This window comes from Hemiscyllium ocellatum, chromosome 22, assembly GCF_020745735.1.
Source record: "Hemiscyllium ocellatum isolate sHemOce1 chromosome 22, sHemOce1.pat.X.cur, whole genome shotgun sequence".
Lineage (NCBI taxonomy): Eukaryota > Metazoa > Chordata > Chondrichthyes > Orectolobiformes > Hemiscylliidae > Hemiscyllium > Hemiscyllium ocellatum.
The window spans coordinates 3,592,128-3,648,106 of record NC_083422.1 but is presented as its reverse complement, the minus strand read 5'-3'; the positions used below and the strand labels follow the sequence as shown (position 1 = coordinate 3,648,106).

The 55,979-nt window shown below is 42.5% G+C and overlaps 1 protein-coding gene across 1 annotated transcript; it reads right to left on the bottom strand.

Annotated features, from left to right (window-relative positions):
- Positions 1-14,355: 14,355 nt before the first annotated feature.
- LOC132826193 (protein phosphatase 1K, mitochondrial-like) lies at positions 14,356-39,587 on the bottom strand. Its single transcript, XM_060841841.1, has 7 exons — positions 39,543-39,587; positions 31,843-32,289; positions 31,655-31,755; positions 26,885-27,047; positions 23,165-23,309; positions 22,941-23,075; positions 14,356-22,086 (listed from the first exon to the last, which is right to left on the bottom strand). Exons 2-7 carry the CDS (start codon positions 32,253-32,255, stop codon positions 21,955-21,957), a joined length of 1,089 nt encoding a protein of 362 aa, XP_060697824.1. The 5' UTR covers positions 32,256-32,289; positions 39,543-39,587; the 3' UTR covers positions 14,356-21,954.
- Positions 39,588-55,979: the final 16,392 nt, after the last annotated feature.

Below are 55,979 nucleotides of genomic sequence, written 5' to 3'. Positions count from 1 at the left end.
CTATAAACAAGGCACCAAAGCCTGTTCAGTGCCGCCGTGTTTCAGACAATACATGAATATGTACAAAGCAGCTCACAAGTTAGAGGGAATGTCACATTTTCAAGCTACAATTTCTCCAGATTACACGCAACTACATTTCTTACATTTCTCATCAACCCTTTCAAACTGACAGTCATAATTCTAATGTTCACTTCAGGTTGTTTCCCGTTCAACCTGCTGACCTGCTGAATCTGCTTCTTTGAGTCTCCCAGGTTATCTTGGAGATCTCAGACTGACACCATGTATCAGGTAACTCTGCTTTAGGCTGGCGCTAGACTATCCTGGTACTTCCTGAAGAAGGGCTCATGCCCGAAACGTCGATTCTCCTGCTCTTTGGATGCTGCCTGACCTGCTGCACTTTTCCAGCAACACGTTTTCAGCTCTATCCTGGTATTTCACCCTAACCTGGCCTGGGGGGGCTAACCCTATTGTACATCTCGGTTCAGTGCAAAAGTGTTAATTTGGGAAAATACTGCTGGTGGACAGGATATAAAATTTATCACAAACTGGAACAACTTTTTATTTCCAAAATGTGCAGAGTGCTGAGTGAAACTCTGCAGCTACAATTCAGAATTTCTTATCGGGGCAGATGCACTTAGCAAAATCATTGACTCTTCTCCATTTTGAGGTGAGGGATTTATACTCCAGAGGGAGTGAGAACTCAAGCACATAGTCAACAAAGCTCAGGTACGCCCTGGAACAAGGATCTGGGGAACAATCATTGCCCACCCAGCTCCCTGAGCACTCAGATTTCTGACCTGCTGGATTCTGCTCTCCATATCCAGTTGGTTCCCTTCCCAAGAAATTAGCTCAGAAGGGAGAGGAGGACATTGCTGAAATATCACGACAGTTTTCACTGCTTGCTCATTTCAAGAATGTGATTTATAATTTTAAAGACAAAATGAGCCAACATATCTGAACACGGATTAATGATCCGTCAGTATATTGCGCAGATTAGAAACAATGCCAATGGTCTGGTGACAATATGATACAGCACAGGAGCAGATCCTTCAGCCCAGCAAGCCTGCACCAGTTCCTAATCCTTGGGAGGTCATGTTGCGGCTGTACAGGACATTGGTCAGGCCACTGTTGGAATATTGCATGCAATTCTGGGCTCCTTCCTATCGGAAAGATGTTGTGAAACTTGAAAGATTTACAAGGATGTTGCCAGGTTTGCAGGATTTGAGCTATAGGGAGAGGGCTGAACAGGCTGGGGCTGTTTTCCCTGGAGTGTCGGAGGCTGAGGAGTGACCTTATAGAGGTTTACAAAATTATGAGGGGCATGGATAGGATAAATAGGCAAAGTCTTTTCCCTGGGGTCGGAGAGTCCAAAACTAGAGGGGATAGGTTTAGGGTGAGAGGGAAAAGATATAAAAGAAACCCAAGGGGCAACCTTTTCATGCAGAGGGTGGTACATGTATGGAATGAGCTGCCAGGGGATGTGGTGGAGGCTGGTACAATTGCAACATTTAAGAGGCATTTGGATGGGTATATGAATAGGAAGGGTTTGGAGGGATATGGGCCTGGTGCTGGCAGGTGGGACAAGATTGGGTTGGGATATCTGGTTGGCATGGATGGGTTGGACCGAAGGGTCTGTTTCCATGCTGTACATCTCTATGACTCTAGCGATAATACAGTATAGCACAGGAACAGACCCTTCAGCCCACTAAGATTTGCACCAGTTTCTAACCCTTATTTAGACCCACTACTTATTGCCTGTGCTTGATTTCTATCACTCTGTTTGCCTCCCGTTCATGTGTCAGTTACGATATGCCTTACATATAGTTAATGTGTCTGCTTCCACACCTCCACTGGCAGTGCATTCCAGGCACCCACCACTCTCTGTGTGAAATATTTCCCTGCAGTTCTCACCATGAACTTGCACCCTCTTGTAAAGCTTCTGACTATCCACTCTATCAATGCCTCACATTATTTTGTTGACCTCTCTTGATTGTCCCTCAGCCTTTGTCTTTCCAGTGAAAACAATCGGAGTTTATCCAAACTCTCCTTTATAACTAAACCCTCCTTACAACCTAGCTTCCCCACCACTGGCGTCAGGATCACCAACTGGATTATCTTTGTTTCCCTTCTTAAAAAAAACAACATTGGCCATTATCCAGTCCTCTGCAACCTCGTCTAAGGTCAAAGAGGATGCGGAGGTATTAGTTAAGGCCGCAGCTATTTTCTCCTTTGCCTTCCACAGCCCTGGGGACTTGACAACCTTAATGTATTTCAAAACGCCCAACGCTCTCTCCTTCATTGTGCTCACCTGCCCAAGGCTATTCACACACCTTTCCCTAACTCAACATAATGCCTCTCTTGGTGAATACCAATGTAAAGTATAGTGGCTCAGTAGTCACACTGCTACCTCACAGCGCCAGGGACCCGGGTTTGATTCCAGCCTCAGACAACTGTCTGTGTGGAGTTTGCACATTTTCTCTGTCTCTACGCGAGTTTCATCCGGGTGCTCCAGTTTCCTCCCACAGTCCAAAGATGTGTGGGTGAGGCGGATTAGCCATGCTATATTTCCCATAGTGTCCAGAGAAGTGTACATTAGGTGGACTGGGCTTGGGAAATGCGGGGGTGGGATGCTGTTCGGAGGGTCGGTGTGGATTTGTTTGACCGAATGGCATGTTTCCACACTACAGGTATTCTATGGTTAAGGATCTCGCCCATTTCCTCTGGCTCTACACATGACCTCCTTCCTTTATCCTTGAGTGAGCCTATTCTTTCCCTAGCTACCTTCTTGCCCCTAATATGTGTACAAAATGCCATGGGACTCTCCTTAATCCTGCTAGCCAAGGATATTTCATAGTCTGTATTTAACCCTCCTTACTCCCTGTTGGAGCCCTTTTCTACTTGCTCTATATTCTTCAAGAACTTTTCTGTTTTCAGTTGCCTAGGCCTTGGTATGCTTCCTTTTTTGGATTAAGCTAATTTTCCCTGTCATCCAAGATTCCTGAATCCTGCCTTACCGGTCATTCATTTTCACCAGAACATATCTGTCTTGCAATCTAATCAACTGGTCCTTAAAAGGCTGTCATATGTCAGATGTGGATTCACCCTCAAACAGCAACTCCCAATCCACATTCTCCAATTTAGTTATAGTTGGCCTTTCCCCAATTTAACACCTTCAACCGAGATCTGTTCCATCCAGAAGTATCCAAAAACTTACCCAGTTACGGTCACTATTCCAAAATGCTCTCCCTCTGAAACTTCAATCACTCGGTTGGGCTTATTTCCCAATACTAATCCAGTATGTTTCAAAACATCCTTCTGGACATATCTAACAAACTACTCCCCATTCAAACCCCTGGCACTAAGAGAGTCCCAGTCAATATGGGGGAAGTTAAAGTCACCCACCACAACAACTGTGTTATTTTCACATCTTTCCAGAAACTGACTACATATCTCTTCCTCTATCTCCCGCTGCCAACTGGGAGGCCTGTAGTACAATTGTGGTTGCACCCTTCCTATTTCTGAGCTCTATCCACAATGCCTCAGTGCAAGATCCCTCCAAGGTGTCCTCCCTCAACACAGCTCCCTAACCAGTAATGCCCCCACTCGTTTGCTTCATCTAAAACATTGATATCCCAGACTGTTAAGCTGCTAATCCTGTCCCTCTCTCAACCAAGTTTTTTTGATAGCAACAACATCACAATTGCATGTATTAATGCAGGCTCTAAGTTTGTCCATCCTACCTGTTATATTTCTTGCATTGAAGCAAATACTGTCCAAGCCACCAGTTCTTCTGAGCTCAGCAATCTCTCCGTGACTGTCATTCTTCTTAGCTATATTTGCCTGAGTGTTGAGTTCCATTCATAAAACAATAAAACCTTCATTGGTCAGAGTATTGAGTACAGGATTTGGGAGGTCAGGTTGCAGCTGTATAGGACATTGGTTAGGTCACTTTTGGGATATAATGTGCAATTCTGATCTTCCTCTATCAGAAGAATGTTGTGAAACTTGAAAGGGTTCAGAAAAGATTTACAAGGATGTTGTCAAGGTTGGAGGATTTGAGCTATAGGGAGAGGCTGAACAGGCTGGGGCTGTTTTCCCTGGAGCATCGGAGGCTGAGTTGTGACCTTATAGAGGTTTATAAAATCATGAGGGGCATAGATAGGATAAATGGATGGGGCGGCACGGTGGCTCAGTGGTTAGCACTACTGCCTCACAGCACCAGGTCACAGGCTCGATTTCAGCCTCAGGTGACTGTCTGTGTGGAGTTTGCACATTCTCCCTGTGTCTGTGTGGGTTTCCTCCGGGTTCTCCGGTTTCCTCCCACAGTCCAAAGATGTGCAGGTTAGATGAATTGGCCATGCTAAATTGCCCATAGTGCTAGGTGCATTAGTCAAAGGGAAACGAGTCTGGGGGGTTACTCTTCAGAGGGTCAGTGTGGACTGGTTTGGCCGAAGGGCCTGTTTCCACACTGTAGGGAATCTTAAAAAAAAAAGACAAAGTCTTTTCCCTGGGGTGGAGGAGTCCAGAACTAGAGGGAATAGGTTTAGAGTGAGAGGTAAAAGATATAAAAGAGACCTAAGGGGCAACTTTTTCACACAGAGGATGGTGCGTGTATGGAATGAGCTGCCAGAGGAAGTGGTGGAGGCTGGTACAATTGCAACATTTAAAAGGCATCTGGATGGGTATATGAATAGGAAGGTTTGGAGGGATATGGGCCAAGTGCTGAGGAATGGGACTAGATTAGGTTAGGATATCTGCTCGGCCTGGACGAGTTGGGGTCTGTTTCCGTGCTGTACATCTCCAAGACTCTATGTGGAAAAACACACTTGAGTTACCAACAATTCCCAAATCATTTGATTCTGTATTTGTTGATAAACACATCCTCTCGTTAAATTTGCAATACAATTTTAAAAATTGTGAATGGGAAATAGCGTGAAGTCTAGCTATTAAAATCATGATTCATCTATGCCAACGTCCAGCAGTGACAGAGCTGGATATCTCAGTGATCAGACTTGCCTTGAGTTCCATTGGCAGAGCTCAGTCAGGAGTCTGGATATTTTTAGACCACATGCATACTGGCCTCGGTATCTTCTCTACTCAACCTCCTGCTTCTGTGCACATACACAAACAACTTCACTTTCCACCGTTGTGGGTGATGAACATTAATGGATTAGCTCTCTGATTTACACTCACACTCTTACTTGCCTTGAAGCTGGGTGTAGTCTCGGCTGTTGAATGAGCAGTGACTATGCTTCTACCCAGACGTAATATTAGTAATTCACCTGGGATTTTAACAATCAGATATATCAGGAGTTTGTTTCCAGCTCCTGAACATATTGAGTATGTTTTAGGAGTCAGATTTTTGTATAACAGTGTGAACTGTAGTTGGAAATCCTGCAGGTGCTATAATTGCTCCATCCAAATTCCTCATACTTTTATCATGCAAAACTTTACACTGGGAGCGGTTTGTAAAGTCAGTCGCACCCTTGTCAAAAGTCAGACTATAAAAGCGGATTTCCAGCATGTTCTTGTGAGTGGCTCCTTATCACCGCATTATATTGTTCTTTATTTTCCTGAGAAACATAGGAAATAAATGGAACAGGAGGAGGCCGTTCAGCCCTTCACACTTGCTCTGCCATTTAATATGACAATGGCTGATCACCCAACTCAGTACTCTGTTTCTGCTTTCCCCCCCCTAATGTTTGATCCCTTTAACCTTGAGAACTGGCCTGACATTAGGGACATTTAAAGTGACTGTTGGATAAATACATGGATGGCAGTAAATTGAGGGGTATGTAGGTTAGGTTGATCTTTGATTAAGATAAATGCTTGCCACTACATCGTGGGCCAAAGAGCCTGTACTGTACTGTTCTAACTATATCTAACTCTTTTTGAAGAATTTCAGTGTTTTCTGTGCCATTCCTGTATATCTGTCTGCCTCCGCTCTAATTGTTCATTCCAGTTGTGGGTTCAATCCCCATTCCAAAACTTGAACATTTAAACCCAGGCTTGATAATTTTAGATTACTTAAGTGCGGAAACATGCCCTTCGGCCCAACAAGTCCACACTGACCTGTCAAAATGCAACCCACCCAGACCCATTCCCCTACATTTACCCCTTCACCTAATACTACGGGCAATTTAACATGACCAATTCAACTAACCTGCATATTTTTGGACTGTGGGAGGAAACCGGAGCACCCGGAGGAAATTCATGCAGACACAGGGAGAATGTGCAAACTCCACACAGACAGTTGCCTGAGGCAATTTGACTGAGATGCACCATTTTTTACAGAGTAAGACATTGTTTCCTGTTCAGAATAGTGAAATGATCACAGGACTCTACATTATTCAAAGATCAGGGAGTTCTTCCAGTGTCCTGGCTGACATCTGTGCACCAGCTCACACAATCACAAATGATTGGTGCTGCCTAATGTGACCTTTCATTAGTTCTACGTAACAATAATAACTACATGATAAATTCATTGGTTATGCAGCACTTTGGGACATTCTGGGGATGTGAACGATGTTATTTAAAGACTAGTAATATAAGCTTATTGTTTCTAACTCAAAAAATCTACCTGAATACCACCTATGAAATCACGTATCAATTGTCAAATCTTAAAAGTCCCCTTTGTAACGTTTTGTAGATTATGATATTCACAGACAGTAAAAGATTCAGTTTTCAAACTGAGAATTAAAAGTTTCAAAAAGCTGCAGATAATTATATAAAACGGGTGTACAGTTGTATCCTAGTACTGTGCTTGCTGAAGTTTTGAGACAACTGTCACAGGCTTACATGAAGAGTAGAGTTTTTGTGCATTCATCACTTGTGGGAGTGGTTCTGTGCTGTGGTTCATTCTTGTAATCCACTAATCCTATTGTAGATCGGTCTGTCACTACTCTCAAATTCCTTTGACTGAGGAATATGGGCATTTTTACAGCTTATGTCCTTTAGCGTTTCATTTTCTATTGTGATATATAAGAGAATAATCATGTAGAGAAGCTCTTTTAATCAAATGGATTCCTCCTCATTCCCGAAGCACAGGAAAAGACATACTCAAATTCAGGTGACCCATGGATTCTGGTGGTCAATGTTTCCTTTAATTTCTGTTTGCTGTATGGGGACCCTTGAAAACTACCACTGCTTGTTCACAACTGAAAGAGCTCAGTTTGTGTGAAGCCTGTTTGTGGCCCACAAGGTATATTCATGATTACTGCATGTCCACACATCCAGCACCTGCTGGCCTTAGGATCCTGATGCCTTACCATCTCCAATGGCCTAGGATTGTTCTGACTGCGTATCCCTATTCACTTTCCCATCTCCATGAATCATGTAACCCTGTGGACCTGGTTTCTTTGTGTTCATAGTACCAAAGAGCATGGATTCCTACAGCCGAACACAGTTCGTATTGCACATACTAAAGAGGTAAAGTTACCATCTCCACACCAGATCAAAGATGGCTGCAGGTGGTTTAACCTGAGGGTCCCCATGCTTCAGGCAAAGGGAGAGTTGAGAAGACAATCCTTCACGGCAACCTCAGCTGGTGTGGGAATTGAACCCACACTCCATTACTCCAGATCCCAAACCAGCTGTCCAGTCAACTGAACTAACCTCCAGGTAGTAGATAGTCAGAACAAGATGTGCAAAAACACTGCAATCAACTTCAAAGGCTCATAACCAGATCAATGTTTCCTTACAGTTACTGAGCCTCCTGAAGAGTATTGCTAGGGTATTTTGTTTCTGTGGAATGGGAAGGAATGACAACCAGCACCAGGCAGTCTGAGCGGTAAGAAACATAATTATCTCAGAAGTCTAAAGTACTTCTGCCCAATGCTGTAATCCTTTATCAGTGGTCCACATGCTTAAATGTGTATGGTCTTCATTAACAGCCTTTGAAACTCTGCAAATTAATCGTGAAATGAGTAAACTATAAAGCACTCTGCAGATGGCAAAAATTCTAACATCCTTTATTATGCTTGTAACAAATTTGATGTATATTCTATTGTGTGTAATGAGTAGCACTGATACTTAACATTTTAATAAATGATTACCCATGCACCAGATCAATCTTTCTCAAGATATTCATAGCTCAGCAATGAATTAATGTATTTGGAAAGTGGCTGAAATTCCATCCAGTAGAATTTCTGTGCATTAAAACTCAGTTTGACATGAACTGTTAATTGGGTTATTAGGTGACAAACTTCATTTTCTTAGTAAATAATCACAAGAAGTTGAAGCTGCTGTTTGGGCTATGAAATTGCACAGGTTTGGGAGATTACAGCACAAGACATGAAGAGAATTCTGGATAGATAATGTGAAATAAACGCAGGAGTAGAACATAACATCCTTGTGACAAGCTCTGCCAACTATTATGACCACGACTCTTATACCTCAAATCTTGACTCTGATCTCCAGCATCTACAGTCCTCACTTTCGCACAAACTTGTATGCCTTGTGCAAGAGTTGGCAAAAGAGATTAGAATAGTTTGGGATATCTGGTTGGCATTGATGAGTTGGTCTATTTCCATACTGTACAATGCTATGACTATGACTCTAAGTGCATAGCACTTAAATTTCAAAAGCCTCTTCGAGAAGCTGCAGAGGAAAGGTAAATGGGTGAGGGGATAGAATACCCATGGATATCTGGCATCTAGTGTCTGATTATCCAAGCATTTAGAAATTTGCTTTAATGTTGCATCGGGAATCTGCCTCTAATTTTGAATTGAAGTTGTTTTTAGACCAATCTGGTTGCAGGTCCATTGTCATCAGAGGTTAAAATATCCTGGGCTATTCCCTCATGGTCATCACATTGCAACATTTGAGAGGTCCTAATATCTTGTGGGGTCTGTCCACTTCCCAACAATATGGAACCTATAGATGCTGGGACATCATGATAAACAGTTAAAAAAAACACATCAAACTGTTCAACAAACAGCTTTCAAAACAGAGAGGAGACAATGAGCATTAGGTAGGCAGAAATATGAAAGTGGACTGTAAGAGTTTCTTAAGAAGTGTAAATAAGGGCTCAAGTCCTGCCATCTCCAGAGGTGTGTAATTACTCACTCAACAGGTTGATGAGAATACTGAGGATAATCACTAAGCATTAGTCCCTGAAAGTGCAAGAGTTTGCAATCTGTTGATGAGCAGTGGGGCTGTCAGCTCACGCTGTTCTGAGGCAGCAACAGCATCCTGTGGAACGTTCACTATGGTGCATCATCGCTGGCACCATCTCCAAACACATCCAAGTTTTCTTGCTGTGGTTGGGTGGACAGTGCCTTTGCAGCCTGATCACTGCATTCAACAGAGCATGCTAAGCAAGAAACCTTAGACTCTGTCTGCTCTTGAGTTACCTTATTCTCTCCATCTCACAAGTATTGCTGCTTTACTGCCTGTCAATCCCACTCCCTTCAGCTCAGTTACTACTCTCCTCATACATTCTTGGTGAATGAGCAAATGGAAGAAGCATCAAATATTTTGTCTCTGCTGTGTGAAGACAGACAAATTACATACCAAAAGAACGATCCGCAAGTTGGCATCCCCACCAGTACCCTTCCGCTGTCACCCTCATTCCCCTGGCTGAACTGGTCCTCACCCTTAACATCTTCTTCCAATCCTCCCACTTCTCCAAACCAAAGGGGTAGCAAGGGGCACCCACGTGGGCCCCAGCTAGGTCTACCTCTCCATCAGGTACATGGAACAATCCACAGCTACACCGGCACCATCCCCCACCTTTCCTACATCAAAGACTGTATTGGCGCTACCTTGTGCTCCAATGAGAAGGTTGAACAGTTTGTCAACTTCACCAAAGCAATTCATCCTGACTTCAAATTCACCTGGACCATCTTGGTCACCTTTCTCCCCTTCCTGGACCTCTCCATCACCTTCTCCGGCAACCAATAAACCACAGACATCTACTACAAACCCAACTCCCACAGCTATCTGGACTATACCTCTTTCCACACTGCCTCCTGTAAAAACACCATCCCTTATTCCCAATTCCTCCGCCTCTGACGTATTTGTTCCCAGGATGACCAATTCCACCATCAAAAAGCCTAGATGGCCTCGTTTTTTAAAGAACACAATTTCCTCTCCCATGTGGTTGACGATGCATTCCAACACATCTCATCCATTTTCTACACGTCTGCCCTTGAACCCCAACCGTCCTAACGCAACAAGGACAGAAACCCCCTGGTCCTCACCTCCCACCCCACCAACCTCTGTATATATATCGCATCGTCCTCTGACATTTCCGCCACCTACAAACGGACCCCATCACTAGAGATATATTTCCCTCCCTACCCCTATCTGCATTTCAGAGAGATCATTCCCTCTGTGACTCCCTTGTCAGATTCACACCCAACACCAGCCCTCGCCCCACTGCTGGCACCTTCCCTTGCCAATGCAGGAAGTGTAAAGTCTATGCCCACATCTCCTCCCCTCATCTCCATCCAAAGCCCCAAAGAACACTTCCACATCCAACAGAAATTTACCTGTACCTCCACAAATGTCATCTACTGTATCTGTTGCACCTCATGTCGTCTCCTCTACATCGGAGAAGCAGGATGCCAACTTGCGGATTGTCTCAGAGACCATCTCTGGGATACCCGTACCAACCAACCCCACTGCCCCACGGCTGAACATTTCAACTCTTCCCTCCCACACCCCCCCTCCCCTCCCCCAAGGACATGCAGGTCCTAGGCCTCCTCCATTGCCAAACCGAACCATCTGACACCTAGAGGAAGAATGCCTCATCTTTGCCTTGGGACCCTACAACCACACAGGATTAATGTGATTTCACCAGTTTTCCCATTTCCCCTTCCCCCACATTATCCCAGTCCCAAGCCTCCAACTCGGTACCACTCCGTTGAGCTGCCCATCGTCTTTCCCATCTATCCGTTCCACCCTCCTCTCCGACCTCTCGCCTTCATCTACCTATTGCATTCCCAGCTACTTTCCCCCCAGCCCCACCATCCTGCCATTTATCTCTCAGCCCCCAGGCCCACAAGTCTCATTCCTGCTGAAGGGCTTATGCCTGAAACATCGATTTTCTTGCTCCTCAGATGCTACCTGACCTCCTGTGCTTTTCCAGCACCACACTCATTCAAAGCTACGGCCAAATCCTGGAAAATGGGATTTAAAATAGGTGGTTGTTTTTGACCGGCCTAGGCACAATGGGCTGAAGGGCCTATTTCTGTACTGTGGATCTGTATGTCTACAGTACTTAAGAGTACCATGCTAGTACTGAAAATAAGGGTGTGGGTATAATGGTGGTTCTTTGCTCTCCAACTGTTGGTCAGATCTGGGCTAGAAATGGGAATCCTGACCCAAATCAAAAAAAAAATTGGTTCCACATAGGTTTCCCTCTACATAACCATTGGCTGTGTTTATATGCTGCAACACAAGAAAAAGCATTTCCAACATGTGAACTGTCAGTCTCAGTTTAAAAATAAGCTGGCTTGACATAGACTAACAACACTAAAATTTACTAATCAACCTGTTCAGACAGGTTATTACACCTCTAGAGCAAGTGAGACTTAAAACTGGGACTTCTGGCTCACACATATAGAGATACCACTGCACTACCAGAGTCCCTTCCCCTATAAATTTTGTTTGCTTTCCAAAATTTAATCTATTTTTTCGAAACAAACCTGTTTAGAGATTAGATTAGATTAGATTACTTAGTGTGGAAACAGGCCCTTCGACCCAACAAGTCGACACAGACCCGCCGAAGCGCAACCCACCCATACCCCTACATTTACCCCTTACCTAACACTATGGGCAATTTAGCATGGCCAATTCACCTGACCTGCACATCTTTGGACTGTGGGAGGAAACCGGAGCACCCGGAGGAAACCCACGCAGACACGGGGAGAACGTGCAAACTCCACACAGTCAGTCGCCTGAGTTGGGAATTGAACCCGGGTCTCAGGCGCTGTGAGACAGCAGTGCTAACCACTGTGCCACCGTGCCGCCCTCTGGAGTAGGGTGGACGTCAAGCTAGGCTTCTCAACAAAGGAGTACAGACACTACCACAGTGCCATAAGAGGACCCGAAAGGCCTGCTTTATCCTACTTTTCTAATCAATTTGTTCAGACCTGGAGCAGGTAAGACTTGAACCCAGGCCTCCTGGCTCAGAATAATGGAGACTACCACTGCCCCACTTCCTTTATATTTATTTAAAAGTTCACATACACATTTCACCTGTCATTTCTCAACTACACCCCATGTAAAACCTGCTTCTGACACTCTCAGGATGACGACATAATCTGGAGAATTTAGCACATGAGATTGGAAGTTTGCAATGAACTGATACCATGGAGATTTCAGGATAAAAAAAAATTGAGAATAAAAGCTTGAGCATATTCTCTCATAACATCTAACAGAGCCACTGTGAAGGTTTCCTACACAAAGCTTTAACAGGCTGAAAGGATAATATTTAAATGAACCATGAAAATAAACAAGAGTTTATTTGTGGACTGCAACAAGTTAACTTTCATTTGTGTGGAGAAATGGATCCCTCTGTAGGTAGAGTTGTGCCATTGCAGAACTATATTGTAAATCCAGCCTCAAATCCTAGCATGAAAACTCTAACAGACTTAAACAGATGGCTTGCTGGTAACTTTGTTGTACTCTATTATTAAACCAACTTTAGCCATTCTTTCCCGTATCCATGTAATCGATTTTGCTGAAATTCAAGATCACTTGGAACTAGAAAGCTAATGCTTCCAAATAAACCTGTCGGGCTACAATCAGGGGTTGTGTGATTTTTAAACTGAAACTAGAGTATGTCTTTCTTAAAACTAGTGAGGAATTAAACTGTGTTATGATCTTGGAGGAATCAGAGCTGGATACACATCATTGGTGGTTGGGGAGGTTGGGGCCTGGGTTACTGCAATTTCACAGGTAAGTAACTCACTTGGTTACATGGAGGTGGACAGTTATGGCTGCTCTTCCATACTGTGGCTGGCAGTCTCCACATAACTGGAATAAAATAACAAACTTGGAATGCCTTTATCTGCACAAGTGCAACATAAAATCTAAGCATTCATGGTTGCCATAAAGCAGATTCACTTGCAACCAGCAGTTTGAGTATTTTTTTGCCAATTTTATTTCAAATGGGCAAACCAATTTCTTGTCCTCTGTACTTGGTTTTGAGATTATTATTTGAGTATCACATCCTAAAAAAAATGATTATTCAAATTAAGGAGTGCGATCAGCCTTATAGATATTCTTCTATATCTTTTTTTAAAAAATCACTCACAAGATGAAGCTCGGTCAGCATTTATTGCCAACTCCCAATTGGTCAGAGGGCAGTTGAGAATCCACCACATTGCTCTGCATCACAAGTCACATGTAGGCCAGACCAGGTAAGGACACATTTTCCTCCATAAGATTACATTAAAAGGTCATTAGTAGCAAGATGGGGGTTCTAACAATAGTTTCATTACATATCTGGAATTCAAAGTCTGGCAATCAAATTTAAGTATTTATGATGGCAGGATTTGAACGCAGGCCCTCAACACATTAATCCAGAGACCCTTGTAATAGTCTAGCCCATAACCGCCCTTGTTTAGTTAGCTCCTTTAACTTATTAGAATATATAGAAATAATGGGCTGAAGAGGTTTTAAAACACAGAAGGCTCATGACTGATGCCAACATTTGTGGCAAGGACAGTGTAGTCAGAGGAAGTAAATTTATTGGTTGAATAATGACAGGTGAGTTTTGATAAAGAACTTTCTTTATCAAACAAAACCCTACAATTTGAAATGGTCAAAGTAAAAAGCTCAAAATCACACATCTAAATTGATGTTAATTGTGGTGATGTATGAAGTCAGATGTTGGATTTCCTATATAAAAAACTTGGACAATGATAATTTAACAGATGGGTAAAATTGGGTAAGACACAGGATATTAAATTACTTCCGCTGTTTTGACAAAAATCCTGATTCACATTCCAAAAGGAATGAATTTAGTTTGGTATAGACAGCATGATCAGTATCATTGGTGATTGTGCGTCCCTCGTACATGCTTTAGTGGAATTGAGTTTCAGAAGGTGAAATTGGGCACACATTACATGTACTCTTCACAGATGTTAAATGACAAAATTTCCACCCTTTCCCGCTCGTTTCAGATTTAAAATGTACGGCAGCTTAAGCTTTTCTTCCAACTTTCTGCAGGACTTTCTAACCATTCTAAATTTGTCATCCCCATTGACAATAACAGAGATATCATGGAAAAAAAGTAACATTTTGACATTTTTATAATAAAGAGAGTGATAAAAGCTAAAAATTTGAGTGGCTTTGTATTCAAAAAGTTAGCTTACCACGATCATTCATGCACAAATGCACATCTTTGCTAAAATAATTTAATTTATTCATTTACTTGGTGAAACTGAATACAGTTAAACATTTGAAAAATATTTAATTGAACAAATGGGTTTTAGACAGTGGGAGTGATCCGTTTGCATTCGCAGCTTGTATGTTACACGTGTAATTACATTGCACAAAATTTGAAGTAGACTTTTAGAAGACAATTTCATACACTAAAGTTCAGTCAAACATCAGTTAGGCTAACTGAGGAGGATAAGAGGTTGTACAAAGACAAACATTTTTAAACAATTTGGATTGAAAAATGCAATATGTTGAAGGACACAACTCAAAATACAGTTAAACTGAAACAAACAAGATCAATACTGCATTAATGTGTTAATACACAGACTAATCAATTTTGCCATGGAGGAGGGCAGGGATTTCCTCTGATTTCTCATGCTCCTCAGCTACACAGCCAAAATTTTGGAAATGAGCATTAATGGAACTTTATCATTCAAAAAAGTAATTGTTATTTTGCACACAGAATGCATTCTGCGGTTCAATATAGTGGCTATACTTTGGAGGCTCTCTCAATTTGATACAATGGGATTGAAGGAGAAGTCTTGCGTTTGAAGGTGAGAAAAATTCAGCTACTGATTAGCCTTTACTAGAGCATTAATTCAAATCAAACAAACAAACAAACAATTAGAGCAGTACTACAAGCAGCCCAATATGGAGTTTTCTTAAAGTCACAAATAAGATAGGTCAGTCAACAAAACAATAATCTGAAAGGTAGAAAACAAACTTGGTACAGTATTGGAGTTTACCAAAAAATCCTGTTTTAGCACTGGAGCAGGAGAAACCATGAAAAATGTACTCTTTAAAACATCTGACAGACAAATGTTAATTCCTTATCTGATTCATCCACAGAGCCACTTTACAAGAACACAAGTGGCAAGGGGATATTACACGGTTGGATAGATTCTGAACAGCTTTACAATTAAATATTCTGAATACACACAATACCAATTTAGTGAAGTCTCAACAATAACCTTCTGAAACAAAGTACATACCTATAATTTACCTTGGGTCAAAATAACTGCAGGGCATCTAATAGGCTAAACGTAACCACTCCAATCACACATGAAAACAGGTTACCAGTTCGGATCAAGGTACAAGGCAGACAGACAACCAATAGAGGCACAAAGATTGTAAAGTCACCTTGAGAGGTTAGAACAAGAGAAAATTCAGGAAAGGAAGCTCCACAGTTCAGTGAGGGAAAACAAAAAGAGCTATACCCAGTAACAAAGGGTCAAGTTAATTATGTCTGATTAAAGAAATGATAATCTACAATTGATAATTAAGTACATGCAGTGCTAAAGGGTTTTTTGCATTCATATTAAAATTAAGCCAGTTGGAATGGGTACGGAAAATTACTTGTCACAAATACAGCATCTTCATGCCATTCAGATGTTTCAAATTAGCGAGTTAGTGAGATGCTATACTTCAAATCAGCAGAAGAGAAGCACAATTTAGACGTGAGTATTGGAATTTTACCTTTCTAAAAAAGGTAGAAGGATGTACAAAAAATAAACCTGCCCTATATAAAATGGGACTTGAAAACAAGGCAATAGTTTAATCATTTCTACACGACTTAGAAGAGGAGATAGATAGAATTGTGATGGTGTAACAAGGTGACTAAAGTATAAATTTTGTACACTTCAAAACAGAACTGGATACAGTGTTTGAATAATACATAGTCATGCTTTTTTTTAAGACAACCAGCATTGGGGGAATTAGACACTGTAGGATACAGAGCAGGGAAAGGGTACATAAGTGTAATATGGCCATCAGCAAAAGTAACTAGATAAAGTTAATATAACAAAAATCAGTCAAATAATTGTATTCTACAGACCACAATACTGGACAGGAGATGGAAGAAATATGCAAATAAATTATGGATTTTTAAAGTTCAATCATGGGTGTTTTCAAACATCCTGATATTAAATTGGCCAGAAGTGGTAGTTAGAGGGGATAATGGAACAATGTTTTTTACAAAAGTCAGATTTGTTAGCTCAGTTTGCTAGATGGCTGGTTTGTGATGCAGAGTGATGTTCAATTCCCCCACTGGCTGAGGTTACCATGCAAGTCACACTTTCTCTTCCTCAAAGAGGTGGTGACCCTCAGGTTATACCACCACAGATAGTGTAGTCGTCCCATGGTCTAGGAGGACTATAGTTAATGAATTTAACCTTTAATCTGCAAGTCTAACAAGGGAAACTTTGCTATTGGATCTAGTAACAGGGAAGTAACCAAGCATGGCTAACATTAAAGGGGATAGAGACCACAATTATTACAATACAGGGTATTTATTTAAAACATGAAGAAAACTAAGTAACAGACTGGTGACAGCTTTAGGGGCCAAAAAAAAAATCAAATGGACAACATATTGGCAAACAATTAGACTTAAATGGTTCTCAGGCCAAGGAAAGTATATTGCTTTCAGGCAGTATCAAAGGACATTCAGAAAAAGGCAGGCAAGTCATTGAGATAGAGGACCCCATATCACAGTGTGGGTCCAGGGGGGGTTCATAAAATTGATCCCAGGAATGAAAAGCTTTACGTATGAAGAACATTTGAGGACTCTGGGACTATACTCTATGGAGGTAAGGAGGATGAGGGAGATCTGACTGAAACTTACTGAACAGTCTGGACAGAGAGGACATTGGGAAGATGTTGCCATTGGCAGGAGAGATGACGACCGGAGGGCACAGCCTTAGAGTAAAGGGAAAACCATTTAAAACAGAGATGAGGAGAAACTTCTTTAGCCAAAGAGTGGTGAATCTGTGGAATTGGTTGCCACAGAAGGCAGTGGAGGTCAGGTCATTGAGTATATTTAAAACAGAGATAGATAAGTTCTTGACTGTCAAAGGGATCAAAGACTACAGGGAGAAAGTGGCAAAAGGATTGGATGTTGGGAGAGACAAAAACTGCAGATGGTGGAATCCAAGGTAGATAAGCAGGGGGCTGAAAGGACACAGCAAGCCACAGCATCAGGAGGTGGAGATGTTGATATTTCAGGTGTAACCCTTTTTCAGGGCTGAATGGTGAAACAGACTCAATGGACGGAATGGTGTAATTTCTGCTCCTATCTATTTTGGTCTTATCAAGTTGAATGGCAGAACAGGCTTGAAGGATTGAATGGCCAATTCCTGCTTCTGGTTTCTAAGTTTAAGTATAGGAGTTAAAGACAGATGGAGATGGAAGATGATTACATCCATGCATTTTTAAAACTGAGATAGTAATCCCTGTACATGCATTTAACAGAAAGTTGCAGAAGGCTAATACATAACTACTGCGATATCTATTCTTCAGAGCAAGTTGAAACTTTCGACTGGTGAGCCTTTAATATTAATTGTAGAATAAATAGGCATCCCCTTTAGAAATCATAAGTAGATAATGGTCAAAATACTAATTGTGCTCTCAAAATCAAAATGTGAAGTCAATTGACAATGGTTTGCTGGTTGTACTGTCTTGATGACAGTAGAAGTAAAATGGTAACTATTCAGTTTGGCAGAAAATAGGAAGTAGTACTTCACCAGCATCAGCAACGAGACCAGTTCTGTTCATGATTTACAATATGGACTTTGGAATCAATTTGAATTTGTAGGATGACAGTGTAGAGTGGGAGGAAATGGTTAATAATGAGGAGGATTGCAACAAGTTACAAAATAATATTAACTTTCAGAATGGACATACAATTGGCAGATTAATTTTAATGGATAAATGGGGTACCACACTTTAGCACCATAACTACAGTTGCCTTTTACATTGGAAAGAACTGGAACAGAGTAAAATTGAAAAGGCTGCGTTTTATTGAGCTCAGTGATTACATGATAACTCCATACAGGATTGCAGCAGCTGTATCAAATTCAGATGGATTCATTCACAACCTTTGCTCAGGAGGAAGGACATTTGGCAAAAGCGAGTACTGCAGATGCTGGAGATTAGAGTCAAGAGTGTGGTGCTGGAAAAAGCACAGCAAATCAGGCAGCATCTGAGCAGCAGGAAAATCAACGTTTTGGGCAAAAGCACTTCATCAGGAAGGACATTTGAACAAGTCAGTCTGTTGAGCATTCAGACTTACAAACTTAAACATTTGATAAGTAGATAATCTGAAAATTGTGGACAATCTGTCAATTTCAGTTATGATCAGATTTGTGTGACCAAACATCACACATGCAGGATGGCCTCAGTCCAGAATCCAGCAAATACAATTTCAGTCCCAAGTGCTTAAATAATAGATTAAAAAGACAGAAGGTTGGTGTTGACCCCAAAATAAAAAAGTTGAAAGGTTTTAATTCAGCATCGCTGGAAATGTGTTGCTGGTTAAAGCGCAGCAGGTCAGGCAGCATCCAAGGAACAGGAAATTCGACGTTTCGGGCATAAGCCCTTCATCAGGAATGAGGAAAGTGTGTCCAGCAGACTAAGCTAAAAGATAGGGAGGAGGGACTTGGGGGGAGGGGCGATGGAGATGTGATAGGTGGAAGGAGGTCAAGGTGAGGGTGATAGGCCGGAATGGGGTGGGGGCTGAGAGGTCAGGAAGAAGATTGCAGGTTAGGAAGGCGGTGCTGAATTCGGGGGAATCGACTGAGACAAGGTGGGGGGAGGGGAAATGAGGAAACTGGAGAAATCCGAGTTCATCCCTTGTGGTTGGAGGGTCCCAGGCGGAAGATGAGGCACTCTTCCTCCAACTGTGATGTTGCTATGGTCTGGCGATGGAGGAGTCCAAGGACCTGCATGTCCTTGGTGGAGTGGGAGGGAGAGTTAAAGTGTTGAGCCTTTGGTTGGGTTGAGCGGTGGTTGGGTTGGTTGGTCCAGGCGTCCCAGAGGTGTTCCCTGAAGCGTTCCGCAAGTAAGCGGCCTGTCTCCCCAATATAGAGGAGGCCACATCGGGTGCAGCGGATGCAATAGATGATGTGTGTGGAGGAGCAGGTGAATTTGTGGTGGATTTGAAAGGATCCCTTGGGGCCTTGGAGAGAGGTAAGGGAGGAGGTGTGGGCGCAAGTTTTGCATTTCTTGTGGTTGCAGGGGAAGGTACCAGGAGTGGAGGTTGGGTTGGTGGGGGGTGTGGACCTGACAAGGGAGTCACGGAGGGAGTGGTCTTTTCAGAACGCTGATAGGGGAGGGGAGGGAAATATATCCTTGGTGGTGGGGTCCGTTTGGAGGTGGCGGAAATGACGGCAGATGATACGCTGTATACGGAGGTTGGTGGGGTGGTAGGTGAGAACCAGTGGGGTTCTGTCCAGGTGGCGGTTGGAGGGGCGGAGCTCAAGGGTGGAGGAGCGGGAATTGGAGGAGATGCGGTGGAGGGCATCATCGATCGTGTCTGGGGGGAATCTACGATCTTTGAAGAAGGAGGCCATCTGGGCTGTACAGTATTGGAACTGGTCCTCCTGGGAGCAGTTGCGGCAGAGACAAAGGAATTGGGAATATGGGATGGCGTTTTTACAGGGGGCAGGGTGAGAGGAGGTGTAGTCTAGGTAGCTGTGGGAGTCAGTCGGTTTATAGTGGATGTCTGTGTTGATTCGGTTGCCCAAGATAGAAGTGGAAAGGTCTAGGAAGGGGAGGGAGGAGTCTGAGACGGTCCAGGTGAATTTGAGGTCGGGGTGGAAGGTGTTGGTAAAGTGGATGAACTGTTCAACCTCCTCGTGGGAGCATGAGGCAACGCCAATACAGTCATCGATGTAGCGGAGGAAAAGGTGGGGGGTGGTACCAGTATAGTTGCGGAAGATGGACTGTTCCACATATCCTACGAAGAGACAGGCATAGCTGGGGCCCATGCGGGTGCCCATTGCAACTCCTTTAGTTTGGAGAAAGTGGGAGGATTGGAAAGAGAAGTTGTTCAGGGTGAGGACCAGTTCAGTCAGCCGAAGGAGGGTGTCGGTGGTTGGTACGGCGGGAAAGGAAGAAGCGGAGGGCTTTGAGTCCTTCGTGAAGATAAGGCATTGGGGACCGGGGAAGCGAAAATCATGGAGGTGGTGGAGGGCGTGGGTGGTGTCCCGAACGTAGGTGGGGAGTTCTTGGACTAAGGGAGATAGAATCGTGTCGAGGTATGCGGAGATGAGTTCGGTGGGGCAGGAGCTGGCTTAGACAATGGGTCAGCCGGGGCAGTCAGGCTTGTGGATTTTGGGCAGGAGGTAGAAACGGGCGGTGCGGGGTTGTGGCACTATGAGGTTGGAGGCGGTGGATGGGAGATCCCCTGAGGTGATGAGGTTATGGATGGTCTGGGAGATGATGGTTTGGTGGTGGGAGGTGGGGTCATGGTCAAGGGGGCAGTAGGAGGAGGCGTCCGCGAGCTGGCGTTTAATTCAGCATCCACAAGATAATATTTGTGAAGGGAATTGTGAAACTAGAAATCAATATATGATAACTAAGGAATGAAATAGGGAAATCAGGAGAAACATCCAGAAGAATGGAATGAAGGGAATTGTACAGATGCATTTTAAAGACAAGACTGAATAGGTGTACAAGAAAACTAAAATGGGCTCAGATACTGAAAAAGGCACAGAGGTGCATGTGACGATACTCGGACTTTAAGAGGTATATTTTATCCTGGTTTTTAAGAAAGGAGGAAAACAGAGGTGCTGAGGTGCTTACTGAAAATGCAAAATAAACAGATTGTGAAGACTTGGGTTTTTCAAATCGAGCAACAGAAGCAGCCTGAATGGGTGTGGTCAAGCTCCCACAGAACCAGGATTTTCAGTTTTAGTTTTCAAGTATCTTGAAAAAGTGGAAGATACTTCCTCCCCCCACTCTTCTTGGATCCAGCTAAAAGCTGTGGGTTCTCTTCCTGCTGCTGGAGTTGCATTTGAGACAGTATCTGAATTTTCTTTTAAGGTGTGTTTGTGGGTTGTTACTATATTGGAACAGTTAATAATTTATTATTCTGTTAATTTTCCCAATAGAGTTAAGTATTCCAATTTCTTCTCTCATTGTATTTTAACTATAGAGGATGAATAAAGTGTGTTTTGCCTTAAATCCAGTTTGACCAATCGGATTCTATTGGGAACAAGATGCCAGGAACTTGCCTTTAAAATAAGAGTTAACCTAGATCCTATCTTCTTAATAGATTTGGATGGAGTCTGGTCCAGTCCATAACATGCACATGAACCATAAATGAAGACATGGATCGGTTAGTCCATTTTTATGTACATCATAGGATAAGCCTTTTCACCCATCATGTCTGTGCTGATACTCAACTCACTTCCTTGCTCCCCACCCAGCTTTTCAGGCTTACACACATTACATGTAAATCACAATTGCCTCTTGTCCAATGCTATAGTATAATATACATATGAACACCAGGGATGTTAGGACACTTACTTGAATGTTGGGTTATAGCTACAAGTCAACCGTGGCAAAGTCAGAATGGATAGTCAAAGGCTGACATTGCCAAGTGAATGGCAACAGTATTCAGATCTAACAAAGAAAAATAACCGATGTGGATTACACACAGTATCAATTTCTGTTGCAACATATGTAGGAAAAATCCAAAAACACACAAGTACAAACATATATTTTATAAAAAATGGTGGTAATCTGGATTCGTCTATAGTAGTTTCCAATATCAGTGAACACTCAGTACCATCTGGAGCTTGCAACCATCATCCTTCCAAAACTGGTCTGACCAAGTGAAGTACTGTATTTCCCCCAGGCACCAAGTGGCACAACCATGGTAGTTACATTGTCTTGTGTTCCATATTGCAGAGCCTGAAATTTACATTTACAAAGATATAAAATGGCTGGTTTAAAAATTGTGAAAGTAGTTCCCATTCTCTTTGAGAACTTGTCATATCATAGTTACATTCTAAATTTCACTGGCAACTTTTATTAAGTGAAAAGATGGCAATGACAAATAGCACAAAGAACATTACAGTACAGGAACAGGCCCTTTGGCCCTTCAATCTAGTGCCAATCCAGATCCATCTAAAACTGCTGCCTATTTTCTAAGGATCTGTATCACTCTGTTCCCTGCCCATTCATGTATCTGTTGAGATACATCTTCGATGATGCTATCATTCCCACCCCTACCTCCTCCGCTGACAACGTGTTCCAGGCACTCACCACCCTCTGAGTGAAGAACATTTCCACTCTCACTTTGAACTTGTGATCGTTAGTAATTAAGTCTTCCACTCTGGGAAAAAGTTTCTTGCTATCCACCCTGTCAACATTGCTCATGATTTTGTAGGTCTCAATCAGGCCCCCCTCAACCTCAGTCTTTCTAATTAAAATAATCCTAATCTAATCAGCCTCTTCATAGCTAGCACCCTCCATACCAGGCAACTTCCTGGTGAACTCCTCTGCACCCTCTCTAAAGCATCCACATCCTTTTGGGAATGTGGCGACCAGAACTGTATGCAGTGTTCCAAATGTAGCCAAACCAAAGTCTTGTACAACTGTAACATGACCTGCCAACTCACGTACTCAATACCCCGTCCAATGAAGGATAGCTTCCCATATGATTTCTTGGCCACTCTATTCACCTGCATTGTCACCTTCAGGGAACAATGGACCTGAAATAGGAAGTCATATTGTCGACAATTAAATGTAATAATCTTTCTTGCCTGCTCATTTACAACTCCAGCAGCCTCTGATGGATCCTGGTATTTTTTCACAATGTCACACATCTCTTGTGCCTCCATAATTCCACTAACTCCATCAGTGGTCAGGATCAGGAAACAGTCTTTTGTATGTTCTAACTAGTAATAAATGTTAACATTATGTACAGTTAGACTAAATGCTTTGAAAGGCAACATACAAGGCACAACTAAAACTCAAAATATTTTACCTTGACTGTGTTAACTTCTGGTTGAGCAGTTACTCCAAAAGGTTTGAGATCCACATCCCCAATGCTACGAGTCATGGCTAATCGACCATTCACATAAGGATCTCCAGCACTATTCCAGTCTATGAAACCGCCACATTCCTTAATCCTTAGGAGTTTAAAAAAAAATGGAATTGCAACCTCCAGTTATGGTTTCCAACCAAATTTTTACAAAATTTAAAAATCAATTTCAGATCACCAAATAATTGAACATGCATGACTAGCCTGCTTGATGTCTGTATGTTTTCTTCGTCTGACAGTGACATTTATACAACTGCTGCTAGAGATAGAACAGCAGAAATCTATAATACTGAATCTCCATCATCGCATTGTAACTGCCAACTCTTTGCAGTAATTCTGCTACTTCATTGTCTCCCTATAGTTCTGTAACTCCATCTTAATATCTCTTCAATTTTAATTAAAAAAAGTTTCCAAATCAACCATTCCCTATTTAACATTAGAATTTCTCTTAACCTCTCTCCTCATGCAAAAGATTTAAATTTGATTTTATACAACAACCAGTAGCTGTATTATTTTTAAAAAAGTCAAACCAACACTAAATCTCCTTAACACTAGGATTGTTCACACAGCATGCTAAGTACTTAACTAGTGTCCCATTCTTTGCTATTGAACTGTTGATTCTGGATTAGTGGTGCTGGAAGAGCACAGCAGTTCAGGCAGCATCCAATGAGCAGCAAAATCGACATTTCGGGCAAAAGCCCTTCATCAGGAATAAAGGCAGTGAGCCTGAAGCGTGGAGAGATAAGCTAGAGGTGGGTGGGGGGTGGGGAGAAAGTAGCATAGAGTACAATGGGTGAGTGGGGGAGGGGATGAAGGTGATAGGTCAGGGAGGAGAGGGTGGAGTGGATAGGTGGAAAGGAGATAGGCAGGTAGGACAAGTCCGGACAAGTCATGGGGACTGTATGGAGCTGGAAGTTTGAAACTAGAGTGAGGTGGGGGAAGGGGAGATGAGGAAACTGTTGAAGTCCACATTGATACCCTGGGGTTGAAGTGTTCAGAGGCGGAAGATGAGGCGTTCTTCCTCCAGGCGTCTGGTGGTGAGCGAGCGGAGGTGAAGGAGGCCCAGGACCTCCATGTCCTCGGCAGAGTGGGAGGGGAGTTGAAATGTTGAGCCACGGGGCGGTGTGGTTGCTTGGTGCGGGTGTCCCGGAGATGTTTCCTAAAGCGCTCTGCTAGGAGGCGTCCAGTCTCCCCAATGTAGTGGAGACCGCATCGGGAGCAACGGATACAATAAATGATATTAGTGGATGTGCAGGTAAAGCTTGGATGGATGTGGAAGGCTCCTTTAGGGCCTTGGATGGAGGTGAAGGAGGAGGTGTGTTCGCAGGTTTTACAGTTCCTGCGGTGGCAGGGGAAAGTGCCAGGATGGGAGGGTGGGTTGTAGGGGGGTGTGGACCTGACCAGGTAGTCACGGAGGGAACGGTCTTTGCGGAAGGCGGAAAGGGGTGGTGGGGTCTTTTTGGAGGTGGTGGAAATGTCGGCGAATGATTTGGTTTATGCAAAGGTTTATAGGGTGGAAGGTGAGCACCAGGGGCGTTCTGTCCTTGTTACGGTTGGAGGGGTGAGGTCTGAGGTGCGGAATGTGGACGAGATGCATTGGGGGGCATCTTTAACCACGTGGGAAGGGAAATTGAGGTCTCTAAAGAAGGAGACCATCTGGTGTGTTCTATAGTGGAACTGGTCCTCCTGGGAGCAGATACGGCGGAGGCAGAGGAATTGGGAATATGGGATAACATTTTTGCAAGGGGTAGGGTAGGAAGAGGTGTAATCCAGGGTAACTGTGAGAATCGGTGGGTTTGTAAAAAAATGTCAGTGTCAAGTCGGTCGTTATTAATGGAGATGGAGCGGTCCAGGAAGGGGAGGGAGGTGTCAGAGATGGTCCAGGTAAATTTAAGGTCAGGGTGGAATGTGTTGGTGAAGTTGATGAATTGCTCAACCTCCTCGCGGGAGCACGAGGTGGCGCCAATGCAGTCTTCAATGTAGCAGAGGAAGAGGTGGGGAGTGTGCCGGTGTAATTACGGAAGATCAACTGTTCTACGTAGCCAACAAAGAGACAGCCATAGCTGGGGCCCATACGTGTGCCCATGGCTACCCCCTTGGTCTGGAGGAAGTGGGAGGATTCAAAGGAGAAATTGTTAAGGGGGAGGAGCAGTTCAGCCAAACAAACGAGTGTGTCGGTGGAAGGGTACTGTTGGGGACATCTGGAGAGGAAAAACGGAGGGCTTGGAGGCCCTGGTGATGGCAGATGGAGGTGTAGAGGGAATGGATAACCATGGTGAAGATGAGGCATTGGGGGCCGGGGAAATGGAAGTCTTGGAGGAGGTGGAGGGCGTGGGTGGTGTCTTGAACGTATGTGGGGAGTTCCTGGACTAGGGGGAATAGGACAGTGTCGAGGTAGGTAGAGATGAGTTCAGTGGGGCAGGTGAGACAATGGGTCGGACAGGGTGGTCAGGCTTGTGGATCTTGAAAAGGAGGTAGAACCGGGCAGTGCGGGGTTCCTGGACTATGAGGCTGGAAGCTGTGGGTGGGAGATCTCCTGAGGTGATGAGGTTCTGTATGGTCTGGGAGATGGTTTGGTGATGGGGGGTGGGGTCATGGTTGAGGGGGCAGTAGGAAGAGGTGCCCTCGAGTTGGTGTTTGGCTTCAGCGGTGTAGAGGTCAGTGCGCCAGACTACCACTGCGCCCCCTTTACCCGCTGGATTGATGGTGAGGTTGGGATTGGAGCAGAGGGATTGGAGGGCTGTGCGTGGTGAAGGTGAGAGGTTGGAGTGGGGGAGGGGGGTAGACAGATTGAGGCGGTTAATGTCCCGGCGGCAGTTGAAAATGAAGAGATCCTCCCTCACCTCAATCCAAGGCCCTAAAGGAGCCTTCCACATCCAAAGTTTTACCTGCACATCCACTAATTTCATTTATTGTAACCGTTGCTCCCGATGCGGTCTCCTCTACATTGGGGAGACTGGGCGCCTCCTAGCAGAGCATTTTAGGGAACATCTCTGGGACAGCTGCACCAATCAACCACACCGCCCCGTGGCCCAACATTTCAACTCCCCCTCCCACTCTGCCGAGGACAAGGTGGTCCTGGGCCTCCTTCACCGCCGCTCCCTCACCACCAGATGCCTGGATGAAGGCCGCCTCATCTTCCACCTCAGAACACTTCAACCCCAGGGCATCAATGTGGACTTCAACAGTTTCCTCATCTCCCCTTCCCCCACGTCACCCTAGTTTCAAACTTCCAGCTCCACACAGTCCCCATGACTTGTCCAGACTTGTCCTACCTGCCTATCTCCTTTCCACCTATCCACTCCACCCTCTCCTCCCTGACTTATCACCTTCATCCCCTCCCCCACTCACCCATTGTACTCTATGCTACTTTCTCCCCACCCCCCACCCTCCTCTAGCTTATCTCTCCACGCTTCAGGCTCACTGCCTTTATTCCTGATGAAGAGCTTTTGCCCGAAACGTCGATTTCGCTGCTCGTTGGATGCTGCCTGAACTGCTGTGCTCTTCCAGCACCACTGATCCAGAATCTGATTTCCAGCATCTGCAGTCATTGTTTTTACCTTATTGAACTGTTGAACCTACAGTGCACACTACTGCATTAAATCTTTCTATAAAATGAGCCACCCAAATTAGAACAGATTTATTTTGAAGATGTACTGATACCTTTTCCTTTCATCTTTCCTTCTTGGGGTGTGATCTTCTGTTAATTGTTTAGCTTTCCCTTCACGACAAAGAATCGCTGGACTATCTCCAACACTGGCGACTACAAGCACTGTTTCATTCATCAAACCTACAGTTGCAGTTGTCCCTGATGTTAACAGTTCACCTGGAAGGGTTAAAATGGCAAGAAACTTTTGTCCAACAATGTTTAATGCCATGATTAAAACATGTCACCCCTAATAATGTGATAACTTTAGAATAGATTTCGAAAAGGACAAATATAAATCAAAGCCTTCAAGATTAAAGTCATAACATGAGTTAATCATTTTCACTTTGTACTACTAATAAAAACTTTCATACCAAAATTAATCTCAATTTCTACTGTTGAAGTTGTTGCCAAATACTGATTAAAAGAGGCTGCTCATTCAAATAATTGCATTACAACAAGCTTCATTAACTGCAATTATAATATCAGGTTCATGTCATATTTAAAAACTATAACCATTAGGAGCAACAAGAAAAGCTTTTGAACTATAAATTTAAGTTACATTAAAAAATTACAGTTGCAAGGTTGCCTATTTGTAATTACGGTTCAGAGTAATGTCTTAGTTGGATTGCAATTGTGGAAAATTGTGATTGCAAATTAAAAATTCAATTAAGCTGCAGTTAGAAATTTCATTGTTGAAAACTAACTACCTCAACCATTCACTGTATATTTATACAATTGATTCCAGTCAGATGTATTTAAGTCAAGGAGTTAAAACTGAAGCTTAAAAACAGGGTAATAAAATTAAGAAACAAATGGGTGTTCGACTTAGAAAGAAGGACAACCTCACAAAAGGAGTTAGCATGGTAATGTTTATAAACATTTGCTGTCTTCATTAACCCAGACAAGGAACAGTTAGACTCCTTTGCTTAAGTTGAAACATAGAAGTCGTGACAAATCAAAAGCCTGGCACATCTCATTTAAAATTAAAATCACACATTAATAAACCACCCAGATGTATGTATACAGCAGTACAACTCTTTCAAATGTTGAAATAAAAAAAGGAGGGAGAGAGAGAGAGAGTTGTAGTTGCCACAATACAAACCAAACTAGTTAAATAAGAAACAAGCAAGTGTTTTACTCTTTCCAGGTGATAATCTTCCAAAATTTGATCAGTTTGTGGGCAAAATTGTTACAAAAATGAAGCTAATATCAAAATTGCTTGGAAGAGGAATGGTTAGAGAGCCAGAAGCACAAAAACCCCAAAACGCATCCCAGCCCCATTAACACCGAAAACAAGGCCTTCAAAACTGGAAAAGGATCCCAAAAATAAAGAATTGCAAAAGCTTGGAGCCACAAAACAGAAATACTAATGCTTGTAAGACAGGCTGGCAATGTTTAATGGTTAAATATGCTATGCTTTTTTGAAAACTGTATATATGGTGTATAAAAATTAATGCAAAGCAATGAGTAGTATTAAAAACAGAACAGCACAAAGTTTCAAGATTCTGAAAGGCAAACCATGACAAGATGGAAAGCGAAACACAGCCAGACACTAATTGGAATTGGACAGAATGTTCAGAGCAGAAGTGAACATAATCGGAAACTCGTTTTTCGGCCAAACTGATCAAAGTTAAGTCTGATAAAAGGAATTTTTCCAGACATAACTATAGTGGATATATTTCACAACTTCCTCCATTTCAAAATGACAATTGCTATCAGATACTTTCTGTCCCACTAATAAATACATGTCCAGAATTATCCACCTTAAAAGCTATCATGCTACAACATATGTGGCCGATCCTCTCACTGAATCCTGGTTCTAGGACTCTGCCTTGATTTAGAGTGACACCATTCTGTCTTAAGCCTTGTTGTTGCTGTGATCACAGCAACAGAAAGTGAGTCAGATCTCATTGTTCAGAGTCAGAGATATACAGCACGGAAATAGACCCTTCAGTCCAACCTGTCCATGCCGACCAGATAGCCCAACCCAATCTAGTCCCACCTGCCAGCACCCAGCCCATGTCCCTCCAAACCCTTCCTATTCATATACCCATCCAAATGCCTTTTAAATGTTGCAATTGTACCAGCCTCCAACACTTCCTCTGGCAGCTCATTCCATACATGCACTCCCCTCTGCGTCAAAAAGTTGCCCCTTATAATCCGTTTGATCTCTTTCCCCTCTCACCCTAAACTTATGCCCTCTCATTCTGGACTCCCCCAACCTAGGGAAAGGACCTTGTCTTTTTATCCTATCCATGCCACTCAATTTTGTAAACCTCTATAAGGTCACCCCTCAGCCTCCGACGCTCCAGGGAAAAACAGCCCCAGCCTGTTCAGCTTCTCCCTACAGCTCAAATCCTCCAACCCTGGCAACATCCTTAAATCTTTTCTGAACCCTTTCAAGTTTCACAACATCTTTCCGATAGGATGGAGACCAGAATTGCACGCAATATGAACATGAATAACTTACTATCCTACATACAAATTAAGCTGTTATTATCACAGAATACCTACAGTACTGAAAGAGGTCATTCAGCCCATTGTGTCTGTACTGACCTGCCAAGGAGTATCGCACTACACCACCCCCGGTCTCCTACCCTATCCCCATATTTTACCATGCCTAATCCATCTAGCCTGCACATTCCTAGACACGGGCAACTTAGAGAAAGTTAGGACTGCAGATCAGAGTCGAAGAGTGTGGTGCTGGAAAAGCACAACTGGTCAACATTTTGAGCAAAAGCTCTTTATCAGATTCCTGAATAGGAGCTTATGGTCAAAACATCTATTCTCCTGCTCCTCAGATGTTGCTTGACTTGATTAGATTACTTACAGCGTGGAAACAGGCCTTTCAGGCCCCACAAGTCCACACTGACCCTCCGAAGAGCAACCCACCCAGACCCATTCCCCTACATTTACCCCTTCACCTAACACTACAGGCAATTTAGCATGGCCAATTCACCTAACCTGCACATTTTTGGACTGTGGGGAGGAAACCAGAAGACCCGGAGGAAACCCACGCAGACACAGGGAGAATGTGCAAACTCCACACAGTCAGTTGTGACTGAGGTGGGAATTGAACCTGGGTCTCTGGCGCTGTGAGGCAGCAGTGCTAACCACTGGGCCACCATGCCGCTGTGCTGTTCCAGCACCACTCTTCGACACAGGCAACCCAGCATGGCTAAACTACCTAATCTGCACATCTTTGGACTGTGGAAGAAAACTAGAGTACCCAGTGGAAACTCATGCAGAGAATGTGCAAGCTCTAATTAGACAATCATTTCAACCCAAGACTGGAATCAAACCTGGGTCCCTGACACTGAGGCAGCAGTGCTAACCACTGAAATAATATGCCACCCTGTTTAATGCAGTGACAATCAGCATTCCCTGCTCCAGTGTTGTGCTAGTATACAAGCTGCAACTAGAGAGGACTTGTGATAGTGGTAATGTCCCTGTCTTTGAGTCATTAGGTCCAGTTCAAGTGCCAACTCAGAATGCGATGGCCACAGGGAGAGTCAATATCCAAAGAGGTTGGCAAAATATGAATGACACCAAGAGCCACAAATTCTGAAACATGCTTAGGGATTAACACCCAATTTGCTAGATTAATTCTGAAATGGATTTCTAGATCCATAATTCTTATAACAAATAGGGATAAAAACCCATTTGAACAGAAGTAAAACTACCGAGTACAGGACATTGGTGAGACTACTTTTGGAGTACTCTGCAGTTTGGTCACACTGCTATAGGAAGGATATTAAACAGGAGATGGTTCAGAAATGATTTACCAGCGTGATGCTGGGGATGGAGGGTTCGAGTTATTAAAAGAGGCTGGGTGTTCTCTCCCCCACAGGAGTGTAGGAGGTTGAAGGGTACCCTTATAGAGGTTTATAAAATCATGAGGTGAATAGCAAAAGATCTTTTTGTTAAGGTTAGGGGATGAGCTGAATTTGAAACGAGGGGGCATATTTTCAAAGGAGAGAGGACAAAGACTTTTAAAAAAGGACATGAGGGACAACATTTTAAGAAAAAGTGGTTAGTGTGTTTAAAGGAATATGGGTTAAATGCAGGCAGCAGAGATTAGTTTAGTTTTGGAACATACTGTGGATTAGATGGACCAAAGGGTCTATTTCCATGCTGTATTACTCAATTAATAGCTAGAATTGTTAATGCAGAAATGGCATACAAATCTACTTTGCAAATTAGTGTTCATAATATTGCTAAGATCACAGTTCAAACAGTTTGGTCAGTGGCTTGATTTAGTGACAGAGATAGGTGCCATTTGTTCTGTTAAGTCTGCAAGAAGACAGGAACAAGTTTCCTGCTCTCCATTTTAGTTAGCATTCTGCCTGGGTGAATGGAGGAAACAACTCATCTATGAGCCTTAAAATTGGAGGAGTTGTCTCAAATGCTTCTTTTATTCAATGGCCAAATTTGCAGCTAACCAGCTCCAAGGAAAGATTTTAAAAATGCCAATAGGAAATCCATCCTTTTTAAATAGAAGATTCTAAGAACAGAGGGTTTATGGAAGAGTACATGGAGTTTCTTTTACAGTGAGACACTGTTCAATTTGGAATCACTCCAGTGCTAGGAAGAAGAACACAGCTGAAGAAATGACAATGCTCATCAGCATTCCAAGCTCACGGTTTCTCAAATGTGGATCCAGAAACCCCCCAGCAAACAATGTTAACACATGAGAAATTCAACAGCATTCCAAATACAATTTATATTTTGATTATCTGTTGCAACATATGGCACCCTTCAGGTAGAAGATGATTGCAACTCACCTTCCTTCAAACCATAAGTGTTTTGTATGAAGTCACTATCTATTTGTAGAAACGAATGTAGCAAGACATTTTCCAAATTTGCTTCTATTTTTAGATTTTGTCTTTGAAAAAAAATAAAAGCGGACATCAGTGCAATAAGGACAAAACCTAAAAATCTAAACATTGCTAAAAAAAAGTCAAATACTTACTGAATATAGTGCCCAATGTATTGGGAACAAATTTCAGCAGCATCAGCCCCTCCATGCCCATCAAAGACAGCAAAACATGATAATCCATTTGGAAGTTTAAGTACACTGAAGCGATCTTCATTCTCTTTTCTCTTTCCAATCTGGCATACACAGCCAACATTGGCTATCTTCTCTTTATATTGAAGAGCTGATATTCTAGGTGGTAAAATAACTGGGTCATCTAACCAAATGCCAAAGCTTTCCCAAGTTGGGAACTGCTTGCTTCGTTCAATAGCTGCCCAGTTCATTTTAGTGCTAACAGTGGACAATGGACAGGAATGGCGAGGTTTCTGCTGGAAACACATGAGCTTCATTGTTTTATCAGCTAGAAACCTGCCAGGGCGGCAAACAAGGGAGACTGCAAACGTGGCCATAACAAAGGTCTAATACAGAAATCTTCACAGAAACCTTGAGGAGAAAGAAAAAGGTTATTAAGTTTACTATACTTACATTAGCAAGTCAAAATCTAACTGATACAATAGCAACGAGTCCAATAACATTCATTGTGGGGACTTTGTCTAGTGGGATGATTGCTCAACCATTAATCTGAAGACCTGGTTTGAAATCCCACCATGATATAAATGATGGAATTTTAGGAAAAAAGGTGGAAGAGAGTCTAAATGAGATCATGAAACCATTGCAGATTGTTGGAAAAACCCATCTTGTTCACCAATATCCTTGAGGGGGAAACTGCCATCTTGACCTTGTCTGACTACATGTGACTCCAGACCCATGGTTTACTTAATTGCCCTCTGAACAATCAAGAATGGACAAATGCTGGCAGAGCCATTGATGCCCATGTTTTGAAGCAATTTAAAAAATGACTAAAAAATGTATCAAGCAAATATGGCATATCAGTAGCAACAGCACAGTTTAGTTATCACTGAATGCAGTTCACAGCAACATGTTCCTCCTGCTCTGTGCAAGTTGGGCACAGTTCCAGTACCCAGGACTAGAATTAATGCAGTAAGTGCTTCCTGTTGTAGCTCCTGAAAGCCCAAGTACTATTGATAGTATATACAAAGAGGTGCTCACTCCACAGATACAGAGGGAATAAATGTCTTGAAGCAACTACAGGATATTCTGGAACAGGAAGGTGAAGGTCATGGCTCATAAAGGTATCAAGACATAGGCTCTCATTCATTTTTTTTCAAACCTAAAAGCAGAATATAGGAAGTTAGGAAGCAAGTTTAAAAAGTAGAACCTCAAAAAGGTAGTTACTTCAGGATTGCTACCAGAGCAATGTGCTGATCAAAGTAGAAATAGCAGGATGAGATGAATATGTGGCTGGAGGAATGGTGTGAGGGGAAGGTTTCAGGGGATCAGTACAAACTGGATGGGTTGCACCAGAGCAAAACACGCCTACACAGGGTAAGAAAAGTATTTGCTACAAAAATCAAATGAGAAAGACTATGATGTAATTAAAGAAACTAGCATAGAAAGGGGAGGTTCTAAATGGTCAGGCAGGCTTAGGTAGGTGAAATCTCCAGACCCAGATGAAATCTATGCCAGGTTTATGAGTGAGGCCAGCAGGAAAACAGCAATGGCATGGACAATAATTCTCAATGGCCATAGGAGAAGTGCCAGAGCACTGGAGAACAGACAATATGGAATCATTATTCAAGGAAGGAAAAGGGACAAAGCAGGAAACTAAACTCCAGTCTAACCAGAGTGCTGGTGAAACTATTGGAAGCAATTCAGAAGGTCTGAATTAACCTGCACTAGGAGAGACAAGACTGAAAAATCAAGAACAGTCAGCATTGTTTTGTTAAGGGGAGGTCATGTCTAACCAACTTGATTGAATTTGTCCAAAGAGGTGACCTGTTGTGTAGAGAATGGCAACAGTTTTGGCAGATTACTATGGTTTCAGCAAGTTTTTTGATCAGGTCCTACATGGAAGACTCAGCCCAAATTCCTTGGATCTCATGGTTTCTGAGCTTTGATGTTTGGATCTAGAATTAACTAATTGGCAAGAAGTTGGTTGAGGAGTACTTTTCTAACTACAAGCCTGTGTTCGACAGGGTCCCCCAGAGATCAGTGTAGCGCCTCTTGCTGTTTATGGTATATTATGGGATATGGGCATTACTGGCTGGGCCAACATTTATTGTCCATCCCTAGTTGCTCTTAGATAGTGAACTGCCTTCTTCAGCTTCTCCATTCTATTTGTCGTAGGTCCACCACAATGTCATTAGGAAGACTTTTCCAGGATTTTAACCTAACAGTGAAGGAACAGCAATATATTTTCAAGTTAGGACGGTGTGTGGTTTGAAGTAAAAACAGGAGTACCTGCTATCTTTATCCTTCAAGATGTTACTTGTCGTGGAATTGGAAAGTGCAGCCCAAGACAATGGTTCCTAACCTTCAGTATTAAGGCACTTTGAGAAACAATTTCACAACACATTGGAAAGATGATATGCAACTGCCACACAGTCATACAGAATAATTGGTCTGGCACGTAACTTAGCAGACATCTCTTCTCCTGAAGATGCAAGAATATCAGCAGAAAACTAAAACTAGGTACAGCAGGCAATTAGAATTTTGGCTCTATTGTTAAAGGAAGAGTGTATAAGGGGAAGTGTTGCTGTAACTACAAGGAATGAGTGAGACCATAGGAGTGGTAGAACGTAGAACATAGAAAAGTACAGCACAGAACAGGCCCTGTGGCCCGCGATGTTGTGCTGAGGTTTAATCCTAATGTAAAATATAATAATTTAACCTATGCACCCCTCAACTCACTGCTAGCCATGTGCATGTCCAGCAGTAACTTAAATGTCCCCAATGACTCTGCTTCTACCACCACAGTTGGCAAAGCATTCCATATGTTCACAACTGTCTACATAAAGAATCTACCTCTGATGTATCCTTTATACCTTCCTCTTATATCTTCAAACTATATGACTCCTCGTACCAGTCAATCCTGTCTCTATATTCCACTCAGTATCTTGTATACCTCGAACAGGTCTCCTCTCTTCCTCCTCCTCTCCAGAGAGAAAAAGTCTAAACTTATTCAACCTTTCTTCATAAGGCAAGCCCTCCAATCCAGGCAGCATCCTGGTAAACCTTCTTTGCACCCTCTCCAAAGCCTATCTTTCCTATAGTAGGTCAACTAGAACTGGACACAATATTCCAAGTGTAGTCTCACCAGGGACTTGTAGAGCTGCAGCAAAACCTCGCGGCTCTTAAAACTCAATACCCCTGTTAATGAAAGCCAAAACAACATACTTTCTTAACAACCCTGTCCATTTGGGTGGCAACTTTGAGGGATCAATGTACTTGCACACCCAGATCCCTCTGTTCCTCCACACTGCCAAGAATCCTGTCCTTAATCCTATATTCAACATTAAAATTCAACCTTCCAAAATGCATTACTTTGCATTTATCCAGATTGAACTCCATCTGCCATTTCTCAGCCCAGCTCTACATCCTGTCTATGTCATGCTGTAGCCTGCAGTAGTCCTCTATACGATCGACAACACCTCCAACCTTAGTGTCATCTGCAAACTTACTAACCCACCCTTCAACCTCCTCATCCAAGTCATTTATAAAAACTACAAAGAGCAGAGGCCCAAGAACAGAGCCCTGCGGGACCCCACTCAACACTGACCTCCAGGCAGAATACTTTCCATCTACAACCACTCTGCTTTCTGTCAGCCAGCCAATTCGGAATCCAGATAGCTAACTCTCACTGTATGCCATACTTCCTGACTTTATGAATGAGCCTACCACAGGGAACCTTATCAAATGCCTTGCTGAAGTCCACATACACCACGTCCAGTGCTTGACCTTCGACGACCTGTCTTGACACCTCCTCAAAGAACTCAATAAGATTTGAGAGGCATGACCTGCCCCTCACAAAGCCATGCTGACTGCCTTTAATCATACTATGCTTTGCCAAATAGTCATAAATCCTATCCCTCAGAATTCTTTCCAAAACTTTGCTGACGACAGACATAAGGCTGACTGGTCTGTAATTGCCAGGAATTTCCCTACTACCCTTCTTGAAAAAGAGGAACAACATTCGCCTCCTTCCAATCCTCCGATATGACTCCCATAGAACGCGAGGAGGCAAATATCCTCGCCAGCGGCTTAGCAACCTCCTTTCTCTTTCTCTAGGATAAATCTGATCTGGCCCTGGGGACTTATCAATCCTAATGTTTTCCCAAATTTTCAGCACATCAACTTCATCAATCTTAAGCTGGTCAAGACTGTATCCCAGCTCCTCAAAGTTTCCATTCACAAGGTCCCTTTCCTTGGTGAAAACCGAAGCAAAAACTCAGTTAGGGCTTCCCCTATCTGCTCAGACACCACGCACAAGTTCCCTCCGCTATCCCTGATCAGCCCTATCTTCTCCCTGATCATTCTCTCATTCCTCACGTATGAGTAAAATGCCTTTAGGTTCTCCTTAATCCTTCTTGCCAAGCCTTTTTTATGCCCTCTCCTAACTCTCCTCAGTCCATTTCTGAGCTCCTTTCTAGCAAGCCTGTAATCCTCTAAAGCTGTGCTAGATTCTTGCTTCTTCCATCTTCCAGAAGCTACCTTCTTCCTTTTAACGAGAAGCTCCTCTGTTCGCGTCATCCAAGGTTCCTTAATCTTACCCCTTCTTACCTTTCTCAGAGAAAGAAATTCATGCATCACTCGCAACAATTGCTCCTTAAATAGTCTCCACATGTCTGCTGTACCCTTTCTGTAGAACAATTGCTCCCAGTCTGTACTTCCTGTCATAAGTTCCTTTTCCCCAATTAAATATCATTCCTCAGTAACTGCTCCTTTCACTCTCCAAGGCTATGCTAAATGTGAGGCAGTCGTAATCACTGTCACCAAGGTGTTCTCCCACCATGAGATCTGACACCTGTCCTGGCTCATCGCCAAGCACCAAATCCAAACTGGCCTCTCTCATCGTCAGTCTTTCTACATACCAAGTAAGGAAACCCTCCTGAACACACCTGACAAAAATTACTCCAACCAAACCATCTGCACTTCAGAGGTTCCAGTCGATATTGGGAAAGCTGAAATCACCCATAACAACAACCCTGCTACTTCTGCATTTTTCCAGAATTAGCCCATCTGAGAGTTCTTCAATCTCTCATACTATTAGGTGGTCTGTAGAAACCCTCCACCAATTCTGTGGCAGTTCCTAACTTCTACCCCTACTAACTCAGTAAGGAAACCTTAGTCAACAACCTTTGTTTCTGTAGCTGTGATACACTGATTAGCAATGCTACACCCCCTCTTTTTCCACTCTCCCTGTTCTTTTTAAACATACTAAACCCTGGAACATCAAGCAACCACTCCCGCCCCTGTAAAATCCACGTCTCGGTTATGGCTACAACATCATAGCCCCAAGTACTGATCCATGCTCTAAGTTTGTCACTCTTATTTTGGACACTTTGCATTAAAGCAGACACACTTTAATCGATCCCTTTGTTTCATCGCGTGAGAAACCTTCCTGATAGATTCAATACATCCTGGCACTGCCCCATCTGCAACTGTCCCCCTCTCAGACATGTGGCTCTGATTCCCACCCCCTGTCAAACTAGCTTAATCCCTCCCGAATTACATGAGCAAATCTCCCACCCGGGACATTTGTGCCCCTCCAGTTCAGGTGCAACCTATCCTTCACGTACAGGTCCCACCTTCCCCAGAAGGTATCCCAATGGTCTAGGTATCTGAAGCCCTCCCTCCTGCACCAGCACTCAGTGTGAAGCTGCACTCACTGCCTGTTCCTCATCTCACTATCTCGTGGCACTGGTAGCAAACCTGAGATCACTACTCTACTCGTCCTGCTCTTCATCTTCCAACCTAACTCTCTGTAGTCACTTTTCAGATCCTGTGTACAATTATGTACAATCTGTATACAATATTGGTCCCCTTGAGGGATGTAGTTAGACTGGAGGTATTTAAGGGGAGGATCACCAGATTGATTCCAGAGATGTGGGCTTGTCTTATGACAAGGTGGTTTAAGCCTACTCACGTTAAAAGAATGAGAGATCTAACTGAAATATACAAGATGCTAAAGGGATTTGACAATAGATATATAAAGGATGTTTCCACATGGGGCAATCTAGAGCAAGGAGCTATAATTATAAGATAAGGAGCAGCAGATTTAAATATGGAGCAGAAAATTACAGCTCCCTAAGGATCATGAATCTGAAATTCACTACCCCAGAGTGGATTCTAGGACATTAGGTTTAAAGGGGAGGGAGAGATTTTATTATTGCTGGGTTGGAGGGTTTTGGAGAGCATGCAGAAAAGTGGTGAGGCCAAAATGGGATCAGCCATCAAATGACAGGGCAGGCTCAGGGAGCTCAATTACCTATTCCTACTTCCTGATTCTGATACCACTGAGTAAGACAGAGGAACCAGAGCAGATTGGAAGCATAGACGCAGCCATGCTCAGAGAAAGCAGCACTGCTTCACAAACATTGATATATACTAGTTTAAAAACACTGATTTAAGAAACTTTGGTGAATGCCTGCAGTGTATCTTGATGTACACACTGCTGCTAAGTGTCAGTGGAGGGAGTGATTGCTGTGCCAATCAAGTGGGCTGCTTTGCCCTGGGTGGTGTCAAACACGTGTTGTTGAACTGCACTCATCCAGGCAAGTGATCACCATTTGACATGTGCCTTGACAGTCAACAGGTGTTAAGAGTCAGTGCTGAGCTTCTCAGTACAATATTCCTAGCTTCTGATCTGCATTTGTAACCATTATACTTGTATGTGTAGTCCAGTTCCCAGTGAATGATAACTCCCAGGATGTTGAGTGTGATGGTAATGCCATTAAATGTCAAGGGGTAGAAGTTAGATTATCTTCATAAAGATGAAGATTGCCTGACTGTGTGGTACAAATGCTCTTTGTCACTTTTCAGCCCAAGCCTGGATATTGTCTAGATCCTGCTGCATTTGAACATGGACTGTTTCATTATCAGACTCACAAACAATGCAGTCATCAGTAAATAGCCCCACTTCTGACTTTATGATGGAGAGATAGTGATTGATGAAGTTGAAGACAGTTGGACCTAGGATATTACCAAGGAACACCTACGGAGATGTCCTGGAACTGAACTGAAATGACTGGTATCTAACAACCACAACCAATTTTGTGTGCGTATGACTCCAACCCCGAGGGAACCTGTTCAGTATGAAGAGTCAGCCAGCTCAAAATTTCACTTTCATCAAAGGGATGCTGCCAGACCTGCATAACTTCACTAGTAACTTCTGTTTTGAAAGAAAAAGTCAACTGCTCGCTTGAGGGATTATCCCTTTACTGCAGTTTGGTCTAAAGATGCAGTCCCAATCCAAGTTTCTACATTTTTGGTTTTTGCTGAAACCAGATACAAGTTCCTCAGCACACTGTGTACTAATGTGCTGGCAGCAACTCCCGCTTAGGTCGGTCAGCTGTCGAGGATGATCATACAGATAAACATGATACCACCGCTGCTCCAAGCCCAGCTGGTGCTATGCAGTTCTGCGGCATGTATCTGGAGAACCACAAACCAAGCAGCGTGCATCGACTCAAATCAAAAAACTCACCCCTTCCCCTCCACCTCTCGCAATAATTACTCCTTGACATTCACACTCCGCCAGCACTTTCGGTTTAAACCGACTGTCCGGGTTAATACGGACAATAATAACATTTTAAGTGTCCCCAAAAAACACTCACCAGGCGGTTACTGGGCTCACACTTAGCACACGGCGCTCTCCCCTGAACGTCGTCAACCAACCCGCCTGAGAGCCGCGCTTATATAGAGCACCGCGGAGCGAGACACAGGCCAAGCCTCGGGAAATGCACCCCTGCCAGCGGACTCTCACTACACCTCTCATTCACTTTGTCAATCCTGGCATACATTTACTAGACTAAATGCCCTGTGAAAATATGTTCACCTTGACGGTAAATCACAATCTGCTTTCTGTTTTGTTGTGCATTATGCATTCGACTCATGGTCCAGTGATTCTGCATGTTCTGATCTTAATGTGTCCTAACTTATTTGAAGGTTTGTCTGAAATACACACATACTAACCGCATCCATTGCATTACCCTGCTCATTCTTTTTGTAATTCTTCAAAAAATTTAATGAAAGAGCAAAAAGGCAACCTTACTTAACAGAATTAACATTAATTAATTGAATACTGTAAAAAAAGGTTTCACAGATATATTGAAACATTTAAAGTAAATACAGTACATATACCTTAAAAACAATTATAAAATCACGGAATCTTTACAGTGCGGAGAGGCCGTTCGGCCCATCAAGTTGCACGGACTCTCCGAATCACATCCCACCCAAATCCAGTCCCCTGTCTCCGTAACACCGCATTTACCATGGCTCATCTGTGTAACCTGCACATCCCTGTACATTGTGGACAATTTAGAATGGCCAATCCACCTCACCAGTACATCCTTGGACATGGAATTATCAATGGAATTTTTTTTCATTAAAATGACTACTCTCCATTGAGAACCCAACCACATTTAGCCGGTCTGGACTAGTGTTTCCAAGATATGGCAATCATAACCCGATGGCAGTCCACTCCTATTTTAGGTTAAGAAACAACTCAACAGTTCTGGCAGGAGATTCCAATCAGGGATACTTAAAAAAAAAATGCGGTGAACACTTTAAATCAGATAGGTCCGTCGTGGTAAACGATAGTAGAGAAACTGACTTTCTCGCAACAGTCAGTTGTGGCATTCTGTGATTTAAATGTCTGGTGTGACACACAACCACTTTGACACTTCCTGTGAAAGGGTAAATACGTACTGTAAGACAAATGTGAGATTACAGGAGGAGGGGTGTCGGAGGCCGAGGGCAATCTTATAAAGGTTTACAAAATTATGAGGGGCATGGTAAGGATAAATAAGAAAAGTGTTGTCCCCCAATGAGAGGGCAGAGGTTGAGGGTGAGAGGGGTAAGTTATAAAAGGGTAGTGGGTTTGGTAGACTTGAAAGTGAATAAATCATAAAATCCCTAAAATGTCAAAACAGGCCCTTCGGCCCAACACGTCCGCACCAACCCTCTGAAGAGTAACCTACCTCGACCCATTTCCCTATCCTATTATCCTATATTTATTCCTGACTAATGCTCTTTGGTATGCTTTCCCTTATTGGTCAGAGCATTGAGTACAGGAGTTGGGACATCATGTTGCGGCTGTGCAGGACATTGGTTAGGCCACAGTTGGAATATTGCGTGTAATTCTGGTCTCCTTTCTAGATTAGATTAGATTACTTACAGTGTGGAAACAGGCCCTTTGGCCCAACAAGTCCATACCGACCTGCCGAAGCGCAACCCACCCAGACCTATTCCCCTACATTTACCCATTTACCTAACACTACAGGCAATTTAGCATGGCCAATTCACCTAACCAGCACATTTTTGGACTGTGGGAGGAAACCGGAGCACCTGGAGGAAACCCACGCAGACACGGGGAGAACGTGCAAACTCCACACAGTCGCCTGAGGTGGGAATTGAACCCGGTCTCTGGCGCTGAGGCAGCAGTGTTAACCACTGAGCCACTGTGCCGCCCACACCAGCAGAAAGATGTTGTGAAACTTGAAAGGTTTCAGAAGAGATTTACAAAGATGTTGCCAGGGTTGGAGGATTTGAGCTATAGAGAGAGGCTGAACAGGCTGGGGCTGTTTTCCCTGGAGCGTCGGAGGCTGAGGGGTGACCTTATAGAGGTTTACAAAATTATGAGGGGCATGGATAGGGTAAATAGACAAAGCCCTTTCCCTGGGATCGGGGAGTCCAGAACTAGAGGGCATAGGTTTCGGGTGAGAGGGGAAAGATATAAAAGAGATCTAAGGGGCAACGTTTTCACGCAGAGGGTGGTGCATGTATGGAATGGGCTGCCAGAGGAAGTGGTGGAGGCTGGTACAATTGCAACATTTAAGAGGCATTTGGATGGGTTTGGAGGGATATGGGCTGGGTGCTGGCAGGTGGGACTAGATGGGGTTGGGATATCTGGTCGGCATGGACGGGTTGGACCGAAAGTCTGTTTCTGTGCTGTACATCTCTAATTCACTTAACCTGCACATCTTCAGATTGTAGTAGGAAACCGGAACACCCAGAGGAAACCCATGCAGGCATGGGGAGAATGTGCAAACTCCACACAGACAGTTGTGCAAGGTTGGGATCGAACCAGACCACCTGGCGCTGTGAGGCAGTAGTGCTAACCACTGACCCACCATGCCACCCTGCCACCCCTTCAAGCTCAGCATGAGATGCATCTCAGACTGTTACAGAAGGCAAGGAGAGTGTACTGGGACTCTGGCAACAAATGTTAAATCCTCTCTGGCCACAGATAAAGACTGCAAAGGGATAGACAGGAAATTATAGGCCAGTCAATCTAACCTGGACAGTGGGGAAGTTACTGAAAAGAATTCTAAGCAATAGAATATACCTATAATTGAAGAGATACAGATTAATTAGAAATACTCAACATTGATTTATTAAGGGAAAGTAGTGTTCGAAACTTTGATTTAAATTTTGAGGTAACCAGAAGTGTTGGTGATGGTAATGCTTTGATGTAGTCTACATATACAGTAGAAAGTCTTTTAAATAGGTCCTCATGGCAGACTGATCAAGACAGTAAGGGCCCATGAAATCCAAGGCAAAATGGCACATTGGATCCACAATTACCTGGGAGGCAGGTAGCAAAGGATGATGGTAGAGGGATGTTTCTATGACTGGAGATCTGTTTCCAGTGTTGTGTTTGGTTCCTTGCTGTGTACATTATGATTTGGACTTACATCAAGAAATGCAAAACAATTTGATAACATGAAAATTGGTAAGTTGGTATCACGAGCAGAGAGTATGTGAGGCCATCAAGATGGATAGAATGGTGTTTTTTCATTAGTAGAGGGTTCACTAAACAGGGGCAAGGGATTTAAGCTATAAGATAGAACGCTAAAAGGAAAGCTGAGGAGAAATGTTTTCACTCAGAGGTTTATGGGAGTCTGGAACTCCCATTGCCTCAAAGATTGTCCTGTTCTGAAGAAGAGTCACTGGACTTGAAACATTAACTCTACTTTTTTTCTACAGATGCTGCCAGACCAAGTTAGTTTTTCCAAATGTTCTGTTTTTTGCCTAAAAACGTGGTTGAGTCAGAAACTTTTGATAAATGGAAACAATATTTACATATATACTTGCATCCCCACAGCCTGCAAACTATGGGCCAAAAGCTAGAAAATGGGAAAAGTGTGGTCAGAGCTCTGTTGGGTGGTGCAGACACAATGACTGTGTTGTGAATGTCTGTGTTTATGAACCTATAAAGCTATTAATTATAGCCCCTGCTATCTCAGAGAATGCTGATTTTTCTCTCTGGTTGCTTAATTCAGTCAGTGATCACCATTCCTTTGGACACAAAGCTATTTTGGTCATCAGGCAGAAGTGGGTACTGCAGAATCTGTAGATTAAAGTCAAGATTAGAGTGGTGCTGGAAAAGCACAGCAAGGAGCAGGGAAATTGACATTTCGGGCAAAAGCTCTTCATCAGGCTGGGAACCTCAGGGATGGAGAGATAAATAGGAGGGGGTGGGGCTGGGGAGAAGGTAGCTGAGAGTGCAATAGGTGGATGGAGATGGGGGTAAAGGTGATAGAACATTACAGCGCAGTACAGGCCCTTCGGCCCTCGATGTTGCGCCGACCTGTCATACCAATCTGAAGCCCATCTAACCTACACTATTCCATGTATGTCCATATGCTTGTCCAATGATGACTTAAATGTACTTAAAGTTGGTGAATCTACTACCATAGCAGGCAAAGCATTCCATACCCTTACTACTCTCTGAGTAAAGAAACTACCTCTGACATCTGTCCTATATCTATCACCCCTCAATTTAAAGCTATGCCCTCTCATGCTTGCCGTCACCATACTTGGAAAAAGGCTCTCCCTGTCCACCCTATCTAACCCTCTGATTATCTTATATGTCTCTATTAAGTCACCTCTCAATCTTCTTCTCTCTAACGAAAACAACCTCCAAGTCCCTCAGCCTTTCCACTAAGACCTTCCCTCCATACCAGGCAACATCCGAGTAAATCTCCTCCGCACCCTTTCCAAAGCTCCCACATCCTTCTTATAATGCGGTGACCAGAACTGTACACAATACTCCAAGTGCGGCCGCCTCAGAGTTTTGTACAGCTGTAGCATAGCCTCATGGTTCCGGAACTCGATCCCTCTGTTAATAAAAGCTAAAACAACCCTGTCAACCAGGGTGGCAACTTTCAAGAATTTGTGTGCCTGGACACTGAGATCTTTCTGCTCATCTACACTACCAAGAATATTACCATTAGCCCAGTACTTTCATTCTGGTTACTCCGACCAAAGTGAATCACCTCACACTTGTCCGCATTAAACTCCTCTCAGCCCAGCTCTGCAGTTTATCTATGTCTCTCTGTGACCTACTACATCCTTCGTCAGTATCCACAACTCCACCGACCTTAGTGTCGTCTGCAAATTTACTAACTCACCCTTCTACGCCCTCATCCAGGTCGTTTATAAAAATGACGAAAAGCAGTGGACCCAACACCGACCCTTGCGGTTCACCACCGGTAACTGGACTCCAGGATGAACATTTCTCATTAACCACCACCCTCTCTCTTCTTTCAGCAAGCCAATTACTGATCCAAACTGCTATAACTCCCACAATCCCATTCCTCCGCATTTTGTACAATAGCCTACTGTGGGGATGTTTATCGAACGCCTTGCTGAAATCCATATACACCACATCAACCGGTTTACTCTCATCTACCTGTTTGGTCACTTTCTCAATGAAGCAGAGGGTAAGGAAAAAGAGATGATTAAACAAAAAAGTGGAAAACTCTTCCTGTCTGTTTCTCTCATCATCTTTGAAAATAACACCTAGTCTAAAAGCAGCTTGGGATGAATGGCTTTTGCCCGAAACATTAATTTTCCTGCTCCTCAGATGCTGCCTGACCTGCTGTGCTTTTCCAGCACCATTCCAATCTAGACTCTGATTTCCAGCATCTGCAGTCCTCATTTTTGCCTATTCAATTTTAATTGCCCATAACAATTGGTCAAAGCAGGCTACTGAATCTGTTCAAATTCTCTTTATCTGGTTAGGCTATTTCTTCACAGTATACATTGCACTAACTAGTACAGACTTGAAATAGCCCCTTTTGCTGCCTCTTAATTTGGCATAATCTACTCGGGTAAGAGGCAGTAAAGGAGTGAGCTTCCCCTGCTCAGGGGTTGGTTGGCTAGATGGTCATTTTTTCAGAAGTCACCATGAACTCCTTAACTTTGAGGTTTGACTCTCAGATTGCCCTCGCCATCTACCATTGCTCTGTTTGATGAGAGAGCAGCCAAGTGGGTTAGATTAGATTTAGATTAGATTACTTACAGTGTGGAAACAGGCCCTTCGGCCCAACAAGTCCACACCGACCCGCCGAAGCGCAACCCACCCATACCCCTACATTTACCCCTTACCTAACACTATGGGCAATTTAGCATGGCCAATTCACCTGACCCGCACATCTTTGAACTGTGGGAGGAAACCGGAGCACCCGGAGGAAACCCACGCAGACACGGGGAGAACGTGCAAACTCCACACAGTCAGTTGCCTGAGTCAGGAATTGAACCCGGGTCTCAGGCGCTGTGAGGCAGCAGTGCTAACCACTGTGCCACCGTGCCGCCCAAGTATCCTCTGACATTTCAGTTGCAGTGTTTATTGCTGGAATGACAACTTTAAACACTGTGTATACCTTTCAAAATGTTAAAGAAGGTATCCACCACTACCTGATCGAATTGGCAAACTTGAATCCTTAAGTCTGAGCTAGGTGTGCTCTGACACCACAGCTGCCTTGAATCTCCATTCTCAGCTCAAGATTCCTCATATGGAATTTAGTTTCTCTTCCTTGGAATTCTCTTTTTTTATTTCCTCTTTTGTCTCTCTTTATTTCACTTTCTTCTGTCTCTGTCTCTTTTTTCCATTCCTGGATTTCACTTTCCTTTATTTTCTGTTGGAATTCTAATTCTTGTTTCTACTCCTCCAGTTTTAGTGAATCTGTTTCACTATCCTCAGATTCCACCTCAATAATGTTTTGCTACCCATTTTGTAATTTCTGTTTTTGTGATCTTTGGTTGGAACTTCAACTATTCCTTTTAATTCTTTCAAGGACAAGCCTTTTAGGTTTTCACAGATAATTTTATCTTGCTTTATAAAAACATTAATATCCGAGGGTTGGTGTGGACTACATGGGCCGAAGGACCTGTTTCCATACTGTAGGTAATCTAATCTAATCAAACATAGATTTTTAATGCTTTTGTCTTAGAGATTTAGGAAACCTTTTGTAGCTAATCTTTCCATTTTAAAACAGCTTTGGAAGGAACAATTCATTTTGCCCACTCCAATTCTGTTACTTACCTGTGGGAACATCCTCATCTTTGAGCCCCCAGATTTGTAAGATTAAGTGAGGTGGGTGAAACAGTCCCCCTCTTTTCTACGACCTTTACGATCCCTCTTGTTTATGGCAAACATTTGCTTTAAGCAAACATCTATCACATTTCAACTAAAAGATAGTGTTCAAGTAAATGAAGGAGCTGATTGTCAATGTTATCCTCAATGGAAGAAAGGGCAATTTTATTATCTACCAACCCTGTGAAAAAAAAACTTAACGGAATTATATATTCAAAGCCAAGATATAAATTAAAAGGGAGACTGAAGTAAAACAGAAAATGCTAGAAAAACCCATCAGATCTGGTATCATCTGTGGCACGAGAAAAAGATTTGACATTTCAAATCTAGTTTGACTCTTCTTCAGGCCAGGAAAAGTATGGTTTTTAACCTGTTGATAAAGGAAGAGGAATGTGTGGAACAGATGGTGTGGGTGACCACATGCAAAATACAAAGAGAGTACTAATGGCATTATTATAAAAAGGTTGAGTGTCCCATATAGGTGAGATTAAATACAGCTACACCAATTAGTCTTTAGAGACTCAGACGTATTAGATTTTAAATCTAAAGTCACAGTTGAATAAATGTTTACCTGTATGAGCAGCAGTACAAAATCTGTTGATATCTTGAACTCTCAGTGAATGGTTGTTTTCCCAAGTTGCTTTTGGACTAGGTGCTATTTTCCAAGATGATGAGAGAAACAGAAAGGAAGAGAGTCTTCCAGTTCTTGTTTATAAATCTCTTTTTCCTTACCCTTTGCTTCATTGTTTAAAAACACCTGTTGAAATATAGTTCAATATGCATTCCAGAGTCTAGCTCCATTGCTTTTTCGAGCTGGCTTACTGGAACCTTTCAGCATTTTACTTTAGAAAATTAAATTATCCATGAAAATGAATAGGAGATGTGAATTTCCTAAAGTTCAGTTGCATGCTTTTGATGTATTTAGATGAAAACAACAATTGGAGTGCAGGCAATTTAATTTAGTCCACATGGCTCTCATGAAAAGTGCCTCAATCTGTGGTCTGGTGACTGCTGCATTGAATTTAGATCCATGTTCCTTCTTTTCTAAACTGTTCTGGTTCATAAAATGCACAGGTATTACAATCTGATGACTGAAGTTAAAACTGGACTGTCTATATTTATAACTACCATCACAAATTGAAAAGAAGGTTTTTTTAATTTACTCATGGATCTGGACTGGGCCAGCAGTTATTGTCCTGGAGTTGTTGTTCAGTTGCCGCCTTGATCTGCTGTAATCTCCTTGAAGTACAGGTACAGCCATTGTGTTATTAGGGAGAGAGTTAAGGATGTTGACAAGGAACAATGAAGGAATGGTAATACAATTCCAGGTCAGGATGGTGAATGGCTTAGTGGTGGTGTTCCCATGTATCTGCTGCCTTCTAGATGGTAGAAGACATGTAAATGGAACAAGCTGTCAAACAAGGCTTGTTTACTTACTGCAGTGCATCATATAAACATAGAAAGTAGTAATCAAAAGTAGAACATTCAAACCTGTTCTGCCATTCAATATGATTATGGCTGATCATCTAAGTCAGTGCTATGCTCCCCCACTCCATACTCTCTGATCCCTTTAGCCCTAAGAATTACATTTAACTTTTTTTTGAAAACATTCAATATTTTGGCCTCATACACTTTCTGTGGGTGAGACCTGTACAGGGCACAATTTCAAAGTTTGTTGCAGATACAAAAGTTGGGTGCATTGTGAACTCAGGAGAGTAGTATGGAACTTCAAAAGGACATATACAAGTTGTTGAAATGATTGGATTTAATGCACAGAAATGTGACTGGATTCATTCTGTCAGGAGCAACACGGAAAGACAGCACAAAATAAAGGGCACAATTCTAATAAGAGTGCATAAGTAGAGGGATCTGGATGTATAAACGTGTGTTACTAAAGTTGGTTGGACTGGTTGAAGGAGGGCATTAAAACAGCATTTTGTATTTTCAGCTTTATTAGTAGAGGCATAGACTGGAAGAGCAAGGAACTTCAGAGTGTCATGGAGACTGGTTGAGTTGAGGTTTTCAAAAGTCACATGAAAAGAAATAATATGGAGAGTTACAGGGTAAAGCTGGGGAATTTCATTAGGTGAGTTGCTCTTTCAGAAGTAGGTGCAATCATAATGGGCCAAATGGCCTCCTTCTGCACTAACACTCTGTGATATTCTTATGCTATTCTCAGTATTAATTTGTCATATATTGTCTGTTGAAATCATGCATTTCTATAAACAGAGAAATCATTCTATTCACAACACAAATTCAAAAGGTACCTTTAAAGAACACATTAAACTAAATTGTTCACTCATGTATTTTGTTCTGTTTTATATATTTGCTTAACCAGTTTATGTAATCTGGGATTTCCAAAGTACACCACTGTCCTATCTTAAATCAGAAAAGGTGCTGGTAAATTTCCATCCATTGCTGCAGCTAATAATAGGCGACTTAATCACAGCACACATGACCTTCCTAGTGTTACAGATTATGGATAGGGAACATGAGAAATACAAGCTCACTAAGTAATTTAAAACTGCAGAACTATTCCATATTAATATTCTGGAAATTACTTTTGGCCTCCAAAATTTTTCAGTAGTTCTGCATAAGCTGCCCTCTAAAGGTACAGATTTGCAAGGGTTTTGTATTTAGTTATTTAACTTAACCTGTTTTATTGTTATGAGAGTTTAGCACAAAACTCCTTTAAGTCAAGATTTTGTAGGTAAAGAAAACTTTCAGAAACATAGCAAACAGAGCAAGATGTCTGCAAGTAGCTGTGTCCTCCACTAGTTTACTTTGGGAGCTAATTTTGTTGGGGTTTCAATAGACCTACTGATAACTCTATGAATTCATATTTAATCCTTATACTGGTACTAAATGAAAGATAACAAGATAGAGTGCTTGGCATCCATTTCTTTAGAACCTTGCAAGCTGACCTGCAAATAAATATTTACCTGACTTTCAGGAAAGATGCTCATTTTGATGTATGCACATCGATGAAAAATTGCCATACAGCATGGAGCTTGTACATAAGCAGGAACTGTAACTGTTACAATAGATCATGGAGCTTGTACATTTGCAGGAAAAATTACTTATTACAGTGGAGCATGGAGCTTGCATGGATCTCGGATGCACACGTGAACAGTAACCATCATCGCACAGCATGGAGCTGGAATACCCACAAGTATTCATACCGATAGGAGAGAAAAATAAACCTTCATTAAAGTCCTATATTGCAGACTACATTCTATTGAGAAAAACACTCTCAATCATTAAAACAAAACCACATTTTGGCACTTCGTGACAAATTCTAAACACTTGGCAGTTCTTGACAAGTTCAGCTGTCCCGAGGGATTTATATAGCTTTTAACAAACTATCTTCTCAAAGTTAACAGTCTTAAAGGGCACCTGACTGCCACCACTGAAAGATCCTGATACCAATTCCTGAAAGGTACCCAATGTCACTCCAAAGGATCCCTGACGCTCACCACCAATGTGCAATGTGTCAATCTGCAGGGGTACCTTAGTTTTCCAGGTGGGGTACCCTGGCTGTCTAAAAAAAAAACAAAGAACAGACATGCTCTTAGCTAGTCTAATCTCCATATTTTACCTAATCTAATTTCCACACTCCAGGTTCAACAGTAGGACTTGGGATTCCCCACTTCTCCTGGCAAAGGTGCTCTCTGTTATGACAAAAATCTAGCCTAGGTGTTTTATGGGATTGCTAAAAAAAAAATTCATTGCTGCATGAATTGCATTTCCATAGCAGTTTTAAATAAAGCAAGTGAGTATAACAAGAATCTAGAATATTCTTGTCTAGTGGGTTTCCTCCAGGTGCTCCGGTTTCCTCCCACAGTCCAAAGATGTGCGGGTCAGGTGAATTGGCCATGCTAAATTGCCCGTAGTGTTAGGTAAGGGGTAAATGTAGGGGTGTGGGTGGATCGCGCTTCGGCGGGTCAGTGTGGACTTGTTGGGCAGAAGGGCCTGTTTCCACACTGAGTAATCTAAGTAATCTAATCTGAAGAAAGAACATGAATCAGAAAGACTTCTCTCTTTGAATGCACTGTATATATTTGACACAAGTCATACACATAAGGCCCAGTTTCCTGGTAACTGAATAATATCTTTACTTTGCGCAAGTCCTCTTTCTTCCCATTCTTTCAATCATGTCCTTAGGGGCCGGGATTTTCAAAAGCACTAGCTTATCCTAATGGAGTGTGTATTGAAAATCACACTCAGACTACATCAATGGAATCTCATGTCTCTGAATTGTGAGGGATTTTCAAAGAGAGGTTGAGGGTGAGGTGCCAAGCCTCCAGTTAACAGCTCATTGACAGTATTTTGAGCAACAGTTTGCGATTTTCAATAGGGAGGCATGGGGAAATATTAGGATCTGGAAAATGTTGGGGTACAGCTGTTGAATAATAATGGATAAATTGGTCAATATTTGAGAGAAATGGAGATTTAAATTCAACTGCTTAACCAGCTGCCATTAGCAGGTAGTGAGAGACTTGGACTTGTGGACAGTGAGAAACTGACATCTTGAACCTGCTAACGGGGGGTTGGGGTGGATGACGAGTGAGGAAAGATGTTGTGAAGAAAAATTAGAAAGCATTGTTGGAAGGTGGATACAGCAGCAGAGGTAGAATGAATGTGAAATATTGGAGAGAAGATGGTTATAGTTATGCTGGCAGAGTGCAGAAGGTCATTAAATAACTCCCTACACTGCTGTCCATTCCTCCAGATGGCCAGGATATACCAGTAAGCGAATTGTTCCAAAAACGGTACATGATAAGATGGACTGGAATTGAACAACAGGGTCCCATATGGTCAAGATACATAGCTACTGAGGTAAGTTTGGTAAGGTGCAGTGAGAAATCTCAGTTGGCCTCTGAACAAAAAACCCTCCAATGGAAACAAGATCAATCCTCAACCTTTTTCTCAACAACATACTTTGTCAAATGTAATTATCCCAAACAGAACAGTTACTCATACAACATTCAATGGTCAAGTTTTTCTCAAATTACCCATTTTACAAAATTTCCTTTGGAATATTAGATAAAAATGTTAAATCCATAGTTTCTACTTGCACCAAAATTCCTTTGTGATCCAGAAAATATGTAGCTCTGAAAATATGACAATTTTTAGCAATGGTTTACATGCCAGTCTTCTGAAAGTCTCTTCAAGTTTGACATGGCTTATCATTTTCTTGGTTGCAAAGAATAATAAATGTTGTCCATTGGCCTGGAAAGCCAAGAAAATAAAGAACCTAATTAAAAGTATCTTACTTTTTTGTTTTGGCTAAGAAGGCAAACATCCCATAGGCCTAACTGTCCAACTAAAACTGTTGATCCAAAGTCACTTCTGATTTATTCTGTTTATTCTCCAACTCTATGTATTTAAAGGCCTCTAAAACTGGACTTCTAATCTTATATTCCCTTTGTTTATATCTATCACATCTCACTCTCATTCTGTCGAATCACACCACAGAAAATCATCAACAAGCATCATAAAGCAGCCTGTCAGTTTTCCCTTGTAATGGCAATGGCAAATTACTGGGTCTGCTTTTACCTGAATGGAAGCTATTTTGAGCATGATGGCCTAACTAAGAAATGCTGCATCATTCAATCCATTTGTTTAATTTCCATAGTTTCCCATCTATGATAGTTGCCAAAGAAGACAGCTCTTTCAGCAGAGGGAAACAACTGGCCATCTGTTTAGACTGAGAGGCACCATACCTCAGATGAAGTTGAGAAGTCATGGAAGCCTCAGCCAGTATGGGAGTTGAACCCATGCTGTTGGCATCACTCTACATCACAAACCAGTCATCTAGCCAAATAAGCCAAACAATCCCCTTCCTATTTACTTTGCCTGCTTCTTTAACTAGTTACAAAAACAATCTTTTAGTGTCATATAGTCATACAGATGTACAGCATGGAAACAGACCCTTCAGTCCAATTCGTTTATGCTGACCAGATATCCCAACCTAATCAAGTCCCACTAGCCAGCAGCCGGCCCATTTCCCTCCAAACCCTCCTATTCATATATCCATCCAGGTATCTTTTGAAATGTTGCAATTGTACTAGCCTCCCCCACTTCCTCTGGCAGCTCATTTCATATACGCATCACCCTCTGTGTGAAAAGGTTGCCCCTTAGGTCTCTTTTATACTTTTCCCCTCTCATCTTAAACCTATGCCCTCTAGTTGTGGACACCCCTATCCCAGGGAAAATATCTTGTCTACTTACTCCATCCATGCCCTTCATGATTTTATAAACCTCTATAAGGTCACCCCTCAACCTCCAAAGCTCGAAGGAAAACAGCCCCAGTCTACTCAGCCTCTCCCCATAACTCAAAACCTCCAACCCGGCAACATCCTTTTAAATCTTTTCTGAACTCTTTCAAGTTTCACAACATCCTTACGATAGGAAGGAGACCAGAATTGCACGCAATATTCCAAAAGTAGCGTAACCAATGTCTTGTACAGCTGCAACATGATCTCCCAACTCTTGTACTCAATACTCTGACCAATAAAGGAAAGCATACCGAATGCCTTCTTCACTATCCTATCTACCTGCGACTCTACTTTCAAGGAGTTATGAATGTGCACTGCAAGATCTCTTTGTTCAGCAACATTGCCTAGGACCTTGCCATTAAGTGTATAAGTCCTGCTAAGATTTGCTTTCCCAAAATGCAACATCTCGCATTTATCTTAATTAAACTCCATCTGCCACTCAGCCCATTGACCCATTCTGACCAAGATCCCATTGTAATCTGAGGTAAGCCTCTTCGCTGTTCACTACACCTCCAATTTTGGTGTCATCTGTAAACTTACTAACTATACCTTTCACCCTGCAAAAAATATAACTTTTATACCAATTAACTTATTTTTCCCAGGAATGTCTTACAGTCATACAGCATAGAAACAACCACGTCTATGCCAAACAACAAACTTCAAATGACACTAATCCCATTTACCTTCACTTATGCCCTGGGATTTTAAGTGCTCCACCAGTAGCTTCTTAAATGATATGAGAGAACCTGCCTCCGCCCCCCTCTAAGGCAGCACTCTACATACTTCTACAACATCTTCAATGTCCTCTAATTATTTACTCCTTATCTTAAACACATCTGCCGTGGGAAATAGATTTTATTTTGATCTATCTATCCCTCTCAAAACTTTCTAGACTTCAATCAGTTCAATCTCAACCTCCTCTGCTCCAAGGAAAACAAACTCAGCCTATCCAGTCTCCCCACAAAATTGAGACTTTTCATCCCAAAGCAAGAGAGGGTCCTCTGCACTTGTCCTTCTGATAGCGTGGTGACCAGAACTGTGAATCAACATTTCGGGTGTAAGCCCTTCATCAGGAAGGGCTTAAGGCCGAAACCTCGATTCTCCTGCTCCTCGGATGCTGCTTGACCTGCTGTGCTTTTCCAGCACCATACTCTCGACTCTGATCTCCAGTATCTGCAGTCCTCACTTTCTCTGGTGACCAGAACTGCACACAGTATTCCAACTGGCCTAACCAGTGTTAGCAAAACTTCTTCGCTCCTATATTCTATGACCTGCCTAATCCCATTTGCTTTCTTCACCACCCTGTCTACCTCTGTTGACACCTTCAGGGACCTATGGACTTGTACATCAAGTTGCCTTTGTCCCTCAGTAGACCCAGGAACTCACCATTCATTATGTATATCCTTCCCTTATTGGACCTCCCAAAAGATAGCACCTCGCATACATCAGGATTAAATTCCTTCGGCCATTGCTTTGCCCAATTTACTACCTGATCAATATCAGACTGTAGCCTGAGACCATCCTCCTCATTATCAACACTACCAATTTTCAGATCATCTGTAAATTTACTAATTATATCTTCTTCATTCACATCCAAGTTGTTAATGGACATAACAAACAGCAAGGATCCCAGTACTGATCCCTGTAGTACATTGCTGGTCACAGTCTTCCAATCACAAAAGCATTCCTCTACCATCCTCCAGTTTGCAAATCAATTTTGGATCCTGTTTGCCAACTTACCTTAGCACCCATGAACTCTTACCTTTTGGACCAGCTTCCATGTGGGACCAAATCAAAGGCCTTAATGAAGTCTGTGTAAACCGCACCAACTGCACTAATTCATCAATAGAATTAGTCAATTTTTCAAAAATCTCAATTAATTTAGACAGGCAGAATCCCACTTTAACAAATCCATACTTGCTATTCCAGATCAATCCCTGCTTTTGCAAGAAACAAAAACAGAAATTTCTGTAGAAACTCAGCAGATCTGGCAGCATCTGTGGAGAGAAAGCAGAGTTAACCCTTCTTCAGGGTCACTGGACCTGAAACGTTAACTGTACTTTCTCTCCAAAGATGTTTCTCAATCATAAAGGATTCTACTTCTCATGGTCCACATTCTTGTCAAGCTCGACCTCTACTTGCTTTATTATCTTGTTCTGGACTACTGCTCCTATGATTAAACTTTCTTTGATAATTTTCCAAGGTTCACTTTTAGAACGTACTACACTTTCTGGTTTTCCATATCTTTTGTCAATCCTATCATGTATCTTTCACATTTAGCCATTGCTTGTATTTGATGGTGGCTTTTCTTCCTCTCCTCATAATGGTGACATTCCTTCATTCACTCGCCCCTTCTGGCATATACATGTGTCTAGTGCCAATGTGCAGTTATTGTCCACTGGGGCAATCTTTATCTTTTGATCATTTGTTCATATTGAGTCAGTCCTTCAGCCATTGACCTTATAACTGTCCAACACATAAATATGAAATGTATGGTTCCCTATCACTTTCTATGCCTTGTTCACAGTCGATAAGGATGTAATCAGTCCCAATTAACCTTAAGGAATGCACACTTTTGATTGTCATTCTGTATAATAGCAGCTTTTTCATCACTAATTATAAACTTACTCAGACCTTTTAATAATTATACCTTTTTATATAATTTGCCAAGTCCACTAGACCTAAATTTCTCTTTGGAGTTAATGTCTTCTCCTTGCAGAAGTGCATTTGAGTACCTCAGAGTAAATGGAGCCAGTTGTAGTCCCCACCCAAGTTGGGAAATGGTGGCTTGTTACCGCAGGAAGTTTTGGATTTCTCCCCCCAGAAAATTAACTGAACTGTAACCAATCATATGCAATGAGATTTCTGCATGGACCCAAGCCTGGCATTATGATCTTGAACCAGACCACTGTATTTACGATCTGGTTAGGGTCCAATAACTTTTATTTTTAAAGACAAAATGTAAGATCCAAATCAAAGCCTCAACATTCCACAACAATAAACTTTACTATACAAGGATAGTAATACAATCTACAATATATGAACAGATTTCACTCTAATATCCTAAATATATGTGATTTATTTGGATAATTAACGCACATTGAATACCAAATGCAATCAAGGAAGTTCCCATAGATTTCTTAGCAACCTGACCCAGATGTTAAAGACATTGTAAGTAAATCTCAGTAAACTTCACAAAGGATCACAGTTCTTTACTTTTACCAATTGGACCTTGAACCCCCCCCCCCCCCCCCCCCCCCCGCCAAAAAAAGCCATTGTGGACTGCCCCAACAACTGTTCTTGTTCTGATTGTGCACTTTCATTTCCTTGGTCAGCGTTATTCTGGATATCGACAATTGCTGTATCTGTGTTTTTAAAGCCCTGTTTTC

What these genes read in the sequence shown, in the direction of transcription:
- LOC132826193 (XM_060841841.1), bottom strand. Translation starts at nt 32,255, where the DNA reads ATGGCCACGTTTGCAGTCTCCCTTGTTTGCCGCCCTGGCAGGTTTCTA. An exon ending in CACTTATGGTTTGAAGGAAG is followed by an intron (nt 27,048 to 31,654) that starts GTGAGTTGCAAT and finishes TAACCCTTCCAG; the next exon opens with GTGAACTGTTAACATCAGGG. An exon ending in CTGGAGTTGTAAATGAGCAG is followed by an intron (nt 22,087 to 22,940) that starts GCAAGAAAGATT and finishes TGTAAATTTCAG; the next exon opens with GCTCTGCAATATGGAACACA.